General features: G+C 32.9%; 1 protein-coding gene and 1 pseudogene across 2 annotated transcripts; one reads left to right on the plus strand and one right to left on the minus strand.

Moving 5' to 3' along the window:
• Window positions 1-29,283: 29,283 nt before the first annotated feature.
• Window positions 29,284-29,640, minus strand: LOC114396965 (non-specific lipid-transfer protein C, cotyledon-specific isoform-like). Its single transcript, XM_028359120.1, has one exon. The coding sequence runs from the start codon at window positions 29,638-29,640 to the stop codon at window positions 29,284-29,286; it is 357 nt and encodes a 118-aa protein (XP_028214921.1).
• A 949-nt stretch (window positions 29,641-30,589) lies between these two features.
• On the plus strand, window positions 30,590-43,009 carry LOC114396439 (annotated as a pseudogene). Its single transcript, XR_003663299.1, has 13 exons — window positions 30,590-31,417; window positions 32,576-32,758; window positions 33,140-33,336; window positions 33,501-33,644; window positions 36,820-37,666; window positions 37,920-37,961; window positions 38,079-38,187; window positions 39,288-39,445; window positions 40,370-40,502; window positions 41,078-41,244; window positions 41,414-41,503; window positions 41,610-42,592; window positions 42,822-43,009. The product of XR_003663299.1 is annotated as an uncharacterized protein At5g01610-like (transcript).
• Window positions 43,010-72,089: the final 29,080 nt, after the last annotated feature.

Genomic DNA, 72,089 nt, shown 5'->3' on the forward strand with positions numbered 1-72,089 from the left:
TGAATCTTGTTGTAAATGGCACTTTAGATTAGCTCTAGGTGAATACACCATAATCATTATTATTGATCTTGGATTTTGTTTCTTGATTTTTATTCCTAATTCTTAAGGATTTTGTTTCTGCTTTGTGAAATGAGGCAAGTATGTAGTTTTTTTATATATATATATATATAGAATTCTGCTGGATACTATGACCATTATTATTTATATAAAGAGGAGATTAATAGAATGTGGTTTGGTGCTTTCTTATGGTCTATGAGCAGTAGAGCCATGGTGAGCATGGATGTTGATGTGCTGTGCAAGATAGCTCATAATTTATTATCAACACCATATGGGTTGTATTGCAATGACAGTTTCAGAATTGTTTAGGTTTTATGACTAGTTTCATAAATCTATATGAATTTGAATTATAATTTTCTTTTATCCTTTGTCTTTCTATTTGATTTCACTTATTTGAATTCTATAATTTTCTTTTATACAATTTTGCTTATATTTTTAAGGAAGAAAATTTTCTGAATTCTCAAGCCAATGATGTGAAAATCATTAAGAAGCTTCCCAGAGAACTTGTTAATGCAATCATTGTGAAAACATTGTGTTGCTTTTCCATTAAACTGAACACGTCCCCACTTCAGTTTGGATCGTGTATGCTTGTCTTGTTATTTGTTAACTGAATTGCTTTTTCAAAGAATTTGATTATTCAAAGTCATAACTCATTTATTCAAAGAATGAAGCTAAAAAGACATTTATCTTATTTCTGCCATCCTTGCCTTTGCACGAATTGAGAATGAGAGTGTGACATGTATGCTGAAATGTATTTATTATCCATGTGATAGATGTCTAGGGTATAAAGGTAATTACAGAGTAGTGAGTAGATAAAATAAAGATTGATAGATGAGTGATAGATAGACAGTTTTAGGAATAATGATGGGTAGGAAATTGCAAAGTAGAACTCTTCACCTTACAACGGTAGCACTGTTTGACACCAGAAAATGAAAACTTACTTATCTTGAAATCAGTCCATAAGTCCTCAGAAAATGGTTCACAACCTTCAACAAGAAGACTGCAATTTGAAGCACCCAAATCTTAATTATGTGAGTTAATAATCTCTTTAGATCAATTCAACACCTTCTCGATCTAAATATATAGCAAATTTAATGAAAGTATGAAACAATACAATTGTAGGATTAAACCAAAACACAGTGAAAAATCAATACTTGGGTCTAAATCAATTGATAGAAACAGGCTCCTTGCTCGTTTAGTGCATCCGAATGATTCCTGAAAGTCATAAATGACAACTACTGAGTAAAGATTTAGCAGATAAGTAAAAAGTAGACTTCATTTCCCAGCTAGAGTGACCTGACCAGAGACACGAGTAAGAATGGATAACCATCAGTAAATGTGGTCTAATGTTGTCCCTTGATATAATCAGAATCTACTGGTCGAACTTCAGAAGCTGCATTTGGAAACATTAAAGATGCTTGTTAATCTCAAGAGTGAACAAATTGAATTCTTTTTGTATTTCTCGAAACAATCTGGATTTTAAGCCAATGCTTAAGATAATTCAAGCCTAGTGCAGGTCTCACCGTCTCAGTCTGCTTCTTGCTCCTTCAGCTTTCCAAGGCCTATTAAGCTGCTTTTTTTTTGTAATAGTGCACATTAGTAAAATCAAATCACATTCGGTAAAAATAAAAATTCCAGAAATACTTGTTATAGTATTTGACATGTCTTTGAGTTACAGGCTGCTTAGTAAAAAATCAAACCACACATTCGTTGAAAATAAAAATTCTAGAAATAGTTGTTATCTTGTAATAATGATAATGACGCTCTGCTCCAAATCATGGGTGAACTTGAGTACTGATATGGAGAGTAATAATGCTTGTGTGCAATCTCAATCTTCACTAAAATTGCCTTGTAAGTTACAACGTGATTAAATGACTTTTAAAAGAAAAAGAAAATAGGATTTATGAGGGAATAAGAATTTAGGGAGTTAATGCATAATAAATATTTGGTTTCATATTTCAATTTATGTTTTGCATTTTGGTAGAGACATGCTTTGGGCATACCTTGTTTGCGCTTAGAGCAATGGTTATGATAACTAAAACTCCAATTACTTTTCATCAAAAGCACTGTTAATTAAGAAAGTGGTCGAAGTAGACACACACGAAAATGACGATGGACATCCTAATAGTTGTCCAGAAGTAACAAAAACAATGAAATGATGGGATATTTATACTACTATAAGTACATTAGTCATCTTGTTCAAAACATGTCCTTGTTGAGCTCTTAAGGATTGGGTGCGGTTTCTTGAACCTTGGAAAGCTTGAGCTCCAGAATAAGTTCCTTGATGTTGTTGTGCGAAGATCCAGCAACCTGTATTGCTCAGTTGGCCGCAACGCTTAGCGCCTCGGCTCTCTTTGGTAAAACTATTAAGGGTTTTCTGAATTATCAATTATAGAAAATTAACAGGATCTTGAAACCTATAATTCTCACAAATAATAAATAAACAAATAATGCGCATCCTTCTCCATAAGAAGACTTCTCTCCGATGTACTTTGATTTCCTTGGAAGATGAGAGAAATAAGCTTTCACTCCCTTGACTATTCTTTCTGTTTCTTTACGTTTTGTGATGGCTATAGATGAGAGAGATCACTATTTTGTCAGGAAGGGGACATTGTTTCAAGTTAGTGGGTATTAACCCCCTTTTATAACCACTACTCCTATCAAGTAGCAGTTACCTCTAGGAATTTTTCCTATTTAGCCCAATTATAATTTAGTCCTTAATTATTAATTATTTATTTATTAGCCCCTACATAAGTCACATGTCTCTCACATGAGACATTAATTCTAACATTCTCCCACTTGGCCCATGTGACATTAATGAACATTATGGACTAAATAAATAAATAGATTAAACTAACATAATGTGCATTAAAATGACTAAATCATTCTATACATTGGGTAAATATATCATAATTTCATAATTAAGAATACAAACTAATTTGAGTTATGGTGGTTGTACATCACTTAATCAACATAGTCCCTTCCATGTACTACAAATTAGTCTTCTCCTTAATATGACCATTAGTTAGGAGTACATAATTGGTCCAACATAATATCTTCATTCAAGACAAAACCTGTTAACATTACTCTAATTCAAATATACATGCAACATAGAGAACAAGTAATCAGAAACATATCATAAAAGAGATCAGAGTGTCACTAAAATGCATAAGGTAAATTACACTTAATGATCATCAATAACAATAATGTCCATACTTTCAACATGTTTTATAAATGTCTTGGGCGGTAATCCTTTATTCAAAAGGTCAGTTATCATAAGGTTTGTGCTAATATGTTCTATTGACACTCTTTGTTTATGAACTTCTTCATTCACTACAAAGTACTTCAATTCCATGCACCCTTAGAGTACTCGTCATTCTTAAAAATATACTACTATGGAGTTATCAAATACATTTTTAGCGGCCTAACAATACTGTCGACATTTCCAAGCCTTGAAATAAAGTTCCACAGCCAATTAACTTGAATTGTACACTACTAAAAAAAAGCTTTCTACATCGCCCAATTAACATCGGTTATAGCTAAAACCGATGTTAACGAAAGCGCGGTGGCATTTTTGTAATTAAATGGAGTTACTTAACATCGGTTTTAGCAAAATCGATGTTAACTACTTCATGTTAACATCGGTTATTTAAAAAACCGATGTTAACATGATGTTAAGATGAATATGGTAACATCGGTTTGGGCAAAACCGATGTTAACTTCATATAGTTAACATTGGTTTTGAGGGAGCCGATGTTAAGTAGTTGATTTTAACATTGGTTTGTTAAAAAACCGATGTAATGTATTTGATGTTAACATCGGTTTTGTAAAAACCGATGTTAAGTACATTTAGTTAACATCGGTTATCCATAAAAAACCAATGTTGTTGTGTTTATAAGTTAAAAAAAAATAGAGATTTCAGAAGTCCCGCGCGTTCGAAAACCTTGCCCTACCTCTTCTCTTTGTCATCCTCCTGCCTGAAATCGTTGTTCTCTTTCTCCTCCCGCCCGAAATCTGCCGGAAACCGCTCCGTCGACACCCACATTGTCATTGGTCGAACCCACAAAACCCCCTACACTGCCGGAAAACCCACATTGTCCTCGCTGGAACCCACAGAACCCCCTACGCTGCCGGAAAACCCATATTGTCGTCGCTCGAACCCCACAGAACCCACATTGTCCTAGGTCGAAGAAAACCCTAGATATAGAGTTGCTACTAGGGTGCTGAAACAGTCGTCGGTGCTCAAAGGTCAAAGCTTTCTCCGCGAGGTACGTAGGTCAAATTCGTGTATGCTAAGTTTCATTGTGAGTGGTTTGACCCGAATTGGGAGTGGCATCGGATAACATTTTGTTTGCGATTGTACAGGCTCCGCTGACGTGCGTGTGTTGTTGGGTTCTCTTCATCAAGGTAACACTAACTTCTATACTTCATTTGACCTAATTTATTTTTTCTGGGTAGTAATAAGTAATGTTGCATGATTTTTAGTAAGGTGTTATTCTGTTTGCACTATAACAGAGAATCAACCATGATTTATGTAGATGGATCCACAGGGTTGTTGAAATTGCCTGCAATTGCTTTAACATTTTACTGTCCAACAGAGGGGGCTTCACAATTGTTGTTTTAACATATTTTTTGTTTCTTGAGCAAGTAATGCTTAAGTATAGATAATGTTTTTACCCAAGTGGATTTAAGGAACTGGGTTGCTTGCTCTCTTTTCTATTTTATTCGCTTAATTGTTGAATGCTTCCAGGCTGTTTATAAACTATTCACTTGCCTCGTATTGACAGTTTCTAAAAGTTTTCTTATCCTGTTATTGCAAATTATGCTTGTAACTGTTTTAAATAGTTAACTGTTGATATTAAAATAGGTTATTGCATTTAGTTATGTTACGATGTGGGATTAAAATAGGTAACTGTTGATATTATAATCAGTTACCTATTCAAAGTAACTGGGTTCGTCAGTTCTCATATTCTTGTATTCCATTTAGTTATTATGCTTGTAACTGTTTTACAATAACATGTCCTGAAGTGAACTGCTTATCTGAAAATGATGAAGGGTTTCAACCTTTATAATGTTAGGATTTTCTACCCAGGTGTCACGAATCTGCAACCCCCTCAAAGCATTTCTCCTCGTCCTCAAATTAATAACTCTATGAAAATAGGATGTGTTGTTGTCCCCCTCTTTGATCCATCTGCATCTTGATTTCTGCTTATGTTGTTTTTATTCAATAATCTATTGCCATTTGCCTGTTATATCTGGCTATAGAAAATAAATCTTGGGTTATTAGATGAGGGTTATTCTGGGAGGGTGAGACATGATAAATTATACTAGGCTCTTGCAATAATTTACTTCTATGTTGCTACTACCATTTAGATTGTTTAAATGGATGTGTGGCTTGATATTGTATTAACTGACCTTTATGTTATATAGATCTTGAGGCTTGCTAGGGATCTTGGAGATTTTCTACTTGTTGGAATACACACAGATCAGACAGTCAGGTTGGCAACCTTTATATCTCTGCCTCCCTACTGTATTTACTTTTTTATTTTTTTTGTACTTTTTTTTTGGAAGGCATAATGTATAATATATTATTGAGATAAACAAAAACAGTACAAGTGGTACTGAATGAAAAGATAATACAAAGCACCTCTGGTGCTGCCTCCATTTACCCAGCAAAGCTTCATTAAATTTAGATATTTCTTTAATCCCCAAACCACCTTCCTCCTTAGGTAAGCAAATAGCTTCCCATTTTACCCAGGGAATTTTCTTTAAGGTGCAGTAACCAGTGGTAGGCTAGGATCATCCCTGTCACTTTGAACCAAGTCCTAGAGGAAAGCAAAATATTGCATACATCAATCTGAGAATTTTTCAAGGCATAATAACCTTTTGTGCAGATTCAGTTACCAGTTGGAATTTATCAGGTCTAATTTACCATTTTATTCGCAAACATTTAATGACCGTAGATAATGACAGACCCAAAAATTTCTAAAAGTTTAAATACATAGACTATAGTAATAGTAAAGGCTTAGTACATCAGATCAAAATTTAAAGGAGATTAGGATGAACTATGAATGTTCAAATCCAGGATCTAGCTTGATCATGATCCTTAAGCATGCAAGCCCTTTGAAAGAAAAATTGTCATCCAGTTTATTGTTCATTTCCAGTTTCCAAAATAATTTGGCATCCAAGATAGTAGTGTTATGTTAGGAGTGATATTGGGCTTCAGTGTGCATTAATTCATAGTATCACACTAGTAATTGATCTAGAATATTAGTATAAATAGGAAAATAACATTAGTGATTTATTATTGCAATATAACAATTATATAGAGTCCTATTGGTAAAATAAAGTATATTGTCTCTTTTCAATTTTCCACCCAGTACCTATAATTTCAACATGTTACCAAAGCAATGCCATTCATCATGACCATGCTATGTCCACGGTGTTTCAACATTCAAGTTTCCAAAATATGGAAGTCCTCTGTATTTTTACTTTAAAATACTCAGTCTCCTTATTGGTTCTAAAGAATAAATTGAAGTACTAAGACAGTGTATTAATCATCTCAAAATGACAACCATTTGTTGTCCTAGCATCATATTTACTTTCTATTATCTTTTCCTTTCAATCACAATGATTTCGGTAGAATCCTTACAAGCTTGTTAGCTTGATGACTTGTCAGAAACAATTTCTTGACTAGCATCAAATCAGAGAATTAAACCTGGACATCTTTTAGAAATGCTTGCTGAATTAAGACAGGCAGAAATCCAGTGTCTCCATTTGGGACAAAAACCCATTCTTTGCAGCATATAATCCAAAAAAGCCCATGAGACTGAGTCATAGGCCTTTTCAAAATCCACCTTGAAAACCATAGCTGGCCTTTTGCTTCTACAAGCTTCCTCAATCACCTCATTAAGAACTAGTATGCCATGCAGGATGTGTCTGTTTTTTAGAAAGTTGTCTGCCTCTCATCAATAAGACCAGATATCACTTGTCTCAATCTATTTGCTAATAACTTAGCTATCACCTTGTACATACATCCAATCAAGGAGATTGGTCTGTAGTCATCAAATGACTGGGGGTGTTTGGTTTTGGGAATTAGAGCTATGAAAGAAGCATTACTGCCTCTAGGGAAGCTGCCATGCACATGGAATTCATCTACAAATCTTCTGATGTCAGTTTTCATCATTTCCCAAAATTCTTTAATGAATTTGAAGTTGAAGCCATCCGGTCCAGGACATTTGTCCCCATCACAACTCCACACTGCTTCTTTGATCTCCAAATCCGAAAAAGGAACGGCCAAAAACTCCCTCTGCTCCTGGTTTATTCAAAAGAATTGCACTCCATCAAGAGTGGGTCTACAAAACTGCTGCTCAGTAAATCTGTTGAGGGAAAAATTCACAGCCTCCTTCTTAACATCATTGGGGTTCCGAATCCATTCACCCTGAATGAGAATTCCTTGAAGACCATTATAATGTCTTCTGAAATTGATGACTTTATGGAAATAAGCTGAGTTGTTGTCCCCTTCTTTTAGCCATTTAGCTCTAGATTTCTGCCTTAATAAAGATTCATAAGTTGTTGAGGCCTCCCACAATTCTTGCTGTAATTCTCTCTTAGCCTTTATCTCATCATCATATAGGCTTCTATTAGATGCTAAATCCTCCACTTCATTGAGCTTCTTCTGAATTTTGTGGATCCCCTTATCATTTATGAATTGTGCAGTGTGCAAATGAAACAACTACTAGTACTATTGTAGACAAGTTTTCCTTCTCCATTACTCACGGAAAAAGCTAAACCCATTATCATTATGGTTCTTCTCTATTTGAATACTGTACAACCCTCATATTGTTGATAAAAGGCTTTAAATACACTGTGGCTAATTTCTGTATGGTTTTTTTAGGGTTATCATTTACTACTGCTAATTGGCGTTGCTGTGGAAGCGCTTTGATTATATCTTTAAAGCCTCGAACTCAGGTACTTATATGTTTGATTCGAAAACTAATTTGAAATTGTTGTTGTATGCATTATTGGTATATTTGTAACTTATGTTATGCCTGTCTACATGACCTTTCTTTCATTGGACTGATATGTTCATGCCTTCTGTATATATATGTTGTGACTGTCATTGCCGTTCTCTCTGTCTTCTATTATGTTTTTTTTATCAGCAAAATTATAATTTGTATTATTAACTGTGAGTACCAAAGGTACTAAATATACAAGTTAGAAACCAGCAGACTAGCAGAACCATAGGTCCTACGAATCAGGTGCCAATCTAAATAGAATACAATAACCCTGCATTGCTACCCTAATAAAAAAATGTTGTTGATAAATTACTAGACCAATAGTTGTAGGGCTGGGCAAAGCCTTTCTCCAGCTGTCTTCTCCGCAAATTCCCTTTAGTTGGGATTTTATCTTTGATCAATCGGCAAGCAAATGTTTTTTTTTATCAGCAAAGATAAATATATTATATTGAAATAATGTACCAGAGGTACTAATTACAAAGGTATGGACTATTATATGCAGTACATAAGTAGTCTAATAGGTCTACTTGTGTAGTGTACAAGTATTTCTGAAACTATGTGCACTCCCTCTACAAAAACAAAAAGCCTTGTCTAATATTACTTGACCACTGATTATAGTGGACTGTGAAGTCCTTCTCAAATTGTCTAAGCCAAGTCCAAATTATAAAGATAGCATCTTCAAAATGCCGATTAGTATCAAATTCTGCATTTGCAAACAAAATTTTGTTTCTAAGCTTCCATATAGACCATGTTACTGCCAGCCACCAATACCTCCATCGCTTAGCCCTTAATCCTTTGATCTGGATAGAAATGTGCTGCATGAAGTGCTGTTTCGGGCTGAAGGGGAAAGCGCCTTTGATATTCATCCATGACATTGATTCCCACCAAATTGGTTGGATTTTGATGCAATTGTTGATCTGTATGTTCCTTTTTCGCAGATTCTCCTTTGTGGGCAGTCTGCCCCTGCATAATCTCCAAGCGAATACCGCAATTTTGCTAGGTATCTTTGTCTTCCATAGTTCAATACTCCAATCCTCCTTCTGGCCACCATCAATTTCCTCCCATATCAGATTGTAGGCGCTGCGAGTTATGTAAATCCCTGATGAATCTCCTATCCATTCCCAAATGTCAATTTGTTGTTGTTGTATGCTTTGTCCTTATACCTCCCTAAGGAAACTGATGGCAGTATCAATTTCATGTTATTTTGAATAACCAGTCCCTGTTGAGATTGATTGAAAGCTTGTTTTACATCCCTCCACCAAACACATTGTTTTTCTGAATTTCCTATTTCTTCAAGGTTCCTCAGCTCACCATTTTGTTGCATTAATAGCCCCTATAGGTATGCCAAGATACACAAAAAGAAGAGTTAAGCAGCTGCAGTTCAAGTACTTTGCTGCATCATGCTTCCATTGATCAGAAATCCTGATAGCTCCGAATCTACTCTTAGCAAAATTGATTTTCAGACCCGATAGTTCAGCTTCAGATTCAAGCTTGTTAAGCTCAGCTTCTAACTTCTGGACCCTTTCAACACTGCATCGCTTTGTGTGCATCTTCAACACACACACACACACACATACACAGCCACACACCCACACACACACACACAGAAACACACACACATAAAAGTCAGAAACACACACACACACACACACAGAAACACACACACACACACACTGACAGAAACTTATGACTGATCCTTTTTTCATTAATCCAATTTTGTATATTATTGTATAAAAGATCATGGGTTCTCCACCTGCCTCCACTACTCCTCCTCCTCCTCCTCCTCCTTCTCCTCCTCGTCCTCCTCCTACTTCGGACGCATCGGCTTCGACGTTTGCAGTGAAGCGGACACACAAAGCCTCACGTCTACGATTGTTGTCCACTAGACCACCTGGTGTTGAGAGACCAGTGGTGCATGTTAATCCAGCTACAGGGAAGGCCGACGGTCCCCACAAGAAGAAATTAAGAACATATTTGGGGATTGTGGCACGTGATAAGCTGGACATCACCTACGAGAACTGGAAGGAGGTCCCTGCTGCTCAGAAGGACCTGATTTGGGAGGATATTCAGGTATTTCTCTTTTCTTATTTGATTGTGTGTAATTAATAGCCAAAAAATTTCATTATTGTAACAAATAAACTTTGTTTCATGTTGTCAGGCGGAATTTGATATCCCAGAGGCTTCTGACAGTAGGACGAAAAGGAAGTTACTACAGACTGTGGGGGAGAGATGGAGGCAGTTTAAATCAGACCTCACGAGGAAATGGGCCCTTGCAGCCGATCAGGACGGTGTCGAGGACACTGTCTATAACAAATACGACATCAACAAGGAAAAGTGGGCCCAGTTTTGCCAGACTCACAGAGACCCTTCTTGGGAGGTATGTTCCTTTGCCATTTAAGTTGTTTTTCATATTAAACATGATGTTGTTATACTTCATTCTACCCATTTCAAACATTATTGTTTAATTTTTCCAAGATGTGCGCATCAAGGCACAGGCCATCCAGAAGCAGAATACTGCCCCCCACGTTTTGTCTTGTGGGGGTTATGATTATTTGGAGCAGAAGCTCCTGGCTGAGAAGACCAAGAAGAAGCTGCACAGTCAGGAAGCGTTGATGGCATCATCGACCCTGCATCCCCGGTCAGACGCCACGTGAAGTGGAAGATGGTCCGCACGAAGAAGACAGGGGAGATGACGACTGAGGCCGCAAAGGAAATCGCTGAGAAGATTGTAAGTCATTTTCAACTAACCATTACAATTATACTTGAATATTTTGAGAATGCCATGTACCATTGTGTGTTTTCTATGCAAGATTCGTTTGAGGAGCAAGCCACACAGGGATCGTTCGTCCCCCATGGACGTCAGGATGTTCTGGCCGCTGCTATTGGACGTCCAGAGCACCCTGGATGTGTCCGTGCTGCTGGAGTCGGTGTCACCATCAAGCAATACTTTGGATCGGCTCCACGGACGTCCTGCAGTGCTTCCTCCCTGCCTCCTGACGAATTACAGTAGCTGACTCAGCAGATCAGGGACCAATTAGAGGAGTCCATCACAAGTCATGGCATCCTTCAGCCAGCTTCAGTCACAGATGCAATCTCAGGCACCTCCTGAGCCTCTGGTTGGTCTTGGTCCCTCCGGTCCTCGGGTGAGCACAAAGGGGAGTTGTGTTGATTCCTCAAGAAACGATCCTGAGACGGGTGACTCTGACAGGTGCGGCTTGTACATAGAAGCAGATCCTGCCTGCCTGGTTGCCGTAGGGAGAGTTTATGAGGGATCCACTCTTGTTCATAACACTCCTTTGTTGTCTGGCCAAGTAAAGGCGAGTGTGGACGAGGTTAAAGATGCAGATGCTCCAGTTCCTGTACCCACTGCTGAGGTTTCCTTAGTGGGGCAGGCACTTCACACCTTCCTTGCTTGGCCGACACATCTGATCAAGTCTTTATCACACCAGGTACTTATTGTCCTTACTATATGTTTCTTCTTTTTAAATTAATTCATTAAGTGTGCCTCAAATTTGGCTATTTAACTTTGTTTCATGAACAGGTAGTTATGTCTCCGCCAAAACCACCTCCGAAGCCCGATCCGGAGGTCGATGATCCGCTTTATCTGATGACATTGACCATCGCAGAGCTTTTCTTGAGGCCTTATCAGGTTAGATGGGATGCCACCGTGTTTGGGGTCGTTAATCCAGATTTCCCCCTGTACATAAAGCACGAAGACCTCTCCGAAATCGCACACGGTAGTCAATGTCCCAGCATATCAGTGTTACAGTTGTGGATTTTGTAAGTCTTTATATAAAAGGCTTTTATTTACCTAAGTTATGGCTTTCAATTCATAAATATTTAACTTTGACTTAACATAAACAGGCATCTCACTGAAACATGTATGCGAGCGGGGAATTCTGATATATATGGATTCCTCAAGCCTCAATCCATTCAGAGGTCTGGGAAATCGCAGTTTGAATCTGAAAGTTACATAAAGAGTTGGATGCAGAGTTCACAACGCGATGTGTATCTTGGAGCCTACCTAAATGGGTAAGTCACAAAATAACAAAATTTATTTAATGTTTACTAATGTACTAACCCATTTTAGGTTCCACTGCAACGGACATTGGCAGATGGTGGTCATCCTGCCCAAGGAACACTTAGTTGTCTGGTTTTGTTCATTGCATAACAGGCCAGACAACTACCTTAAGGGGATTATTAATAGGTTAGTGTTCTTTTCAATACATTTGCATTGTAATACCTCAATGTCCAACACCAGTTTTTAATTGTTACTCATATGGAACAGTGCTATCAAGGGTCTTGATGATGCTCCACAGCCTAAATCAAAGGCTCCTGCTAGGTGGATTGTCGTCAAGGTACGTCATTTACATAAAACTTCCACTTATATATATTTCTTTATGTGTCTGTACACTAGTTGTTTAATTAATATCCAAATTTCATTATGTATTTAGTGTAATAGACAAAAAGGAACTACTGAGTGCGGCTACTATGTCATGCACTGGATGTCCACCATCATTTTAGGAAGTTTTAGAAATAATTGGGAAGCGGTAAGTTTATTTCAAAGAAAATCGATTTACTTATAATTTGTATTACATTATTAACTTAATATGATTTATTTAATCATGCAGTATTTTAACGACCCTAGACCATTGGAGCCTGAGAGATTAAAAGCATTGCGGATTCAGTGGGCACAGTTTTATCTCCGAGTTAGAGATCAGGCCTAGGATTTAGGGACATTTTTTAACATTTTTTACATTTTCTATGTAACATGAACATTGAATTCATTTGTTGATTGTTCTTTATAATATATAAATCAATTATTTGATGTTTATTATCATTAAAACTGCTTGAAAGCATAATAAAATGTTTATTTGCTGTGAATTGGGCCTCCTGAAATTGCATTTGACAGGTACAATTTTGGGTTTACTGTAAAAACAGAAAGTATATATATAAAAAATATTTGACAACAACATCGGTTATTAACAAAAACCGATGTTAATATCATAACCAACATCGGTTATAATAGAAAACCGATGTTAACGTTTGTATATTAACATCGGTTTTTTGTGTATAACCGATGTCAGCGTTTGTATTTTAACATCGGTTATCTGTAGATAACCAGATAACCGATGTCAACTAGTGTACATTAACATCGGTTAATCATAAATAACTGATGTGAATATTTGAATATTAACATCGGTTATTTATAATTAACCGATGTTATACACAAAGAACTACACCAAATAAGTGTATGCATCATCAACGTTGACATCGGTTTTCTAGAAAAACCGATGTTAAGGGCATACATTAACATCGGTTTTTCTAGAAAACCGATGTTAAACTAACATATTAACATCGGTTTTACTGGAAAACCGATGTCAACGTTCATCATGCGTACACTTTTTTTGTTGTTGTTCATTGTGTTTAACATCGGTTATTTAGAGAACCGATGTTGTCATATGTATGTTAACATCGGTTCTCCAAAACCGATGTTAACATTCATACATTCAACATCGTCACTTTCAACATCGGTTTTAGAACCGATGTAGAATGTTCTAAATAATCGATGTTGAAAGTGTATTTTCTAATAGTGGTAGCCTCAAAACATGCTATAAATTTAGCTTTCAGGATAGATGCAACAACAGCTAAAGCATACAAAATTGTTTCTATTTGTTTTTGTTCCATATCATTTCTAAGACATTGCGTGAGACTTAACTTGTCTCATTTCTAAATTGGAACAAGTGATCCAAAACACCTTTCCATCATGAATCTGTCTAGTACTTTACTGATATATGTTTTTTGAGATAAGCCTAACAATCCTTGTGATTTAATACGAAATATTTATATCCTTATCGCATAGCTTACCTCACCCATATCTTTCACTTCAAAGTTGCTAGACATAAATTTCTTAGTCTCAGGAAGAAGACCAAGATCATTAGTTGCAAGCAAGATATCATTAACATACAAAATTGGAAAAATAACCTTACTCCCGCTAACCTTCAGATATATACAACGATCAATAGTATTTTCCTTAAATCTAAAGGAAGCAATGATATCATTAAACCTCAAATACCATTGGCGGGAAACTTGCTTTAAGACTATATATTGATTTCTTTAATTTGCACACCATGTGTTCCTTTCCTTCAACTGAAAACCCCATTGGTTGGTCCATATAAACATTCTCTTTTAAATCTCCATTAAGAAAGCAGTTTTCACATTCATCTGAAAGAATCTTTTCGTGAGACCGGTGAAAATGTCTCTTTATAATCAATGTCATCTTTATGAGTAAATCCCTTAGCAACAAGTCTAGCCTTGTAACGTTCAAGGTTGCCATAAGACTCACGTTTAGTCTTGAAGATCCACTTACAACCAACTTTCTTACAATCCTTTGGTAATTCTACAATGTCCCAAACACCATTATGTTTCATGGAATTTATATCTTCTTTCATGACATTTAACCACTTCTCAGAATTATTACAGCTTACAGCTTGTGAAAATGAAACTCGATCATTATCATTAATGCTTAAGTCTGTTTCTGTTTCATGTAGGTATACCACATAGTCATTCGAAATAGCTGGTCTCCTTTCTCTTTGAGACCTCCTTAATGCTACTTTTTTTTGTTGTTCCACAATATGTTCATTATGTATCATGAGCTCATTATTGTGTTGCTTCTCTTCATTAATTTTGTAACAACAACTAAAGGAGCAATCACCTTACTGTTAGATGCATAAGCTAAAAGGACTTGCACTCCAACTTCTTTAATTTTCACATCTCGTGGAACTGTACTCACACTGATTTCATCATTTTCAATGAACCTTGCATTTCCAGTTTTGACAATTCTCATACTATGATTAGAACAATAAAACATATATCTCTTTGACTTTTCTGGATAGTCAATGAAATATCCACTAATTGTTCTTGCATCTAATTTTCTTTCTTGCAGATTATATAAATCCTTATTTCTGCTTGGTAACCCCAAACATGCAGGTGCCTTATACTAGGTGTCCTATTCGTCCAGAGTTCAAAAGGTGTCTTTGGAACTACCTTACTAGGAACCCTATTCAACAAATACATGATAGTTTTCAAGGTACACATCCACAAAGATACAGGTAAAGTTGAATTGATTAACATGCTCCTAACCATATTCATTAAAGTTTTATTACACCTTTCTGATACACCATTTTGTTATGGTGTACCAGGCATTGTGTATTGCACACAGGTGCCAAATTTCTGAAGAAGTTTAGCAAATGGACTTGGGTGTTGCCTAGTTTCATCGTATCTTTTGTAATACTCACCACCTCTACCAGATCTAATAATTGTCACCTTTCTGTTTAATTGTCTTTCTACTTCATTCAAGTAAATTTCTAAGGCATCCACTGCCTGAGATTTCTCATGCAGTAAGTAGACATAATCGTAACGTGAATAGTCATCAATAAAGGTGATAAAGTATCTTTCCTTTCCGAAAGAATTGACATCAAAAGGTCCACAAATATCAGTATGCACAATTTCAAGAAGCCGAGTGCTTCTTGTAGCTCCTTTCTTTGTATGTTTTGTTTATTTTCCCTTGATACAATCCACACAAATATTTAGATCCGTAAAATCTAGATCAGAAAGAATTTCATTCTTTATTAATCTTTCCATCCTTTCTCTAGAAATGTGACCTAAACGTTTACGCCATAAGAAATAAAATTTTTCATTCACTAAACTATGTTTAGTGTCAACATTATGATGCCGAGTTAAAATAGTTTCAGCATACAAACCATCTAAATTCAATTTATATAAACCATCACATAGAAATCCAGTACCAATGAGATGATTATGATTAAATAAACTGAAGCATCCATTACCAAAATTAAAAGAGTATCCAGTAACATCAGTTTAGATAATGAAACTAAACTCCTAAATAAGCTAGGTACATAAAGAGTTTCTAGTAAATCTAAATGATGTCTAATATCGAGTTTTAAACAATAAGTCTCGACTGCTTCCACTAGAGCTTTCACTTTATTCCCTATGAAGACAAACTTCTCATTTGGGTTTATGGTTTGGATTATAAGGAATCCCTACATAGTGTTAGAAACATGATTCGTACATCCAGAATCAATCCATCATGTATTATGGGAAAGTTGAGTTAAGTTTGATTCAAACATACATAAGCACTAAGCTCACCCTTCTTTTCGAACCAAGACTTATACTTTGGGCAATCCTTCTGAAAATGTCTCGATTTCCTACAAAATTGACAATTATTGCCCTTTGAAAAAGCATAACAAGACTTTCCTAAATTGGTTTAAAGATACAATTTTTTGTGACGATAGTGCTTCTGAAACCTTAAGGAAGTTACCTTATGTGCCTAAACAAAATGTTAGAACTTGGTAGGGATATGATATCAACAAGTATTTGTTCTACATTAAAGGACAAGATGACAAAAGTATAGTGCAAAACAGTAAGGTTAGTCTTAAGGTTGAATCCCAACACTTTTGACGTAGCTCCATGTGGAGCTTGTAGGCCTTGGATTTTCTTCATCAATGGAGTCTTTTGCTTCTTGAAGATCAATGGCAGCATAATGGAGATGGAAGAAAGATGATTGTAGATGCCACTTTAAGAAGAAGATGAGTCAAGAAGAAGCTCACCACCATAGGAAGCCATGGATAAAAGCATGAAGGTAGGAGAAGATGAATGGAAGGAGAGGGAGAAAAGGAGCACGAAATTTTGTGCCTCAAATAAGGTCTAAAATTTGAAGTGTAATTCTCAAATGATCAAAGTTCCAGAAATGCACACACATGGCCTCTATTTATAGCCTATGTGTCACACAAAATTGGAGGGAAATTTGAATTTTTATTCAAATTTCACTTGAATTTGTGGAGCCAAAATTTCACTAATTATGATTAATGAATTTTAGCTATGGTTCAGCCCACTAATCCAAGATCAAGACCAAGATTCTCCACTAAGTATGCTTAGGTGTCATGAGGTATGTAAAGCATGAAGGACATACACAAAGTGTGACTATATGATGTGACAATGGGGTGTAGCAAGCAAATGCTCACCTCCCCCTCTAAAATTTAATTGGATTGGGCTTCTCCCAATGCAATTAAATTTATTTCTCAACACACACATCAAATATTCACTTAATGCATGTGAAATTACAAAATTACCCTTAATACAAAAACCAATCTAGGTGCCCTAAAATACAAGGGCTGAAAAATCCTACATTTCTAGGGTACCCTACCTACATTATGGAGCCCTAAATACAAGGCCCAAAAATAATGAAATCCTAATCTAATATGTACAAAGATATGTGGACTCATACTTAGCCCATGGACCCAAAATCTACACTAAGGCTCATGAGAATCTTATGGCCTTCTCTTGCATCTCTAGCCGGATCTTCTTGGAGTTTTCTATCCAATGCCCTTGGGGGGTAGGATTGCATCAACTTTGCTACTATAAATTATGACAACCCCTGTATATGGTCCCTGGCTTACCCATGGAGTCATTAAAGAAATCTAGGATCTTAATTATGTTAAATTCACTGTGTGTTTTTAAGTTTAATTGGGTTGGTAATAATATCAATATGTAGACCAATGATTTCAGATTTACTTTGGTAGATCTTATGAAGCTAGCTTATAAGAATAAGCTTTTCATCATGGCAAAACATGCTAAATAGGTGTTTTGTGTCCAAGATCCTTGTGATGAAAAGTGGTCAATGGTTCTACATGGAAAAACCATTGGTTTTAATCTTGAAGATTATGATTCAACCCTTAATACTTGTCACACTCCTTTCTCCACAAACATGCCTACCATCAATGGAGAAGATGAAGTTGATGATGTACATGCAAATCATAATAATCATAATGAAGGAGAATTAATTAACATCATATAATGTAATCATTTTGTATTTATATTTGTTTCCATATTTATAATTAGATGACTTAGTATACTTTTGAGTTAACTTTAATTAATATTGTTTTTTAATAGACATATGGCTACACCATTAAGCTTCCCTCCTCCCGAGCAGCACCTTCAATGTTTATGTCCAAGAGGACTAGAAAAGCCGCATGGTTCACATCATTGTCTGCCAAACCTGTGGGTTTGGAGAGACCACTAGTTCATGTGGATCCTAACATTAAGACAATTGCTAGTCCATACAGAAAGAAATTAAGAACTTATTTGGGGGTCATCGGTCGAGACAAAGTTGATGTTACATATATTAATTGGATACATGTTCCTACATCTCAGAAGGATTTGATTTGAGAAGACATTCAGGAATTTCAATTAAATCTTGTATGTTATGGTAATTGTTAAAATGAGACGTTGTTGTTAAACACTAATTCTTACATGTCATTTTGTAATAAAACACAAATTTGATATTCCAAAAGAGTATGATAAAAAGGACGAAGAAGAAAATCATTCAGACTATAGGTATGTGATGGAGGCAATTTAAGTTAGATTTGACCTCCAAATGGACTCTTGCAAAAGGTAAGGATGATGACAATAAAATAGTGTGAGAGAAGTACGGTATTAGCAAAGAGAAGTGGAACCAATTTTGTCAAAGTCGTACAGACCCTTCATGGGAGGTTAGTTCTGGTTGTGTTTTTTGAAATTGACATTTATAATTTATTTAAGAATTTTGTTGACATAGTGACTAATTCTCACATGATGTTAGAAAGAAGGCACAAACCATAAAAAAACACAACACTGCCTCTTATGTATTGTCTCGTGGGGGTTACAACTTTCTTGATGAGAAGCTAATGGAGAAAAAGTAAAAGAAACAATTGGAGCAAGCAACCCAATTTGGAAGTAGTAAAACAATTGTTGATCCTCCATCTCCCATTAGACGACACGTGAAGTGAAAGCTGACTCACACAAAAAAAATCATATCAGATGACATCTGAGGTAGCACACCAAATTGTCGATAGGATTGTAAGTTAATTTTTAATTTCAAATGTAACTATATATATAATAACAACAATAGTTTGTAAAAAATAATCTCTTTTTTTGGTTGTAAGATTCCATGGAAGAGCAGTCTGCATAGGGTGGCTTTGTTGTCCATGGACGTCAGGATGTACTGATTACTGTCATTTGGTGACCAGAGCACCTTGGCTTTATTTGTGCTGCTGAAGTTCGTGTCATCATCAGACAATACTATAGAACACTATTTAGCTAGATTGGAAAGTGTACCAATTCGCTCAAGTAGTAATTAAAATAGTAAGTTTGAGTATCGTGTCCAAAGGGAGTTTGTTATACTTAGATGCCGCATATTCAGTTTGTAAACAATTTCAATTGCAGTGAAATAAAGTGAAAGAACTCATTCATGTTTCAAATTCTTGAATTAATTTTTCTAAACTTAAAAACGCATGACAAGACAAACGCAGAATTTTATAATAGAACAAATACCAAGATGAATATATCGGGGAGTATTTTCTACTGAACTTTCTCTTGACGTAACTAAATAAGTTTTTCTCTATTTAATATTACTCTAATGTTCTTGCATCGTTAAATTATTCTAACTATAATTCCTCACATGAAAGAGCCTTGCCCTCCTAGTTTTGTTCTTCATTCCTCAACAAACTCATTCTGAGCGAGCTTCATTATGCAAAAGGTACAATATTTATTAGATTACTACACTCTATTCCTAGAAATGCATACTTCTAGCTGCTCTACCAAGTTCTAAAGACTAAAAGCATTTTCCAATACTCAAAACTTAACAAAACATATAAATGGGTGATCAAGCTAAAAATATGGAAAATAAACACAGATAGAAGCAAAGAATACTAGAAATAATATTAAATAAATAGTTAAAGTTTTTACATCAAGAGTACTCAGTGGAAAAACTCCCCAACAATGAAGTTTTTAGCCCTCTATTAGCAAGGAGGGCTTAATACAAGGGTGAAAATGATGTAGGAATGGAATGATAAAGTAAAAATGTGAAGAAAATGTCTTCTTTTTAGCCTTGCTGCCTTGTTCCTTCCTTTCCACGTTGCTTGACGCTTCATTTCCCCTCTTCTCTCAGTTTTTAAAGACTTTTGGGCTTCTCAGCTTATGAAGGCACGCTCAGTGAGCATGTCTCACTGTGCGAGAGTTAGTGGTTGGGCGCAAAGCAAGCTTGGACGCACTAAGCGTGAAAAGAGACACCATCCTCGCTGGGCGGGCTAGCTGCACGCTAAGCGTGCTGCTCTCAGACTCAACATTCTCTAGGGTTTCATACTCACTTAGCGAGCAGGCTCCCTCGCTAAGTGGATGAGCCTTGCTTAGCCAATCAGGCTCGCTGAGCGAGCCCTTCAGTAGCATTTCAAAATCTTTTCTTCGTTAGCCTAAAAATCCAAATAAGTTCAACATTAGTCATCCAAAAGGAGTTTCCACTGTATAAATTCACATAAGAATAAATTATTTACAAATCTCACAAAAGAAACCATAAATTAAAGGTACATTGTTACTTTTTATCCTATTTTTAATGCATTTAATACTCATGAATAGAAATTAGCAAACACCATCACAAAGCTCCCACACATTTACATCGGTAAGCCAAGAAGAGTTGGATCGACTGAAGCAAAATCTTAAAGAGGAGTTGACACAAAATATTAGAGATAAGTTGGGACAGTCGATCACCGAAAAAGTGACGAAACAACTAATTTTCTCGTTCAGCCAGATGCAATCCCAACAACCACATCCAATTGAGCCAGATGTAGCTTCTTCTGGTGCTCGTGTAAGTACAAAGGGAAGTTGTGTGGATCCCTCAAGGCAGGACCCTAACTCTGATATCTTATATATAAGTGGGTTGTATGTTGATGACATTCCTCCAATCTAGTTGCCCTTGGGAGAGTTTGTCAGGGTCATCAACCGTACACCACGTGTCGTTGGCCAATGATACGGAGAAGGTGGGTGTTGAAGAAATTTGAGATGTTGATGCTTGTGTGCCTATACTCACTAATGAGGTTTAGTTAGTAGGACAGACCCTGAACACCTTCATTGCTTGGTCAAAACATCTTGTAAAGCCTTTTTCAAAAAATGATTTTCCTTTATGTGGTGTTTATTATTATTAAAAAAAGGATTTGACCAAAATAAAGTCTTGACTATCATTAACTTATGTTTATTAACTGTGTTCCTTAAACAAGTATCACAAAATTTGAGCAAGTCTATTGATAGGCTGGAACCTGATGATGATCCCATATACTAAATAACTTTGATGATCCCACAGTTTTTCCTCAAGCATATGCAAGTGTCGTGGGATGCAAGGGTAAGCTTACCAAAAATAAGCACAATAAAACGAGATAAAACTTAACTGTTAAAACATAAAGAAACCCCATTATATACATATTGAATTTAATATTAAGAAATCATACTTAAGGCATAAATCTTAGACATTCATATAACAAAGCATCTTATAATAATAATCAACTCATCAACCATCACATCAAGATTAAATCATCATGCATTATTATCATCATCAATCACTCGGTCATTATCACCATGATTCATTCATCAAGCAACATCATCATTAGTCCATCAGTCATCTACACCAAAGACAAACTCAATTTCATGGAGATTTACACTACATGAGCGATTAACCTAAGAACTTCATATCTCTTAACATAATCGCACTTTATGATATGACCATTTGAGGAGACCTAGATTAATCATGTGGAGGAAGTGTAGTTTTACTGAAAATGAATGAGTATGGATAGTAGCTTACTTTGTAAGGCTTGCAAAGACCTTAACCTATCTAAGAGTTTGTGCACTTATCCATTCTATATGCCATTTCATTGTTAACCATCACTGACAATCTTCAGTACTAGGTTGAGGGCCTTCATAGCACCCAAAACTTACGTGCCTACTAACAACAACTAAACTTGGATTCCTTGATGTTTAAGATACAACATAGTCATACCCACCATCTCACTCATGATCGATCTCAAGGACATCCAAGTTTCACCACCATCAACAATAATTCATCCCATATACACTAAAAAATTACTAAACCTTGTAGGAAGTAGTTCTCAAAACTTTGACACACCATTCAAAGAAAAAATATAGGGGTGGTACTTGGAAAGATACCTCACTAAGCAAGACCCCCTGGTTGCTTTAGTGAGATGAAGTTATGGTGTTAAACTCACTCTCCCAAATATATCATTTTCATTTCAACAAAAACCTTCCCAAAGGTCATAGCTAACCCTTCCAACACATATGGATAGTTACAAGGAAATATTATTATTCATTATAATCATCTTATCAACATCACCGCATTCACATCATCAAACAATGTCTATATCATCATTAAGAAATCAACCAACACAACTCAAGACATTCATCAATTAACATAATTATTTCACCATCAACATAATATTCTTAACAATAAGGAATCAAATAATATAATTATGCATCACTATACCATAATAAAAACTTATACTTCATGTTTAAGATTCTCAAAACATCTCATAAATTTTGGGTTACTATCTCTTTCGTTTTTTATTATCCACCTATGACCTCCATAACTTATAATCACAATAAATTAATATATATTAACTCAATTAAGTTGAATTTCATCTCATTTGAAATTTAAGATTATCTCCAACTTTTATGTCTACCTAAAAACCTATTTTTGAAGCATACTTTGATTAAAATTATAATCTATATGAAACTTTTACTTATTACTGACAACTTGACATTTGTTCACTAATTTAAGCATATATAGATTTGTCGACATTATTTTTTAGTGAAACAAAAGCTAGTAGTTAGCTAACATCTAGGACTACAACTTTCATGATGATCATGTTTCCAAATTCGTTAATCTAGATCACCTATAGGGCCACAAAACTCCTAGCTAGCCCTATAACTGATTCAAAACGTTTTCATCATTCACAACCCCTCCAATCACTTACAAATGATTCAAAACTCATTCCAATACTCAATACAAGTCGAAAGCAACATAAATCAACAATTAATTGAACAAATACAAAGTTAAATTAGAATTTGTGAATGTATATGTATACATGATTTTGATGATGTCAAAAGAAAAATAAAACAAAGTTGCTTCAAAAGATAAGCATGGCTTCAAGATTAATACAAGATTGCTTCAACAAACAAAGCCTTGCTTCAAGATTAACTCAAGATCAAGCCTTTCCTTTAAACAAAGTGCTTTCAAGACATTCAAGGCTCTAGTAATCGATTACCAGGCAGTGTAATTGATTACCAGAAGACAGGGTTAAGAAATAGCTGTTGAAAAGGATTTTGAATTTGAATTTTCAACATGTAATCAATTACCATATGTCTGTAATCGATTACCAGCAACGAAATTCCTGAAATTCAAATTCAAAAGTCATGACCCTTCAAATTATAACTGTGTAATCGATTACACAAATATTGTAATCGATTACCAGTAGAGAATTTTCAGAAAATCTGCCAACAGTCACATCTTTTCATTGGATTTGTGAATGGCCATCAAAGGCCCATATATAGGTGACTTGGGCACGAATTTTATAAGAGAGAGTTTTGCTTGCTCAGAATGTCTTATCCTCTTAAAAGAAAATGAGAGAGAGTCCAAGAGAACTACATTGCCAAATGCTCTCTCAAAAGAAACTCTTGGGCAAACACTTGCTAATCCATTAAGAGTTTCTCCATGGACTTCAATTGTAATATCCTTCTTTTTAAGAGAGAATTCTTCTTTCTTTCTTCTCATTCAAAGAGATTGTTTAAGGGACCAAGGGTCTCTTAATTTGTAAGAAATGCTGAACACAAGGGAAGGGTTGTCCCTGTGTGGTTCAGACTTTGTAAATGGATTTTTACAAAGGGAGTGAAAAATCTCAAGTGGGTTGCTTGAGTACTGGACGTAGGCACGAAATTTGTTGAACCAGTATAAAACTGTGTTTTCATTCTCTCTTCCCTTATCTTATTTATTTTGTTGCAATCAATTGTGTCTTGAATGTTTAAAGAACATTATTAAATTGATTGTTGCTTCTTCTGCATTCTGAGCCTATCTCTTTTAGAAGGGGGTTAAAAGTTTGTTAGTGAAAAATTGATTCTCCCCTTCGTATGTTATTGAGGCCACAAGGTCTAACAGAATTCCAAAATCAAGATCAATCAAGGTTTAGCTTCCTTTACCTATCCAACTCAATGAACTAACTTTGAGAACAAGGAAGGAAGAGAGGAAGGGATTTTAGCTCCAAGATGTAAGCTTTCTCCCTTTGACATAGCAACTACACACCATCCATACCACCCAAACCCCAAAAACCAACATAAACTACATCAAAACCATGAAAATTAATACTTTTATGAAGATAAGAGGGGAAAGAGGAGTGTTCCTTACCACTAAACTAGCCCTCAAACTCAAATAAAGCACTACTAAAAGGTTCCTTGAGCAAAAAAAATCAAGATCTCAAACTCTCCAATGGAGGGTTGTCTGCTTAGTGTTAGATCGAGTGGCCTCAGAATAATTAAGAAGGGGGGGTTGAATTAATTATTCCTAAAACTTTACCAATTAAAAATTACTCTTTTAAGGATTTTACTTTTGTTGTTAAGAGAATATGGAGTAGAAGAGAAACTTAACAGAAAGTAAAAGCAAAAATTAAATGCACAGCGGAAAGTAAAAGAGTAGGGAAGAAGGAAACAAACACACAAGAGTTTTTGTACTGGTTCGGCAACAACCCGTGCCTACCTCCAGTCCCCAAGCGACCTGCGGTCCTTGAGATTTCTTTCAACCTTGTAAAAATCCTTTTACAAGCAAAGATCCACAAGGGATGTACCCTCCCTTGTTCTCTTTGAAACCCTAGTGGATGTACCCTCCACTAGAACTGATCCACAAGAGATGTACCCTCTCTTGTTCTCAGTCAAACCCAAGTAGATGTACCCTCTACTTGTACCACAAAGGATGTACCCTCCAATGTGTTAAGACAAAGATCTCAGGCTGTTAAACCTTTGATACTTTGTGAATGGGGATACAAAAGAATTCTCAGGCGGTTAAACCTTTGAACGCTTTTGTATTAGGGAATGGGAAGAATCAACAGAATTCTCAGACTGTTTCGTTTTGAATTCTTTGACAAGGGAGAAGGGAGACACAAAAGAATTCAGGCGGTTAGTCCCTTGTTCTTTTGGAAAAGAGAGAAGAGAGACACAAAAAGAATTCAAGCGGTTAGTCCTTGGCGAATTCTTTTTGGCAAAGGGAGAAGAGAATGAAAAGATGAATAGCACAAGTTTTCAAGGTTTAGAAAACCAGAAAACTTCAGAAAGCTTTTGGTACAAAAGAAGAAGAAGTTCAAAGAGATTCAAGGCTTGTAAAGGATTGTATGAAATAAGTGTTCAAGATTGTTGTTAGAAAGATTGATTCAAAATGAAAAACAAAGCCTTGCTTTTATAGACTCTTCATGTCTGGTCAAGAAGGCCATTCAGAAGAGTTATAACTTTTTAGAAAAACTTAAAACCCATTTGAAAAAGTCAAAACCTTTTTGAAGAGTTACATCTTTTGATTTTTCAGAAACAGTCACTGGTAATCGATTACCAAATAAGTGTAATCGATTACACAAAACTTTTGAGTGAAACAATGTGACTCTTCATTTTTAAATTTGAATTTCAACGTTCAAGGACACTGGTAATCGATTACCAAAACATTGTAATCGATTACAGCCTTTTGAAAATATTTGGAACGTTGTAAATTCAGTTTGAAAACTTTTTCAAACTCATTTTTCTACTGGTAATCGATTACAACAATATGATAATCGATTACCAGAGAGTAAAAACTCTTTGGTAAAGGTTTTGTCAAAAACTCATGTGCTATTCAAAGTTTTGAAAAAACATTTTAATACTTATCTTGATTGAGTCTTTTCTTCATTCTTGAATCTTGAGTCTTGAATCTTGATCTTGATTCTTGAGATCTTGAATATTGAATCTTGATTCTTGATTGTAGACTTTCTTCTTGAGTCTTGAATTCTTCTTGATTCTTGAACTCTTGACTTGTTCTTGATTCACTTGAGTTGTTATTTGATCTTTTGAGCTTTTTGTTCATCACCTTTGTCATCATCTTTTGTTGTCATCATTGTTATCATCAAAACACCTTTGAATCATTGTTGATTCATCATGAAGCTTTGCTTCCACACTTAGAGAGGAGGAAGAAAAAAGTGAAATGAGAGTGTTTTGATTGTGGTTCTTGAATCCCTTCATGTTGAGTATATGATTATCCCTATTCCTTCTAATCACATCCCTTCACTTCTTAAACTCATCCACCCTATCCCTATCACTCAAGGCCCACTCACCTCTGCCCAACCACTCTAAAATTTACTATTCACACCTAAAACAAGATTTTCACATACACAATCATAAACATCACAAACCATCACTTCATAATTAATTATTAATTGAAGACACTTAAATTAAATTTAAGTACTCTTGCAATCTAATTAAACCACTTAATCAAACATTACGATAAGCATATTGTTACACATAGAGTTGGTTTGATGTTTTATCTTAGAATAGAGATTGATGTGCCACTAGGCACATGGCTTCATTAAGTTGTACAAAAAAAGAATACTCCCTACATCTCTTAATAAATACAATAATTAATACTTTTTTAATAAAAATATTTTTAAAAGAATGAAATTATTTATTTATATATATAAAAACTAAAAAAATTAATAATTAATATTAATTGCTACATTAATATCTATGTAATAAAATTAATAATATTTAATACTACATTAATATTATTTATGTGATTAGTTTAATTTTTTATTAAATATAATTAAATCTTTTACATTTGATTAGACAGACAACTATCATAAAATTTAGGTTTCAATCAATGGTTTTAAGATGTTTAACATTCCTTTACACATAGATAGATAAATATAGAGATAGATTGGTAAATAGATTTTTTTTTTTTGTTACAAGATAGGTAGGTAGATGGATTGATTGCTAATTTTTTTTTTCGGATTTCAAAAGAGATTCCTAATTACTTTAATTTGTATATTTTTTTTAGATTTTTTTGTGATTACTTTGAATTAGAATATAAATATAATATGTACAAAAAAAAAATACTCCCTTCCTCCCTTAATAAATACAATAGTTAATACTATTTTAATAAAAATATTTATTAAAGGATAAATATATTTATTTATATATTTATAAAAACTACAAAATTAATAATACTAATTCCTACGTTAATATCTATGTTATAAAATTAATAATATTAAATACTACATTAATATTATTTATGTAATTAATTTAATTTTTTTATCAAATATAATAAGTCCTTTAAATTTGATTAGACCGACAACTATCATAAAGTTTAGGTTTCGATCAATTGCCGTAAGATATTCAACTCTCCTTTAAATATAGATAGATAAATACATAAATTATAAAAGAAAATAGATAGATAAATTAATTGTAATGTTTAAAATAAATTAAAATAAAGTATTTCACTTTGTTAGCTATCTAATTTTCATATAGGGCAACAAGTCATTGCATCTTTAAGGTAAAAAGTTAGTTTTTTTTATCCAAGATTATAAAAGATAATGGACAATTCAAAGTTAAAATGAGATTTAATTATGCATTAATGTGGTTAATAACTAAATTTTTAACCAAGATTAATTCTTCATTAAAAATTACATTAATTATGCATGAACGTGGTTTTTACCAGCTAAAAAAAAAATTGTGATTTTTACCATTTCATTCTGTGTTGACTTAACATAGTAGCATAAAATTTCTAAACGATTAGCCGTTCCCTTTAATATGTTTTTTTTACCATATTAAGCAATGAGTTGATGCTAATGCTGGTGGCAGGTGGAGACTTCATGAATCTCACAAATGTATGTAACTCGATTCAATAATTTTTAACTATAATCAATTCTAACCATTGTAACCATTTTTTATTTCTGAGTGATACTTTAAAAATATATTTCTATTTATTTTATAATTTTAAAAAGGTTAAAAGATAAAAACTGTACAATAATTAAAATTTAATAAAATATAATATTCCGTTTCAAATCAAATTTTCTTAATGAATTAAAAGATGAGATTTATTTTAAAATAAATAAATAGCAATATATTATTTACAAAGTTGGTTAATTTATTAACATTAAAATTACAGCTAAATTTATTCATATTAATTTCTAAATTGCCTTTAAAAATACTCCATTAGTTAATTTTTGTGTATACGTGCGCACAATATTAATTGCTACACTACATTACCTTTTAAAAAATCATTAATTCTTACTTTATTATCTAGGTAATAAAATTAATAATATGAAATTCTACATGAAATAGTGATTAATTTAATTCTTTATTAAATATTATAAAATCCATTAAATTTTATTATATCCCGTGGCTATTGTAATGTTTAGGTTTGACTAAATTATAATTTTGTTCTCTTGTTTTTTTTTTTTCATGATTTCGGTATTCCTAATTTAAAAATTTTATAGTTTTGGTTAATTTTTAATTTTGCATATTTTTTTTTCGATTGAATCATAAACAAAATAGGTTTTTGCTTCAGATACAATAAAAAATAATTTAGTTAAAGTTAATTAAAATATAAGAATGAAATACATAAATGCATGCAAAAATTAAAAATTTGACCAAATTAAATTTTGAATTTTTTAAAATAAAGAATCAAAATTACAAAATAAAAAACAAGAAAACCATAATTATAATTTAACCTTTAAGTTTCAATAAATATTTATAACTAATATGTTCAAGTCTCCTTTATATAAATGGATAAATTGATTGATTGCTAATTGCCTTAATTTTAATATGATGTAACTTATTAGAATATATATTAAACATTAATGTTACCAATTAATCTTAATCAAAATGTATATTGGTTAGAATTTCTCAAAATGAAATATTTTAAAAAAGAATAATTGGTTTTTTAAAAAGGAGAATGATTGAATAAAATCGTGAATTGTGAATATTAATTATTAATTATTTCAATTTGAATTGTATTAGAAAAATTATATTTGAAATCGAAAACATTGAAACAGAATTGATTCATAATACATATTTTTATTTTCCGATTTGAACAGATTTCCCTCACAAAACTAATGCTTCAAACCCCTAGAATTTCCGAGAAGATCATAGCATAGTTAAAAAAAATTGAACGAAACTTTGTTACAGAATACTCAAATTCAATGTGACATCATAAACCGTTTCGAACAATACTCTCTCTATTTTATTGAAAATATTTATTTCTATTACATCTACTTATCAATTTATCCGCAAATTTATGCTTGCACAGTTAATCACCATATACACATTTACTAAAATCAAAGGAAGGTTTAATATTGCAGGCTGCTGGAAGTAGTACCAAACTCTGCTTTTGAAAATATAAATTTGGTCCAGCATCCTCCAAACAACTACAGAAATTCTTAATAGCTTGAGCATTGTTGGCTCTATGAATCGCCACTCTTGCTCCATCACAACAATGAGGAGTTGGAGTAGAAGGGCCTGGATTAACCAAATAAGGCACACATTGGTAAATTAATGGCTCATACCCATTGCACGTTGGAGGAAGTTGACAAGCAGTGAATGTTGTTACTGCCAAACCATAAGCCATAACAAGCATGACAAGAGCCAAAACTTTCTTCTCTCCCATCTTACCTTGAATATCTATGCTACTTTGTTTTCAGTATTATGAAGTTCTAAATTGTGATCAACCATCGCTACCATAGAATTACTTATATAGACCTAACATTAAGCTTAGAATAATTCTAAATCAATTTATAATATTTTTATGTTAACAAAATACTAATTTAGTCAAATGTTTAAAATATATGAATTTCAAACATCAATTTAGTCAAATATTTAAAATATATTAATTTCAAACTTCAATTTAGTCAAATATTTAAAATATATTCATTCCAAACATTAATTTAGTCAAATGTTTAAAATATATTAATTTCAAACATTAATTTAGTCAAATATTTTTTATTTTGAGAATCAGGATATCCCTAATAAATGACTAGTGTCCTATAATACTAAGTTCCATTTAAGGAATTGATATCTTACAACAAATATTTTTTCATATATATGAGTCAAAAATTGAATTCAAAATCACAAGTTTAAATAATAAGATTATCTATCAATCTTGTCATATCATATAATATTTAATGTTATTATTTAGTATCTATCTTTTACTCAAATATTTTGGTTTTAAAATATATAATTTTAAAACAAATGACTTTTATTTACTAATATTTTATATATAAATATTATGATAAAAAAATCATACATTTAAAAATATATATTAATTAGAAAATTTAATAAATATATCATTTAATAAATAATAAATACAATAATTAATACTATTTTGAATACAAATATTTTTTAAAGGATAAAAGTATTTATGAATATATTTATAACACTACAAAAATTAATAATATTAATTGCTACATTAATATCTATTTAATAAAATTAATAATTTTAAATGCTACATTAATATCATTTGTCATTAATTTAATTCTCAGTACTAAAAAACATTTTTTTACAATACACAACGATTATGCGGAACTTAGAAGTTATTGTTTCTAATTTTTATTTCTCCCCCTCCTCTCTTGTTTCTCACTCTCCCTTTCCTCTCTCGTTTCCCACTTTCCCACTTTCCCTCTCACTCTCTGACTCCCCCTCTACCTTAATCGAGATCCCCTTAGACACGTCTGCCACCACTAGGAAGCCTTCCACATCGTGGCCGAGGAGGTTGACATTATTTTCATAGAGGGTGATGTGGTCGCCGCAAGCAAGGACGCAACCTAGGGTTTCAGTGGCGGAGAAGCATAGGGACACTGCTTTCGTCCTCCGCTCCCTGCTCTACGTCACTATGGCGACCCTCATTTCCAGGGTTTCGGGGCCACTCTCCAATGGGTTTCTAAGGTTGGCCTTGATGGACGTGATTGTGAATCCCGTGGTGAGATTCAATTACTTCAACAACCTCGTTGACATGGAGCGATGCATGAATGGGACGAGGAAGATAGTGGAGATCTTGGGGAGCAGGGCTTTGAGGGATTTCAAGTTTAGCAACTGGTTCGGGGAGCGAGACTTTAGGTTCATTGGCCTTGCTTTGCCACTTCACCAGACCGACTTCCCTAGTATGTCGTATTTCTATTGCTGGACAGTGAGCTCCATATGGCACTACCATGGAGGCTGCCACTATGATGAGCATTTTTACTTCAGGGTCGAGGATGGAGAGGACGACAGTAGCGATGCCAGGGTCAGAACAATTTGATTACCACAATCCCTTTTCTTTATCGAGTGCTTTCTTGACTTGTCAGAGAGGTCACCAAGAATAACACAAGGAACATGCAGCCACCATTTGTTATCTTTCCATGGAAAAAAATTTCGGAATGAGGCCCTACGTAATCTACTCGAATTCCCTGGTATGTTCTCTGCATACCAAAATTCAGTGTCCTAAAAAGTATCTAATATTTCATAAAAACAATATTATGTTAACGGTTTTAGTCACAAGAAGAATTGATGAAAACTGAGATGTTATAAGCAAGAAGAAATTGAGATTTGTCTTACTATAAGCATTGTGTCAAGCTTCTGTAGTGTAGGGGGGTTGACATAGATGTCTGATCTTGGCCTATTTTTCATCATCCGAAAAGAGCATTCGATCATGTTACTTACATTTAGAGGTGCCAAACAAGTTGTATCTAAGTTATAATTATGATCATTCAGCAAAACTCACTTCTACAATTGTGCTATCTTCTAAATATTGTGCAGTTGGAACAAATTCTTGTATGCCACTTCAACTGATCATTCTTTTTTTAACTGAATTATGCATGATGTTTGATTCTATTGTATGGTTAGAATGAATACTGTACAAATATTAGTTTATGAACTTGTTGTCACAAATGACAACCACAATCTTGCTTGATGCGATCGCCAATTACATATTGGTTTGTGTTAAATAAGGTGTCTTGCAATTTTGTTTTTTGTGTTCCCTGGAAAAAAGCCTTCCTGCCATAATTCATATTGTTGAGTGATTTTTAGTTTCAATTTACAAGGTCTATGATGTTTTCTTATCAGTGCAATATGGTTTCATTCATGGATGACTTGGAGAATTGATGTTTAGAGCAAGTGAAGCATGCAATTCAACAAAGTGTTGCATGAATCCATTTTTCTTTTACTAAAAGAATACCTTGAAGCATAGCAAGGATTGATTGATGATGGGCAAGTGGGGGGTTTTGTAGTTAACTATACCTTCTAATTGTTTACATGTTAAATGTATGTGTTTTACTTTCATAATAATCAGATTCAAATGTCTGACTTCATGTGTTGAAGTTTATAAAAAATATTTTTATAGTAAAATTTTATTCTTGTTCCTTTTTGATAAAAAAAATATTTTTATACTATTTTTAATTTCATGTGTTGAAGTTGATAATTTTTTTTTTTTATATAAAAGATACCTTTTAGGACAACTGGTAGCTAATTTGGAATGTTTTAGGTACAAAGAGATTTCCTGTTTGATTAATTGTTTTCTGCATTTAGTTCTCCTTGACAAATCTTTCTAATTGGAAATTGCAAATTTTTAGGTATTTTTGTGCTTATGATTGTCATTCCATCTGTTGCAACCGAAAGGGCTAGTGCCAAGTTTGTTTCCACCCTTTTTCAATACAGAAAATGGTGAAGGAATCAACAACAAGCCCTGCATATTTCTCTTGAGACTTCTAATGAGTCAGTATACCCTAACTGGAATTGATGCATCAGCTCATATGGTATATCTTTTCTACTCTTTTTCATCCTTTTCTCAAAATTTTATTGCCTTGAAAAGCTTTTAGAAATTTCCTTGTCTGATACATTACACTTTTTTTTTTATTGATCCCTCCCTATAAAGTAAGTCTAAAAAAGAATTCATGCATTGTTGATCCCGTGAGCTCTTGTTATCATTTATCAACTTAAACCTTTGAGGTGTCAATCTTAAGACCAAGTCTAGATCCAACATGAAAATTAGTTTGTCAATAACCTCGGTTTAGGTAATAGGAGTTACCAAGTTTCTCTTGCTTTTCAATTTTGAAAATTCTACGCTGCCATTGTTAGATTGAAGTTACTAGATGACCTAGACTAAGACTTTCTGGTTACTTAACTTGTATTTGCAGACAGAGGAAACCAAGGATGTTGTAATAGTTTTATGGTGTTCTACTAAGCTTTGAGTCACTAAGCCTAGCTTAAATTTTAGTTCAATTTGGTTGGACGACTTCTTGGCCCTAGGGGTAATTCACTAAAGTGAGTGGAGGCTACCACAGGTTGTCGTGTATTTATCAGAGGAAAAGGTTCAATAAAAGAACTAGATAAGGTATCATCTCTTCTTTAGTGGATTGTCTTGCAAGTTGCAAATCCTAAGAACCTAATTTAATGTCATAGTTACTTCTTCTTTCAATTTGTTGAGTGTGCCTTTTTTTTCTGACTAGATATATTAACTATAACCATTAACTTCACTCTACCATTTATAATCCAAAGGAAGAGTTGTTATGAGGAAGGCCAGCTTACGAACACTTAAATGAATCACTACACATTTTGGTTGAGGCTGAGTTACCTGTCAATGTTGTTGATATAAGGTCGAGGCAAGCACAGGAAATCATAGAAGAACTACTCAAACCCATGGTATCTCCTTATAGTTTTAAAGCTCTGAATATTACTTACTATTTTGCATTTGCTAACTTTTTTTACACTGATGAAGTACAATGATTTGTGTGCCAATTTAACAAGAAGCATCTAGTTTGATAATGCAAACTTCATGTCAATGCATTTTGTAGGCATGTCACATAACTTATTCATAATCGTTTACTTAAAGTTAGAGTTTCACTTTAATAATCTACATAATACTGAAAAGTCCGTATAAGATATTGGAGTGAAACTCTAATTTTTTAACTTTTAATTAGAGAATGGTGTTCGATAATCAATGCTCTCACAATACAAAATTATCCACACCCATAAAGGATCGTGAGAACACAACAAATATTACATTATAGTAAAAATAATAACAAACACAAGAATATAATATGGTTCAACACCTCTTGTCTATGCCCACAGAACCATCTAAAAAGTATTTCACTATCACAAAAATGATTACAAGATTGTAACCCATCCTAAATAGTGTATCACTCTACAAACTCGAGTACATCACTAAATGATTACAAGAAATGATAACACTCTCACACAAAGAGACTTTTCTCTCAACAAAGTGACTTTGTTTCACAATCTTTCTTCTCACATACACACTATTTTCATGTGTATCTTCTCCACTAATTCTCTTCTCTATTTATAGTGAAGATTGTCACCAACTATAATAAATAAGTTCTCTTGGAAGTTAAAACAAAAACAACTTCCAATATATCCATTCAAATAAGCTTCATATATTCAAACGCAACCTTCCACTTTGCATTTAAACCACCTAAACTTTAGTCATAAAAATTCAATTCTCACTATGCATTAAATGCACCTTATCTTTTGGCTTGGAACTCTACAATTCTACCCCTCAAGCCAAAAGAGAAATATCATTTAATCAATTTGAAAGTGAACAAATTCCCCTTCCAACCGGGGTATCTCCCAACACTTCTACAATGTTAGAAAACTTCACTTTCTTCTTCACTTTGCTATCATGTTTCCTCTTTAAGGCTTGTCCATCCAAATAGCAAAGGTTACCTTTATTTTTTTGTCCTTGCAACACCAAGAGTCTCCCCTTGTACACCTTGCATCCCTACTTTAAACCAATATACTTGTACCCTTGTGATGTCATCTCCTCCATACAAATCATATTGACAATAGCAGAAGGTACATACCTTACATTTGAGAAAGTTCGAATAGCACCATCATGGAGCTTCATCCTCACGCTCTCTATGCTTTTAACCTTCATTTTTCCACCATTTCCTAAACTAAAATGGTGGAATTCTCCATCATTTTTCAAAGTATCAAACATCTTTCGATCTCTACAAATGTGTTTTGAGGCAGCAGAATCCATCACCCATTTTGTTTTAGCAATCTCATCATTTGTTGCCAAAAACACATCATATTCATTTTCGACACTTTTTACTACATTAGCTTGGGAGTTGTTAACATCTTTGTTCATATCTCTTAATTTCTTCAAGTTGTCCTTCATTTGTTTGCACCTCACTTGCACATGACCATTCTCACCATAATAGTAACATTGTATGTTACTTATATCTCGTTGCGGATGTAATTACAATTTTGATATTCCTCTTGGCCTATCCTGTCTCCTTCAATGATTCCTCCCTTGCTCAGACTCTACCACATCTATTGCATTATGCTCCTGGCCATAGCTTTGATACCACTGTTGGATAATCAATACTCTCACAACCAAAATTACCCACACTCACAAAGGATCATGAGAACACAACAAAGATCACATTGTAGGAAAAGTAATAACAAACACGAGAATTTAACATGGTTTGACACCTCTTGCCTATGTCCACTGAACCCTCTAAAAAGTATTTCGCTATCACAAAATGATTATAAGATTATAACTCACCCTAAATAGTGTATCACTCTACCAATCCGAATATCCCACTCAATGGTTATAAGAAATGATAATACTCTCACACAAAGACACTTTTCTCTCAACAAAGTGACTTTGTTTCACAATCTCTCTTCTCACATGCTCTCTCTTCATGTGCATCTTCTCCACTAATTTTCTTCTGTATTTATAGTGAAGATTGTCACCAATTATAATAAATAAGTGAAAGGTAAAACAAAAATAACTTCCAATTCATCCATTCAAATAAGCTTTATCTAGTTAAATCCAATCTTCCACTTTGCATTTAAACCACATAAACCTTAGTGATAAAAATTCAATTCTCACTATGCATTAAACACACCTTATCTTTTGGCTTGGAACTTTACAAATGGTATGAAAAGCATGTAAAGAATTGTGTCTAAATTTTTTAGCAAGTCTCATTAATAGGCTCAATGTCTCTTTTTCTCTTACCATTTTGGTACGTGTGGACTTGGACTTGCAGAAGAGAAGTGAGAAGAAGCTGAATCATGAGTTAGACAACTAGAACAACAAGTAATACGTACATGGCAATGTTTCAGCTTATTGTTTGTCAACTTATTGCCCTACTGCAGAAGTGAACCACTTATAATTTAACTCCAGTTACAACTTACATATGGTTTAAAATAAAAACATTGTTGTCCACCTATAATTTTCTAAATACTCTTTTATGTTCATTAATCATTTTAGTTATTTATTTTATGATTCTTTTCATAGATTAAACTTAATCTGCACAAATTATTGAATGCATTCCAATATATTTTAAATTTTGAAGGAAATCCATCTAATTAAAATTTGATCTGAATGTTTTTTTCAAGAAAATTATCTACTGCAGCAGAAAAATTAGATAACATTAACAAGAAATTAAGACCATAGTAAAGCCAAGTTTTGTACCGGACAAGTTTTGATGACCAGAATGCACACTACTAGAAAAGTGTCTTTTCATGTTGTCGTATCTACATCGGTTATAAAAAAAAACCAATGTAGTAAATGATACGGTGGCATTTTTGAAAATAAAGCAAACTTTTTTAACCCAGTTACGACGGTTTTTATAAAACCGCCTTCGATGTGAACGTTACAAAGGCGATTTTATAAAAACGGTCTTTGTTAGTCAATCTAACTACTACGGTTTTTAAAAACCGCCTTTGATTGAAGTTATAAAATTTTTAATTATTTTATTTATTTCGGTTTTCCCTTTAAATTAATAAATATATTATACAAAATGCAGCCAACAGCAACCCTAACGCAAAACTTGTTGTTGCTCCCAAGGCCTCTGCCGTCTCCGTCGTGCCAGAGAGAGAGGTGGTGATGTCTTCAATTAGATTCCTATGGATCCTGATGGTGTCTTTGACGGAATCATGCACGTTAAGCCAACCGCAGAAGTTATCAATGTACGATGTTCTGATGGAGTACGGGTTCCCGGTGGGTCTTCTTCCCAAGGGAGCCATAGGGTATTCACTTAACAAAGTCAGCGGTGAGTTCGCAGTGTATTTCCAAGGAGTGTGCAGCTTCGACATAGAGTCCTACATGTTCAAGTACAAATCCACCATCACGGGTGTCGTCTCCAAGGGCAAGCTCTATAATCTCAAAGGTGTCACCGTCAAAATCTTGCTCCTTTGGCTCAACATCGTCGAGGTCTTTCGTCAGGGGAATGATATTTACTTCTCTGTCGGAATCTCTTCCGCTGATTTTGGCATTGAGAATTTCCTCGAGAGCCCCTAGTGTGGTTGTGGTTTCAATTGCAAAACACTACCCTTAAACCGTGACGTTTCCGTTTCCTCAATTTAATTACACTTTTTTTATGATTCAATTGCCGAACGGATTATTGGGTTCAGTTGCAAACTATAGATCTATCTAGTGTATCTATCATCTTCTTCTTCTTTTTTTATGCTTTTTAAGTTAATAATTAGTCCTACTTTTTATTATCGGGGCATTGTTTATGTGTATAAAGATTGTGTTTTGATCTTCACCCTTTTTGTTGCCAGATGACTACAACAATTGCTATTAAAGATGTGAGAAGGGAGGTGAAAATACTTCGAGCTTTGAATGGACACAACAATCTGATCCAGTTCTATGATGCATTTGAAGATCAAGACAATGTCTACATTATAATGGAGTAAGTTTGGGATGCCTGTTTCCTCTTCAAAGTATATTGTAACAGTAGTGTTTTGTGGCCATCCTAGTAAAGTTTAATAATACTTCTTTTTTTATTTCAAATAAAATATGTTGTAATAACCTCAAATAATACAACCTTTTTAGTGACATCAGCACTATGTATTAGGTTATAAAAAAAAATTGTTGACAGAATGCCTTGATTTTTTTTGCTTTTTGATGATTTTGTAATTGGCTAGATCCTATTGACATTTCAGGTTATGTGAAGGGGGAGAGCTCTTAGATATGATATTATCAAGGTATTCATAAAATACCAGCTTTTCCTTTTCTAATTACGATAATAAAAAAATAAAAAAAATTGACCTTTGGAATTGCACCTTGCCACTAACTAACTATATGGTTGATTTCTTCTTTAGAGGAGGGAAATACTTAGAAGATGATGCAAAGGCTGTCATGGTACAGATACTTAATGTTGCTGCATTTTGTCATCTTCAGGGTGTGGTACACCGAGATCTTAAGCCAGAGGTGAGCACATTTGTATCCATTTCTTTCATATGGTTAAAGCCTATCTGCTACATTTTCAAAGATTCATCTTAATACCCTAGTATGGAAATGCTAAGTGGGGCATGGATGGGTTACTCATTTAACTGTCTTAATTTTACACCCGTCCCAAAGAAATCCCTCTCTTCATTATTCTTGTGTCATAATGGCTTGGTGCTATTTAGAGTTGGATTAAGCCTAGAAGTATTATGTCACTTTTGTTTTTATTTTTCGGCTGGCAAAGATTGTAGAATGTTTGATAAAGTTTACTAACTTTTTTAAGGAGTCTAGCTAGATTGGATTTTGGAATATCTAGATAGCCTTTAATTTAGCATTTTTATTTCCTTTTGATGGTTTTGTTAGATTTTTCTTTTCCCTTTTGGTTTCATACATCATTCAGTTGCAATATATAGGTCAATATAAGCCATGAATATATGACATAACTTTTTGCTGTTTCATTCAGTTCACTAGTCACTTGGGCACAACTCAAGCATTAAACTAGCTTATTCAACATAGGTTTTAGTATTTAAAAAAAAAGTAAATTACAGAAAAATAAATTCCATGAAGAAATTGTGTTCCCATATAAACCCTTTTGTTTGTATAGTATGAATGAATAACTAATATATTCAAGATTTCAAGGATAATTCTAACCCCCTTGCCATTTTCTTCAGAATCAGAAGCAATATCATGAACTTGGGGTTGGGGTTAATCTAACTCATAGTTACCATAGCATACAAAAAGGACTGGTTCCATATATGCCAAGTCAGTCAAAAGAAAATTATCCTAAATTACTAGTTTTAGGAATGCAAATTAGAGTTTCTCCAAAACATACTAAATGTTAGTATTGTGCTAATATGAACTATGAGGCAAATTTTATCACAAGGGTTTGGGACTTAGGGTCATGATTGAGCTGCCCTGTAGTAGAGTAGAGCTACTGTATGCCTTCATGAATAAAGTATGAAACCTGAATTATATTTAGCATCCATGTTGATCTATATTGTTGTGAGTACTTTTATAAATAGCAAAAACAAACTTTTCTTCAAGTTTGATTCTGTTAGTCAAGGTGCTAATAAATTTTCTTAAAGTTTGCTGATATAGTTACCAGATACCACAGGGATAAACAAATCATACTTGTGGCGGTGCTGATATTTGGTTTGGTTTGGTGATCAAACAATAGTGATATCTTTTGCTCTCCAGGATCCTACTGCCCGACTACAACACGCAAAGTTTCTTGTGACAGTAGGTATTGATTTATCCCATACCTTATTTTTCTCATGTTTAAATTATCTAAACTTCCTTTTTTTGCAATATAATGTCCTCTAAAGAAAACTCCATTATTACGTGCTACTACTTTCATGTCCATTATAACCAACCTTGCACTAACTATTGAGCATTCACACATTAGTTTTTTCCCAATTTCAGATATTATTGCAAGAAGGGTTCTACTCACCAAAATAGTATTTTTTTTTTTTTGTATATATCATAAGTATAATTTATTCCATCACTATTTGTGTTTGAAAATCCAGTGCCAACGTGAAAAACCACATCCACTGAAAGTAATATGAAGTAGCAGTGTTTCAAAGTTAGTTCCAAACAAAGTTGATATGATAAATTGGGCTAGATCCTGAAAATTATATCTCATTAATTGGATTAAAATTTTGTGTTATTTTCTTGCTTTATTTTGTTCGAGAATGGAGGGCACTAAATCAGAACCTTAGTCTATATTTTTCATTTTTGCTAGAAGGTAAACTAATCTAGTAAGGCATACCTTGATCAGGCTTACAGAGGATATGCTAGCCCTCTTAATATTTTCTTTATCCTCCGGATCATTGTATTATTGTTTTTTTTTTTTTTTGCCAATGAAATCATATGAGTTTATGCATTTAAAAAAAATGCAACGCATTAAGTTTAGTCTTATTTAAATGTGAAGTAAATGTAAACAAATTGTTATGATCTTTTCATTTGAAAAATTTTCCTTGTTGGACTTGGAATGCAATCCTGTTCATTCAATGCCTATACTCCTTTTCTTCTATTTAATTCTTGCTTTCTTCTTGATCCTTGTTTGCTTAATTTATTAATACTATGTTAATCCTTTTTTTTTTCTCTGCGCAGTCTTATATTACCTTTTCTAATTTCAATTTTGATTTTGATTTGAATAATTCCATAGAAGGGTTGAATGATGATTTGAAGAGGACTTGATAGAGGTGGTGGATCTAATGGGGCACAACAAAACTTTCAAGAATTGGTCGGCACTACTAGGGTCCACGAGCCCATCGTAGCCACCAAGGGTAAATTATACGGTAAATATTTATACTAGCACAAAATTTAAATTAAATTATTTTTTATAGTTTAGTTTAAAATAGTTATTTATTTTTTTAAATTGTATACTATGACTTTTCTAATTTATTTTAGTTTAACAATTAATCAAATGAATTAACATAATGTGGAATTTAATAATTACTTGAGTTTTGATTCACTCTTAAAATTTATATTTACTTAATCATAAATAATAAAAAAATTGCAAAAAACTGAATATTTCCTCTTACTCATACTTTTATGCAGGCAGATTGAAGTAGACAGCAAATTTTTGGAAGCACAACACATGATTCAAAATATAAAATAATAATGTAATAATTTTTTTAAAATAGACAGCAAATTTTCCATCTCAACTCATCGTGAGATCATAATTTAAGATTTAAAGTGTTCTCCATAATTTGCATCATACATAGTTTTCTGTCATTGGGAATTGAATCAAGTTGTGGTATATCTCAACTTGTTGCACCTAAATTGTTTATCAATAGAAGTCCAATCAGATATATGTAGACTGTAGAGCAATGGTGAAGTTAGTGACCCTGTTATGTTGCATTTTGTACAGCTAATCATTAAATGTGTTAGACTTTATACATTACTGGCACCAATGGTTCTGTATCAGGGCAGAGTAACCCTGGATACCCTATCACCACAGGTTATGAAGGAGTATCTTGACCATTAGATGATATGACATTCAGTCGAGACAAGGCAGCTTTAGCTGTGGCTCAAAAGGTGCACTTTCCTCTTCTGGGAATTTTATGATTCATGAACTTTGCTGAATGTCTAATGCCATATGTATTATCATAAATTAATTACTTCAGCGGTTTCATACTAATTGTCTGTCCTATGTTTGATACCACTTTCAATTGAAGGGATTGACAATTAATAAATTTTTAAGTAGGTTTTCAGGGGTTTGTATGATAATGCATCAAACAACATTCATGTAACTGCTCATCTTGCTATCCTGAAGAACACTTGGGTTATCACATAGGTATTTGATAGCCATCATTGTAGTAGTTGATACCGTAGCCAGATTACTTACCCTATATTATACACTTACCCTATATTATATACTTCTAACATGCTTTTGTTCGTAGGAATTCAAGCTGGGTCAAGTCCGTAGCCAGATTCAGGTTTGGAACTTATCCAAATTCAATTAGTTATAGTTTTTATCTTTCTTTATATTAATCCATAAAAAGTGTTTTAATTATCTGCTTTTGCTTCTTTGGTCCGTCACACGTGCTTGCTTCTTTGGTCTTTTTGGTGAGTGAAAAAAACCAGAGTGAGAGATCTTTTGTAGATGCAACCATAGAATAAATAAACTAAACTTTTAACAAGATTCAACTTAAAGAAAAAAAAACAACTTTAATTTCTAAGACGATTCTATAGATAATTACCTTAGAAAGTACTATATATTCTAAGACGGTCGTAGCACAACCGTTTTAGAATGTAGTGCATTCTAAGTCGGTCTTGTGCTACGACCATCTTAGAATGTAGTACAATCTTAGTTGGTCTTTGAGTCTGGACCATCTAAGAATGTATAGTACATTCTAAGATGGTCGTGCTTAACCGTCGTCGTAGACCCATTAGTTTTCTAGGACAAGTGCTACAACGACATTACGTAATCGACATAGTATGTTTAAAATAACCGATATAAATTGTGTTTTTTTAGTAGTGTCAAGAGATGCAGTGGGGTCTTCCACTTACCCGTTCTTTGATTTCAACAGTAATATGCATGACAAATATTTTCACTTTGTACAATTAAAAAAATCGAAATACAATATTTCCATTTTCCTTAATTTTTTGAAAAAAAACATGGATTTTTGTGCAATAGTGGAAGCTAGCTCTTTTATGAAAACAAAAGATTAAGCCAATTTCTTTTGTACTCTTGTAAATACACGAGGAACTGCGGGAGTATGGAGAATTTTGGCGCTGAATGAGGCTGGTGGATGGAGTATGGAGAATTTTGGCGTTGAATGAGGCTGGTGGATGGAAGGATAGGACCACACTGGAAGATATGAACTTGGTGGTGCGAGCCAGTTTCAAAGGATGAAAATTCTTATTCTTGTCTGACTTGAAGGTTGGCTTTCTTCAAACTTTGTTATTATATTTCATTTGATGATTTGAATTAAAGTATCTTGCAAACTTACTTTCTTACTTTATAAAACATCTTTAAGTTAGAAGAACTAACTCCTTATAATAAAATATTACGAAAACTTCATGGTGGTGAGAATTCATGTTTAAATCATCTTTTAGTGAAACACTTTACTTTTCCGCATAGTTATGTGATTTTCCGTTTTGTCTCTTAGGAAGAGGTTGTTTTAAAGAGGTGTTGCTAGCTCGGTATTGGGGGTTTATGCCTTCGGCATGGTAAAGTCATCTTAATTTCTTGTTCAAATGTAACATTAACTGTATCATTTGCTTTTGTTTAAAGATATAATGGATCTACTAAATTTACTTTCAAGAAGGGTAAAATCAATAATTTTAGACAACTCAATTTTTAGAGGAGAAAAATAAATAATTTTAGATATCAGTAGAAATACATAAGAATATTATAAAAATATATAAGAATAATGTCTTTGGTATAAGATTTATTTTAACATATCCATATTTAGTAGTAGACAATAAAGATATTGTCTAGACAAAATTAATTCATTTTGGTTTTGTTATTTAAGATGCCTATGTGGATTCATTGTATATAATATATGATAAATTCGAATACTTAATTAGAATGTAATGTATGTATGTTAAGAAAAAGAATAATTAAATGAGTACTTAATTGTATTCTGTTTTATATTCATTTTAATGAAAAAATAATTAAATACATCATTATATTAAAAAATAATTTATCTTATGCAATAAATCATTTGAAGACGATTTTTAATTAAGAATTATCTAAGAATGATACACTTTTAAGATGATTCTTGACTAAGAACTGTCTTAAAATGATACGTTTTTCTAAAATAATTTTTTTATGAAACAGTTGTCAAAATTCAAGATTATCAATGACGTTAACTTTAAAGACGATTTAAAATCATTTTTAAATGTACCTTAAAACCTCGTTGTATGTCATTTTTCCAACAATATCTTTATTAAATATAATTAAGTCCTTTACATTTGATTAAATCGATTACTATTGTAACATTTAGGTTTCGATCAATAACTATAAGATGTTTGATTATTCAATTCCTTACATATAGATATATATAAATATATAGATAGATAAATAGATTTTGTTATATTACAAAATATGTAGATAGATAGATGGGTTTACAAATAAGACACACATTGGTAAAGTAATGGCTCATAACCATTGCACGTTGGAGGAAGTTGACAAGCACTGAATGTTGTTGCTGCCAAACCATAAGCCATAACAAGCATGACAAGAGCCAACACTTTCTTTTCTCCCATCTTACCTTGAATATCTATACTACTTTATTTTTGGTATTATGAAATTCTGATTTCTGATCAACCACCGCTAGCATATATAGCATTACTTATATAGACATAACATTAAGCTTAGAATGATTTTAAATCGATATTATAGTATTTTTTTATATTTCCTTTGTATGAATCGGGGTATCGCTCATAAATGATTAGCTCCCAAGATAATAAGATTTATTTAAGAGAATAATATCTTCCAACAATTTTTTTTTTATACGCAAGATCAAAGATGGAATTCAAAATCAGACACTTAAGAAACAAGGTTCTATTTATCAACTATGTTACATCACACAATATTTAATGTTATTATTTAGTATCTAACTTTTACTCTCATATTTTAGTTTTAAATATATATTATAAATATATAATTTAAATTAAATGAATTTTATTTAATAATATTTTATATAAAAATATTATGATAAAAGGTCATACATTTAATAAATATATATTAATTCTTAAATTTCATAAATATATTATTTAATAAACAATAAATACAATAATTAATACTATTTTGAATACAATTTTTTTTAAAGGATAAAAATATTTATCGATATATTTATAAAAGATAAAAAAGTTATTAATATTAACGGCTACATTAATATCTATGTAATAAAAGTAATAATATTAAATACTACATTAATATCATTTATGTGATTAATTTAATTATTTATTAAATGTAATTAAATCCTTTAAATTTTATTAGATTGAAATTATCATAAAGTTTAGGTTGCGATCAATGTCTATGGGATGTTTAATTCTCCTTTGCATATAGATAGATAAACAAATACATACATAGACAGGTAAATAGATTTTATATATATATATATTATAAGATAGGTAGATAGATAGATGAATTGATATTTTTTTAGAGATTGCTTATTTTTAAAATATTTTAAAAGAGATTGTTTCTTTTTTTACAACTTTTAAAAGAGATAGCTAATTGCTTTAATTTGAATTTGTTGTAACTTTGAATTATAGTTTTTTTTTGTGTACCAAAGAAGAATATTCCCTCTTTCCCTTAATAAATAAAATAATTAATACTATTTGAATAACAATATTTTGAAAAGAATAAAAATATTTATTTATGTATTTATAAAAACTACAAAATAATAATACTATATAGTACCTATGCCATGCAAGGATAAATTTGGAGGGAGAAATTTATATTTTGATTTGAGAAAAATGCAAAGAAATTATCATAACGAAGAGTTATGTGCTGCGGGAGTGCTTGCTCTATCTGTTAGTAGTTACACTTTTGTGAACTTGTTACTAGTATCAAGTTATCTTCTATTATAAAACTACTTGTTTTGCCTAAAAAAATTGTGTTATTTGAACGAATATATTAGAGAGAATGTTAAAAAATGTGTTTTTAGCACACAAAATACATATAATAAAAAAATATGTTATAACAACTCAAAATAAAGCAAGGTTGGAAGCCTTAGCTTGCTCAACTTTAAACTTGCAAATTTAACTACAATGAATCATACTAAAAGGAAGGGTTGAATAATGTGTTAGTTAAAATATAAAACATTTTTAAAATGAAAGATGTTATAATAAATAAATTTATAAGAACCTCCATCTAGAGATGCGTAAAACTTATTTTTCAATGAAAACCTTGTGTGCAAAATGTGTTAATAATGAACCTTGAAATACTTTGATAAGTTAAAGGAGAACAGTTCGTTTTATACTAGTTCATTCAACCTGAGCTACGTTAAATTGTTCTTTACCAATTAGTAAAGAGTTTCAATAATCAAACTTGATCACAACAATTATTTTTCCTGTCACTTTTGGCTTACAAGTATTCTCAAGGTCACTACTAACACAATCCTTAGACTCCCCATGAATCTAAGAACATTCAAGTATTGTTTTGTCACTAATTCACTTACTTCTGACTTTCATAAACAAAAGTTTAATAGAGAATCAAAGATTCTTTGCTACATTCAAAGTGTGAGTTTACAGTGAAGTTATAATCTCTAACAAATACTTTGTGAATCACAAATGACAGACTCTCTTAAGTTTAGTGTATCAAATGCTTTTCTTATTTCCTAATTTAGGACTCTTGCTTTTTTGTATGTGTTTGTTGTCATTCTTCAATCCTTGATGTCGTATTTTTAGGTAGAGAGAAGCTTGGAGAGTATCTTCGGGATTGAATAATATGATCATTGAGCAGATTGATCTTGTTTTCAGAAATAAGCACATATTGCGTGTTTCTATCTCATAGAATCAAAACTTTCCATATCTATAATTCATAACTCAATATGATTTTTAAACATATAAAAGGAAATAATAGATAGATTTGCATATATGTTCCTTTAAAACTAAATCATATAAATTGGAATAAACCAATAAATTCAAATAGGTGTTCATAATATAATTGATGTTTGGATTGACTGGACAAATACTTCCTACTTCGAGTAGATGAGTTATTAGTTAATGGATAAGTCTCACCTAGTGTTGCTTCTAGTCATCAAATTTGATGATTTACATGTAGTAAAATGGTCAATACAAAGTTATATCTTTGATTTCATAAAAATCTTAAGAAATATTTTAGCCGTCCAGTGATGAATCGTCACGTGTATAGCACAAGTCATTCAAAAACTATTATGTATCATAAGCAGTATGGTTAAATAAAAGTGGCAATCAAAAAATTAATATAAATGTGCTCTAAATTTATTTAACCCAAAGAATGAATACTCAAAACAAAATATTGCATTCAGCATGAATCGTGAAGTGTACGTAGGATCTCACACTAAAACAATAAAAATATTGGTTATTAACAGATAATTAACAAATCACCTGTAGAGAGTCGATGTAAAAAAAAATTAAAAATATAGAATAGATACACAAATATAAACACAAAGATAATAAGATAAATATGGGAGGATAATTGTAGTTAGATGATTTAAATAATAAAATAATCTTTATTACCTTAATTAAAATTATAAATATACTACTAAAAATTACCTCAATTAATTATGTAATTCATAATATATATTATTCGTAATTGATCGTAATTGCCTTAAAAGAATCGTGCTATACACGGGTGTTGAGTTTAATTCATAATATATATTATAAATTGGTTCTACAATTAAATGTTTTAAGTTTCATTGGACTTTTAATAGAATAATGCATAATTGCATTTGCAAATGTAAAGTAATTAACTAGCAATAGCAAAAAAAAAAAAAAAACAATGAGATTAATTAATTGAATAAATGAACAATAACATTAGACGCAAATTTTTAAAATAAATATTACCTGAAAATCAGATAAGGGGTGAGAATTTCACATTGCGTTCAATGGAAGGTTACATTTCCAAATGAAAAGTTTAAAATTAAAGACAATATTAAAAGAAGCATAAAAAAATAAGAAAAAACGAACAGAAATTTGGCAAAAGTCTGGGTGCACTGTATATATATTCTATTAGAGAATTACTGTGCACTATTATATATGCAGTTGGTCATAAAAAAAATGGATTCTTTCATTCTTTCCAGAATAAACATAAAACAGGAATGCAATTACAGAAGTGGAGCTTGGATTTGTACCAATCCGGTACTTTCAATTACCCAATCCCGTTTTCCAATTTGTAAGTTATTATAAAAATAATCCCATTTCTATTCACAAATCATTTTCAATTTTAATCCTAATTAGTATAATGACTATAATTTAATCAGAAAGAATTATTTTACCAAAATTTTAAATCATGTAATTATAATTATTATAATTAAATGTAATTATGATTGAAAAATCATTTTTAAATTTTAATGGATTGATTTGTTAATGACAATAATTATTCTAAATGATTTAATTGATTACCTTCGTAAAAAGGTACATGCATACAATATCAAAAGATGTTGGATTTTTTCAGTCTTTAAACCCTCGGTCGTTAAAATTGTTTATTTAAGTTGGTTCTGAGTTATCTAAACTCTAAAGCACTATTTTCTCCATTTCCCATCAATCAATTTCAGTTCACATAATTAAACAATAATATGTTATTATAAATATAACAAATAATTTTGAAATTATTGGGTGATAGAATTATTTGGGAGTTTGACTGATTTTTTATTTTGAATTTTATTTTGTTTTGTAATGGGAAATGATATTTAATTATGCAGGACCTAACTACATCAGTGTTTGCCATGTGTGTGGTGACAGACACGATCAACAATCATATTTTATATAATATATTGATTAATATATGCATTTATGTAATATAATTAATAATATTAAACACTTCATTAATATTATTTATGTGATTAATTTAACTATTTATTAAATATAATTAAGTCCTTTAAATTTAATTAGACCAATAACTATCAGGTTTTAATCAATGGCCATAAGATGTTCAACTCGGTTTACATAGATTAGATTTTAAACCGTGCATCCGTGTAATACATGGGTTCATATAAATTTTATATTTTTTATTAGTATGTAATGTTTATTTATATAGAAATAAGATTATTTATAAAAATAAATTAATGAATAAATTATAAAAATTACAATAGTTATTTGTAATGTGAGATGATATACTATTTTTTTAATAAAAATATGTCCTAAACATTTCTAAAGTTATTTTTTTTCTAAAAAAAAATCAATTCTAAAGTTCATTTTTCAAAACCTATATATGTATCAGTTTCCTTTTTTTAATCATGATTAGTTTGTTAGAAATTTATTTTGTGTGTAAATATAACAAATTTAAATTATTATAAAACATGTTAGGTCTGATTTAGCTATATTCATTAAATGTACGTTTTTTTTTTCATTCAATCTGGGCATGAATTTGACTATCAAAAATATTTATCTATTAAATTTGTTCAAAAATTTTATATTAAAAGTTGATTTTGTAATAACTGTATATATGAGGTTATTTTTTAATCATGATTTGTTGCCAATCTTAGAAGACTATTTAAAATTTATTATCTCTCTTAATCATTACTAATATCAAAATAATGGTGATTGAAAATTTCGTAACACCTAATTTAAAATGATTTAAAATTAAGTGTCGCAAGATTTAAAATGACTAAGCAAAACCTGATAGATATATATATATATATATATATATATATATATATATATATATATATATATATATATATATATATATATATATATATATATATATATGAAAATAAGCTTTTAACATTGATTATTTAGAACTTTCAACATCAGTTATTAATCGATATTGAAAATATCGATATTGAAAGTATTATCGTTAACATCAATTTTTGAAAATCGATGTAAACGTAAAATTACAACATCAGTTATTTAAATAACTAATGTTATATAATATGAATTATAAAAAAAAAGTGAAGCCTGTTGACATCAACATTGGCAGTTAACATCGGTTTTAGAAAACTGATGTTGTTAGTGTACGTTAACATCGGCTTTTTAGAAAACCAATGTTGTTAGTTTAAGTTAACACCGGTTTAAAAAAAACGGATGTTAACTGCTATTAACAATATCGATTTTTTGGGAAATCGATGTTGTTATTGTAAGTTAACATCGATTTTTTTAAAAAACTGATGTTATTTTTAGGATATTTTTTAATATGTTGTATGTTTTTTCAATAACCCCAAAATTAACTTAGAAAGTTCAAAAGCAAACCACACAACATATAATTTTGATTCTGTTTTGAAACAGTTTTTACCAAAAATTTGATGACAAATTTATTAATTACTATCAATTAAAAGAATATTTAACGTTAAGGATACATGAATTGTAGAAAATGTAAACTAAGTAAACTACAATTACAAAATTGCTTAAACAGTCTAAGTATCATTTTTAAATTTCAAACAATACTTTGCTCACTAGATGCGAAGCGCCTTCAATCTCTCTAGTTCCAATGGTCTTGCATCATTGAAATACTGCATGATATAATAAAACATAAGTTAATAATATAATACCAATCATAAGAAACTGAAATTTGTTTGAATTAAACAATTACCATTTTTCAATTATTCTTGAAATCTCCTAAGATTATAGTTGACATCCAGTGCATGACGTAATACCCACACTCAGTGTTTCCTTTTTGTCTATTACACTAAAAACATTATGAAATTTAGATATTCAACGTTAAGTACAAATTATTCTACACAATACTAAAATATAAGTAGAAACATTGTTTAAATCACTTACTTTAACAACAATCCACCTAACACCAGCCTTGGATTTACTTTGTGGAGTATCGTCAAGTCCTTTCAAAGCACTGTTGAATACAAAGATGGATGTTTATTATACAATTAAAATATTAATGTTCCTGACTAATGCTAATGCAAATGTATTGAAAAATAACATTGACTTGTTAATTATTCCTTTGAGGTAGTTGTCTGACCTATTATGCAATGAACAAAACCAGATGACAACATTTTCCTTAGGCAAAATGACGACCATTTGCCAATGTGCCATGCAATGGAAACAAATATAGGTTATTATACTATTATACATTATTTAAATTCATTTGTTCAGTTTAACTTACCCATTCAGGTAGGCTCCTAGGTACACATCCCGTTTTTGAATTCTGCATCGAGTTCTTAATGTAACTTTCATGATTATGTAAAAAGGGGTCAGATTTAAAGCCAGAATGTTTAAGTTTCATGGCTGTTTTAACTGCTTCTAAATATATAGGAGTAGTAGAAAAAGCAAGGGATTAGTTTTTATTGTTTCTAATAATCAAGTTAATTTCACTTTAAATTTTCTTGTAGCTAAAACAAACAAGCCCTTATAATAAGTTATAGATATACCAACACCTTCAATAGTTAAATGTATCCTAGCTATATGGTAGCATGGAGCCATGGAACATGATGTTATTATTCTAAGCCTACAAATAATGAAAAGTTTTTATAAGAAACGTTAAACTGTATCTACTTGCCTTATGCATATCTTTCTCTGAGACAAAACATTGATATACAAATTTACTTAATTATGTGCATATAATTACCCTTAAATAAAAACCTAATTTTTGGCTTAATTAGAGCCCTTGGATATTTAATAGTAGTTGCTAACCAATGTGCTAGGCATACTGACCTCAGGTAGAATTAATGTTAAGGATTTGACATGGTTCTTTCATTCTTAATTAAGGTCCAAACTGCTATAATTATTTTTCTTCATGGCCAACTTCAACAATAAAAACCATACATATCCTCTGATCAAAACCTAGCCTGTAACTCACAGGTCCTTATAATTCCTTTCCTGCTATAGGAAACTACTCACTCCTACCAAAGAAAATGACGTGAAGAGCTTTATCTAAGACTGGGACTTAAGCATATGCACAAACCAGGGTCAAAACCATGTTACAGTGTACCAAATTCAACAAGAAGAAACATCAAGTCAAATGCACGTGAATTGGAATAAAATAGAGCCCACACACAACCTTGCTAGAATACAAAAACTCATAAATACAATGAAGAATTCATGGCACAAAAATCCAAGCATAAGAAGTCAGAAAACAGTTATAGGGGACCACTCCTATAGTAAATGTATCTCTTACAGAATCAATTAATAGTTGAAAAATAGAATGCTTCCACACCAATGTTTTTTGTGGTCTTGAAGAACTTAAATTCATGGATATGTCATGTCATTGAGATTCAAGAATGGCATAAAGCATGCAAGAAGAGAAACTACTTACATGAAGGGTTGGCAGCATGCTTTGTTTCTTTAACCCATTACAAATTTAATATTATAATATTAGATCATACAGAAGTTTTCATGAGCAGAACCTGCAGCCTCTATAAACATGGAGTTAAATTTTTCTTCCTACCCCTACTTTTCATGCAGCATTGTAGTTTTGCAAATTGATCTTGCTACTAGTGCCTCAACAATGACTAATATAATACCATAGATTTTAATCTCCACAAGACAAAAAATACAGAAAAGGTGACACATGGCTTGTTATGACATAATTAGTGTATTCCAATTAAATTCTACAAACATATTCAAAAGATACATATGATCAAGTCAAGAATAGTAGATGTATAGAACATAAATAGTCTGATACTTGGTTGTTTAGTTATCTCTCATAAAGAGGCTTGACAATTAATATACACAACTAAACTACCATCATAATTCGTAAGTGAATTGATGAATCTTCATAGCATAAGCACAAAACAATCAAGGAAAGAGAAAAACTTTGCTTCCTATATATAGTTAATTATATACATACAAACAAGCAAGGTTTTGTGTTTAAGGGGGGATTAACATATAACCTTTATGTGTTTGGGTATGTCAACACTGTGCAAACCCATTGGAACTCTGTTAAGTTGGTCGGCAAGTGTACTGATTCACACAAGTAGTATAAAATGGTAAGACCGAGTATCATATCCACAGGGAATTTGTTTCACATATACCATATATATTCAATATGTAAACACTTATAAGGCTTGAAATAAAGCAAATACTGAGTTCTGCACTATTAAACTATTTGAACAAAAACAAAATATTTAAATCTATAGAATGTGACAACTATCAAGTTAAAAGCATTGGGAAGTGTCCTACTGAATTTCTCTTGCTATATAAAATGAGTTTTTCTCTATTTAATGTTATCCTAGTGTTCTTACAATGAGAAATTACTCAAACCATGATTCCTCACATGAACGAGCCTAACTCTCTTTAGCCTTTATTCTTGATTCCTCAACAAACTTGTTCTAAAAGAGTTGCACTAAGCCTACAGTGTAAAATAGACAAGAGTATTGTACTCCATTCCTAGACTTACAGATTTCTAGCTTGTTTTAACAAGTTCTAAGGTTTTAAAGCATTTTCCAATACTAAAAAGTCTAACTACACATACAAATGGGTGATCAAGCCACAAACATGTAAAATAAACATAGATAAAAGCAAAGAACACAAAGAAATAACATTAAATCGATAGTAAGAGTATTACATCAAGAGGTTCAGTAGTAACTCTCCAACAAAGAGGCGCTAGCCTTCCATTACAAGCAAAACTTCAAAATGCAAGAAGAAAACTATTTTTGGTGAAATAAAAATGGAAGAAAATGATGGAGAATGTCTTCTCCAGCCTCTCAACCCTAAATCTCTTTGCTTTTCAAGAAGCCAAACTCTCTTTACTGCTCAAAACCAGTTGTGTCTTTTCATTTCTGCCAACCTCAGTGTTTTAATGGCTCTTGGACTTCTCAGCTTTCGAAGGCTCGCTCAACGAGTATGTCTCGTTGAGCGAGAGTTAGTGAAAATCTGCTCAGTGAGCATGGGCACGCTAAGCGCGAGAAGAGACAATGTCCTCGCTGGGCAGGCTGGCTGTGCGCTAGGCATGCAGATCTCTAACTTATCCTCTTCTAGGATTTCTCATCCGCTAAGTGAGATGGATGCCTTGCTAAGCGGATGCATCTCGCTTAGCCAATCTGCCTTGCTAAGCGAGTCATCAGTAGCTTTTACCTTCTCTTCTTTGGCCTGAAATTGAGTTGGATTCAACATTAGGTCACAAAAATGGAGTTTCTACTCTATAAAATCACACAATAACAAAAATATGTATAATTTCTATAAAAAGAACCATAAATTAGAGGCACATTGCTATTTCCTTGCAAATTTTCAATACCAAACTAACTTATGAATAACAACTAACAAACTCCCCCAAATTTATAGTTTTGCTTGTCCTCAAGCAAAGGAATAACAGTTTACTTGTCCTCAAGTGAAAGGAGTCAATAGTGGTTAACCAAAATTGTGTTTGTTTCAATTGTCTCAATCACATGAACAGAGAAACTAGCAATGCTTTAACCAACAACCTTTCATAGTGATATGCAGTATTTCAAAGATATGAACATGTCTATTATGTAGCACAAATGAAATAAGCTAGCAAGCATGATAGGTATCAAGGAAGGTTAACCAAGCTTAATCCTCATGACCACTGTTTCTCTTATATGCACAAGTGTTTAAGGTAATTCTTCAAATAAACAACCAACGCAAGTCTTAACTTTTGCAATTCATCTCATTCCATACAATCATAAACACACAAAATGAATCTGAAGGACTTTCTTGACTTGTAATGAGGTTGGGCTACAAACAATTCATGGTTTTTCTAGGATGCAAGACTTAGGTTCTAGACGACTATTCATCCTTAGATTACCTTCTTCTTTAATTCCCATCTTTTATTGATATGCCACAAGCATAATAAACTTTCAGCTCAAGCAACAACACATAACTTTACTTATTCTTGAAATTTTCATCTATTTTTTTAGCAGTTTATAGTTAATGCTACTAAATATTATATGGTTCTCTGTGGTTGTTGCTTTCCTTCCTGCAATCAAAATCACCCAAACACAATCCCCCAAAATAATATTCTTTAAACGTGTAAGACAAAATTGATTGCAATCAAATAAATAAGATAAGGGAATAGAGAAATGCAAACTCGATTTATACTGGTTCAGCCACTTCCCGTGCCTATGTCCAGTCCTTAAGCAACCCACTTGAGATTTTCCACTATCTTTGTAAAAATCCTTTTTACAACTTCTGAACATCCAAGGAATCCCTTTCCCTTATGTTCAGGAAACTCACAATTCAAGAGAAAATCAGTCTCTTGATTACAATTGACTTTCTGAGAAGAATAGAAGGTTTCTCTCCTTTAGAATGGATAATACAATTTGAAGTTGCTGGATGAACTCTCAATAGATTTGCATGTGTTTGCCCAAGAGTTGTTGAGAGAGTATTTGACAATGAAGTTCTCTTGGAATATCTCTCTCTTGCTTTTTGAAGTCAGACACACATATACATAGGCCCTTTGTGTCTTTTCAAAATGGTTTGAAGAGATGTGTCTTTTCAAAAAGCTTTTTCTAAAATTTTTCACTGGTAATCGATTACACAGTTATATTTTGAAGGGTCATGACTTCTGAATTTGAATTTCAAGAGTTTTGTTGCTGGTAATCGATTACAAACATCTGGTAATCGATTACAGGTTCAAAATTCAAATTCAAAACCCTTTTTAACAATTATTTTTCAAAATTGTCTTCTGGTAATCGATTACACTGCCTGGTAACCGATTACCAGAGCCTTAGATGTCTTGGAAACACTTTGTTTTGAGGCAAGGCTTGATCTTAAGTTAATCTTGAAGCAAGGCTTTGTTTGTTGAAGTAACCTTGTATTAATCTTGAAGCAATGCTTATCCTTTGAAGCAACCTTGTTTGATTCTTCTTTGGCATCATCAAAATCATGTATTCATACATTCACTTTCTCCTCCTTTTTTATGATGACAATCATTATCAAGTGAATTCTTTTTGACATCATCAAAACCTGAATGATTCACAGATGCTAGTCATCTCACCAGATTATAGCAAATGATTACCTTCGTTATTTACCTGTCAAACAAACTAACATTTTCACTCACACCCCTAATTTTCATGTTCTTTCTCTTTTAGCTACCGCTTACTTATTCAAGGCATATGATCTAATATCGCAAGTCACTCAATTCATGCAATCAATTTAATTCAAACCAATCAACAAACACCAGAAATTAAAACCAAAAGATGTTTCAAAAACCACTGCGCATAACCCAAAATCAGTAAAACTGTTCAAAAAGCTGTGAAAATGTGCTAAGTAAATAAATAAAACTAAACTGAAACTAAAAACTGTCTAAAAAGCAGAAAAATAAAATGAATCCTGTCATCAATCATCCTGAGCCGGTGTTGGGTCATCATGGGGTGATGTGGGGGCATCCTGAGCTGGCATCGGAGTATCCTATGCTGGAGTGGGCCAAGGATCCCAGGTGCTCTGCGCCGCAATGATATCCGCCACATAGTTTGTGTCAACACCGGTCTCTGCTGCGCCGTCTCCCTTATTGGTGACCTCCATGGGCGTGGCTGCAGGTGTGTCATCTGGCGTCTCCTCCGCCTCTGCCTCTGGCTGTGGCTCCCGGGCTATAGGAGCCTCACCTCCCCTCGAGGAAGAAGGCTAGACTCTTGGCCAGGCCACTTGGGCCATAAAGGCCTCCATGCTCGTAATGGGCCTCTGTTGAGCCAGGTTGTGAATACTCTACATCACCAAGCATAAGCCATGGTGGAGGCTCTGCAGCATCGGTACTATCATATATGTGCTCGAAGTGAAGGGGTCAGAGGGTGTTGGAGCAAGAGCTGGAGGTAGAACTGGTGTAGGTGTAGGTGTTGGTGCTAGTGTGGGAGTTGGAGTGGAAGTAGAAGCGTCTGAGGGGCCCCGAGCCCTAGCCTTGTGGGACCCAAGAAATGTGATGGTTGGATCATCTGGGTTCCAACAGTTCTTCCTGATATAGGCCAAATTAATGGCCAGGCTCAGGGACTCGAAGGTGAGGGAATCAGGGACGACTCCTCTAGCTATGTACAAAGCAGTGATGAGTGTAGGAAATCTGAGCTGAGAGGAGTTGGACTGGGCCATCTATGAGATCTATCCAGAAATGATGGAGCCCACGTCCATGTCCATCTTCATCACCAGCCTTATACTAACCTCGCCCTGCCCATGTTAAGATCGGATGTGTGAGAAGTGGGGACAAGGTTAGAATAAGATAGGATGCTCCAGGTCTGAGCCAATGTAGTGAGGTCCTTCCTCAGGAGCTTCCAAGGCACTCCCTCAACATTCAGCACAAACCCTCGCCCTGGAATGCATAATCTGGAGGCGAACTCCTGAGGGTCTGGGTGATTTTGACAGAATCTGGAATATGCTGAATATCTCTCCCCTGGCTCCAGAACCACGGGGGTCTCTAGAAACTCGTTCAATGTCGCAACATCAAACTTAATCAGCTTGCCCCGCACCCGGCACTGCCTCAGGGATTTATCCTCAGGGTCAAACAAATTAGCATACAATTCCTTGACCAGGGCCACGTCAATGTGGTTCAGACTTTGTAAATGGATTTTTACAAAGAGAGAGGAAAATCTCAAGTGGGTTGCTTGAGTACTGGATGTAGGCACGAACTTTGACGAACCAGTATAAAAACTGTGTTTGCATTCACTCTTCCCTTATCTCATTCATTTTGTTGCAATCAATTTTGTCTTGCATGTTTAAAGAACATTATTAAATTGATTGCTACTTCTTCTACATTCTGAGCCTATCTCTTCTTTTAGAAAGGGGTTAAAAGTTTGTTAGTAATTCACCTATTCTTAAGATTTCTGAGGCCACATGTCTAACAAGTGGTATTAGAGCAGGATTCTTGTATAAAGTTTAAAAAATTCAAGAATAGATATGGCCTCATCCAACTTTCCATTTCTTGAGGAATATCAATAGGCACTTATGTTCAATGGTGAGGGTTATCATTATTGGAAAACCCGAATGGAGATCTTTAAAAAAGCCATAGATTTAAAGATATGGGAAGCCATTAAATTTGATTCCTTTATTCCTACAATGGTAGAGAGAAATGCAACTACATAAAAAAACTACAGAAGAAAGAAGATGATGATGAAAGAAGAAAGAAGAAGATTCCTCCTTAGCCCCAAAATGCTGAAAGCGATTAATCTGGGCACATGAGATTCAATTGTCCAGTCTTCAAAAGAAAAATGAAAAATCTAACAAGAGGAATTTCAAAGAGAAGAAAGAAAAGAAAGGATACATCACTTGGGAAGATAATGTCATAAATTCTTCAAGTGATTCAGAGAATAAAATCATAAGTCTGGGTATTATGATGAAAGACTATGAAAACGGAGAAGAGCAAAGTCGATACATTGATAGCAACTTCTCCAAACACATGGCATGCATCAAAGTTTATTCATATTTCTCCCCAAGATAAGTGGATATGTGATTTATGAAGACAACAAACAAAGGCCACATTTCTCCCCAAGAAAAGTGAATCTCAAGAAAAGTGAATATGTGATTTATGGAGACAACAAAGGCCACTTGATCAACAAGTCCAACAAGTGATATCAAATGATACCAACATGTCACTTGTCTTTGATTGATTACTTTTGATGCTTGTTTTCTACTTGAGTTTAGACTATTCTTGATGATTGTGATTGAATTTGATTAATTGTGTTTTTTGATTGATGTGTTTGTCTTTGCTTGATTGATATTCAATGTTTTTTAGTTTGATTGATTGATTATATTTTATATTTGATTAATTGTGTTTGATGATTGTTCTTGATTGAGTTTTGATTGTCTTTGATGGTTGTTCCTGATTGAGTTTTTGATTGTCTTTAAAGAATCTATTAAAATTTTCAAATTAGTTTCATATTTTAAGAAAACTACTTCAAATTTAGAAAAGGAAATTTTGAAATTGAAATTTGAAAATTGAATTTGAAAATTGAAATTTGAAATGTTAAATTTGAAATTTGAAAATTGAAATTTGAAATTGAAATTTGGAAGTTGGAAGTGGAAGTTACTGGAAGTTGAAGTTGGAAATGGAAGTTATTGGAAGTTGAAAGTTGAAAATGGAAGTTGAAAGTTGGAAATGAAAGTTATTGGAAGTTGAAAGTTGAAAATGGAAGTTGGAAGTTGGAAAGGGAAGTTACTGGAAGTTAAAGTTGAAAGTTGGAAGTTGGAATTTGAAATTTAAAATTTAAAATTTAAAATTTGAAATTTGAAATTTGAAATTTGAAATTTGAAATTTGAAATTTGAAATTTGAAATTTGAAATTTGAAATTTGAAAATTGAAATTTGAAAATTGAAAATTGAAAATTGAATATTTTTTTAATAGAATTATTATGCATAGTTAGTTGATTGTTAATTTAATTAATTTGATTTGAAATGTTTGATGATTGATTGTATTTGATTGTGTTTGATTGATGTGTTATTGTACTGCTTGATTAATATTGAATGATTGTTTTAATGCCTTTTGGTATCACTTGATTCTCATACATTGCAAAAAGTGGTAACATTTTTCTCGTCTTTATTCATAATTTGTTTTGGTGTTGACAAAGGGGGAGAAATAGATAAAAGATATATGAAATCTTTATGAGATAACTTTTTATATATGAAATCTTCAATTGTCTCATATAAGCAATCATTGAAAAACAAAGGGAGAGTAAAACTATATACAAATGGATATTTATTTGTTGTTGTTGCTCCTAACCTACAGGTGGTTGTCATCATCAAAAAGGGGGAGAATGTAAATCATGAAGATTTTGATGATGTCAAAAAGATCAAGCCTTGGATAATGAGCGTCATCATAAAAAACGGGGAGAATGTGGATCATGCATTGTTTTTATGATGTCGAAAAGAAATCACTTGATTGTCATCATCAAAAAGGGGGAGAATGTGAATGTATGTATACATGATTTTGATGATGCCAAAGATAAGCGCTTCTCAAGTTTGATCCAAGTCAAGTATTCAGAAATTCAGAAAATAACTCCCAAGAGTCACAACTCTTCAGAAAATAACTCCTAAGAGTCACATCTATTCAAGAGATTTTTGAATGGTCATCAAAGGCCTATGAATAGGTGACTTGGGACACAAAATGTAAGAGAGAGATATTCCAGGAGAACTTCATTGCCAAATTCTCTCTCAAAGGAAACTCTTGGGCAAACACTTGCAAATCCATTAAGAGTTTCTCCATGGACTTCAATTGTAATATCCTTCTCTTCAAGAGAGAATTCTTCTTTCTTTCTTCTCATTCAAAGAGATTGATTAAGGGACTGAGGGTCTCTTAAGTTGTAAGGATTCCTGAACACAAGGGATGGGTTGTTCCTGTGTGGTTTAGACTTTGTAAACGGATTTTTACAAAGGGAGTGGAAAATCTCAAGTGGGTTGCTTGAGTACTGGACTTAGGCACGGACTTTGCTGAACCAGTATAAAAACTGTGTTTGTATTGCAATCAATTTTGTCTTGCATGTTTAAAGAACATTATTAAATTGATTGTTGCTTCTTCTGCATTTTGAGTCTATCTCTTCTTTTAGAAAAGGGTTAAAAGTTTGTTAGTGGGAAATTAATTCACCCCTTCTTAAGATTTCTGAGGCCACATGTCTAACAAATAACATGCATACGCTTAGTGCGCAAGGTGTGCAAGGCGCGCTTAGCACGACAATAGAAAAACACAAACACTGGCTAAGCGAGACACCCTCGCTTAGCTGAAACAACATTTTGGCTAAGCGAGCATGGCTCGCTAAGCCTTATTCTTTAACAGAGAGCTAATTGCGCTTAGCGAGCATGGCTTGCTTAGCGTGACACACTACACAGGCTTAGTGCCAATGGGAACTTAGCGGGACTGACTACTACAACATTAATGGCTTAGCGAGCAGGCTCGCTAAGCCTTATTCTTAGACTAAGAGGTAATTGCGCTTAGCGAGCATGGCTCGCTTAACGCATGCACAAAAATCTACAGACTAAATTACCTTGGGCTTAGCGAGACTGACTCACTTAGCCCAGGCTTATTCACAATAGAGGCATGCTAGGCTTAGCGAGCGTGACTCGCTTAGCCACAATCGGAATACAAAATGCCTCTAAGTCATAGTCCTAACTAAGTGTACTCGCTAAGCGTGGCATGCCAGCTTAGCGAGTTCATGCAAACTCAAAAATTAAAATACAAAAATTTAAAGGCTCGCTAAGCCGTAGTGCAGTGGCTTAGCAAGTTCATGCGAAGAAATGATGAACTCACTTAGCGGGATAGGGCTCGCTTAGCATCTTCATCAAAAAACCTAGAAACCCTAACAAGTGGTTGTCAACATGAATGGACGACCTAAAATCAGTGGGATTTCAGCATCCTCTTTAATTTCCATAATCACAAAATCTACAGGGAAAGTGAAGTGATGCACTTTGACCAATACATCTTCCACTACACCATATGGCCTTGTGATTGAGCGATCCACTAGCTGCAGTGTCATTCTAGTTGGTAGGATTTCCAACTCTCCTATCCCTCTGCACATGGATAGGGGCATTAAATTTATGCTATCCCCTAAGTCAATAAGCGCAACTGACACAACACCAATTGAGCAAGGGATGGTAACACTCCCTGGATCCTTATATTTTGGTGGAAGGATCCTCTGGATGACAACACTACAATTGCCTTCAACCATAATGTTGTCATTGTGGATATATTTGCCCTTCTTGATCAGCAGATCTTTGAGAAACTTTGAGTAGAACGATATCCGTTGCAAGGTTTCTCCAAAAGGAATAGTGATCTCCAATTTCTTGAAGATATCAAGGAAACGAGCAAAGTGTTGTTCCTTGTCCTTCTTAAATGGCACCAAAGGATATGGTGCTTCCTTTCCTAAATTAGGGACAACCTCCTTCTTCTTCTCTCTTGCCAGCTCACTCTTAGTTTTTTCTCCTCCTCACTATCTCTCTTTTTTTATTTTTTTTATTTCCTTCTTCCTCAACTTCTTTTATTTTTCTCTCCTCCATCTGATCTCCTTCATTTTCTTTTTCTCCCTCGGCTCCTAACTCTTTTTCTTCATTAGTCCTACTCTCATTCTCCACCATTAACTCCCTTTTGCTTCTGGTCATAACAGCCTTGCATTCTTCCTTGGAATTTTTCTCAGTGTTAGCTCCAAAACCTCCAAAAGAACTCTCAGCTATTTGCTTGGGCAGTTGCCCCACTTGGATCTCCAGGTTCTTAATGGCTGATTTAGTGCTCTTATGACTAGACATTGAAACCTGCATAAGCTGAGCCAAAGTTTCTTCCAGCTTGGTGGTCCTCTCATACAAGTTAGGTCCTTGAGTAGGAGGTCTATTGGAAGGTCCTCCTTGATCTTTGTTAAATTGGTTGCCTGGATGTGATCTCTATCCTTGCCCTTGATTTTGATTGAAGTTTCTTCCTTGCTAGTAACCTGAAAAGCCGCCTGAATGAAATCCCTATCTATTTTGATTCCCCATTTAGTTTACCTCTTTGGCTGAATCATCTTGGGGTATACAGCAGCCGGATTCATGAGCTCCTCCACAAATACTACAGCCTCCAACCTGCATAATAGCTGCATGAGAAGGTCGGGCCACTTTTATCTGTGTTGGCAATTTGTTGAGTGTTTCTGTAAGTGATTCCAGCTGCTTGGTTAACAGCTTGTTCTGTGCCGACAATGCGTCTTGTGAAGAGAGTTCCAACAGGCTTCGTTTTGGTGGGTATATGAGTTCTATCACGCAAAATAGCATGATCACTAGCAGCCATGTTCTCAATGAGCGCCATTGCTTCCTCTGGAGTTTTCAACTTAATCTTTCCTCTAGCAGAAGCATCTAACAATTGCTTGGACTGTGGTCTCAAACCATCAACGAAGATATTCTACTGAATAGGTTCAGTGAATCCATGAATAGGTGTCTTCCGGAGCAAGCCACATAATCTTTTTAGTGCTTCACTTAAAGACTCATCCGGAAACTGATGGAATGATGAAATCAGCTGTCTTTGATTCAGTGAAATACTTCTTCAGAAATTTTTGTACTACTTCCTCCCATGTCTTCAAGCTGTTCTACTTGAAAGAACACAACCATCTCTTAGCTTCACCAGCTAAAGAGAATGAAAACAAGCTCAACCTTACTACATCTTCTGGCACCCTGCGATCTTCACTATATTGCAGATTTCTATGTACGTTGTAAGGTGTGCATAAGGGTCTTCATTGGGCAGACCATGGAATAGATTTCCTTGAATTAGCTGAATCAAGGAATGTGGATAAGAGATGTTGTGTGCTTGGACTTCCAGCCGCGCAATGCTTGTGAAAAATTACGGCACGGTGGAGCTGGAGTAGTCCTTAAGAGTAACCCTCTGTGGTTGCTCGTCTGCCATGATGTGTGCTTCTGATGCACCAACTTCAGATTCCCTCAAGTATGTTGGAAATGATGAAGATGATTCGGATGAAAGAGTTCTCTCGGCACTTGGATTAACTGTTTTGTCCTGTAAAGCTTTTCTCCTCCTTTCTGCGTTGTTTCTCCTGAAAGTAGCTTCAATCTCTAAATCTAGTGGAGCTAAATCCCTTGTTGAAGAATTACCTCGCATACAAGAAGCAACTAAATAGAGCAGCAGTTAACCAAGTCAAGAGAAAAATTGAATTCTAACTATTCACAAGAAATAATCAAAGAATAAAGAATAAATGTTTCCAAACTGAATTATACTATCTACGTGGAAAGAAATTCCCCGACAACGGTGCCAAAAACTTGTTAAGTTGGTCGGCAAGTGTACTGATTCACACAAGTAGTATAAAATGGTAAGACCGAGTATCATATCCATAGGGAATTTGTTTCACCTAGACCATATATACTCAGTATGTAAACACTTATGAGGCTTGAAATAAAGCAAATATTGAGTTCTGCACTATTAAACTATTTGAACAAAAACAAAATATTTAAAGCTATAGAATGTGACAACTATCAAGTTAAAAGCGTTGGGGAGTGTCCTATTGAATTTCTCTTGCTATATAAAATGTATTTTTCTCTATTTAACGTTATCCTAGTGTTCTTACACTGAGAAATTACTCAAACCATGATTTTCTCATATGAATGAGCCTAACTTTCTTTAGCCTTTGTTCTTGATTCCTTAACAAACTTGTTCTAAAAGAGTTGTACTAAGCCTACAGTGTAAAATAGACTAGATCACTGCACTCCATTCCTAGACATACAGATTTCTAGCTTGCTTTATCAAGTTCTAAGGTTTTAAAGCATTTTCCAATACTAAAAAGCGTAACTACACACACAAATGGGTGATCAAGCCACAAGCATGTAAAATAGGCATAGATAGAAGCAAAGAACACAGAGAAATAACATTAAATTGACAGTAAGAGTATTACATCAAGAGGTTCAGTAGTAACTCTCCAACAAAGAGGCGCTAGCCTTCCATTACAAGCAAAGCTTCAAAATGCAAGAAGAAAACTATTTTTGGTGAAAGAAAAATGGAAGAAAATGATGGAGAATGTCTTTTCCAACCTCTCAACCCTAAATCTCTTTGTTTTTCATGAAGCCAAGCTCTCTTTGCTGCTCAAAACCAGTTGTGTCTTTTCATTTCCACCAACCTCAATGTTTTAAAGGCTCTTGGACTTCTTAGCTTCCGAAGGCTCTAGCTCAGTGAGACATGCTCGCTAAGCGAGTCATCCGCTAAGCGAGCTGGATGCCTCGCTAAGCGGATGCATCTCGCTTAGCCAATCTGCCTCGCTAAGCGAGTCATCGGCAACTTTTACCTTCTCTTCTTTGGCCTAAAATAGAGTTGGATTCAACATTAGGTCACAAAAATGGAATTTCTACTCTATAAAATCACACAATAACGAAAATATGTAAAATTTCTACAAAAAGAACCATAAATTGGAGGCACATTGCTATTTCCTTGCAAATTTTCAATACCAAACTAATTTATGAATAACAACTAACAAACTCTTCTAGTCCTAGACCTGTCAACCATGCACAATACCTTACAAACATGAATGTTTACATTCAGTTGTTGTTGGGCCTTGGCGGAAACACACAACGATAAAAGATAATGCAGAACACCTACCTAGCTACCTATGAAGCATGCAAAGGACACTGTGAATTACCTTGTTGTGAGACCCTGTGAGCTATCTAAACGGACTGCAAACTGAGCACCCCAAACGGACCTTGCAGTGACCACGAGTTTCACAAACCAAACCCTTGTAGTAGAAATATTGAAAAATAATTGTAGTGAGCACGAGTTCCCCAAACTCACTTATGGTACTCAATACAACATGGTAAAGAAAAGAAATTAAGAGTCACGAAACGTACATAGATGTTAAGTAGTATGACGGTCTCGATTAGGTTACAGAGACAAACAGTTGCGAAGAAGAACCTTTGATGGAGAAGAATAGAGCGCGAGCAAGATAAGACTCGTGTTCTGATATTTTAAAATGTAAGTTCAACATCGGTTATCAATACAAAATCGATGTTAACTAAATGATGTTAATATTAACATCGGTTTTCTAGAAGAAACCGATGTTATCCTATCTTATGTTAACATCAGTTTTTTCAAAAACCAATATTAATTAACTGACGTTAACATCGGTTATTAAAAAACCGATGTTACCAATTTAATGTTGAAAATCGATGTTAATGTCAGTTAATTAACATCGATTTTCTCAAAAATCGATATTAACCACTACACATTAATTACAATTATGCCACTATGTTAACCTTAACATTAGTTTTTGTCAAAATCGATGTTAAAGTGACGATGTTAAATCTACTTTTTCTAGTAGTGGTTACTTCAAAGTAATATATATATATATATATATATATATGTAATTTTCATTAATAATAAAATATTATTTTATTACTAACATTTTCTATTGCAACAAAAAATTATCAAAATTATATAATAATTAATTAATGTTAATAATTTATTTTTTTTATCTCATACACAACGTCAGTTATGTGAAAAATATGAGCATCAATAAAATGAATAATACATATTATTGAAATCTATATTTTTTTATCTCTATGTAAATTTTCTTTTACTTTTCTCAATTAAATTATGAAATCAGAGGTATTAAAATAATGTTATGATGTGATTAATATTAAATAAACTAATGAAAATTAGAAGAAAAAAATTGCCCAAAGAGAAATAAAAAGAGATAGCGCTAAGAGTAAAGCACTGAAATGAAAAGAGAAATCAGAAACTACAAAATAAAAATAAGAGAGACTAAAATAATTAAATAATTAATGAAAAATATAAAAATGTGTATATAATATAAATAAATCCGTGCAACACTGGTATAAGATTTAGCATTTTTATAGGTAAATCTAGAACTGAATTTCAAGAGCCAATGCAAAACGATGATTTAGAGAACTAATTATGTTAAAGGGAAACTGACCAAGAATAATTTTGCTTAATATAGCATAGGCCTTTACCAGCATTATAATGAGAGAAACTAGTAAAATCAAACTAAATAAAATACTTGGTCTCATAACATTTAACTAAAATTTATATAGAGAGGATCAATGCAAAACGATGGTTTAGAGAACTAATTATGTTAAAGGGAAACTGACCAAGAATAATTTTGCTTAATATAGCATAGGCCTTTACCAGCATTATAATGAGTGAAACTAGTAAAATCAAACTAAATAAAATACTTGGTCTCATAACATTTAACTAAAATTTATATAGAGAGGATCAATGCAAAACGATGGTTTAGAGAACTAATTATGTTAAAGGGAAACTGACCAAGAATAATTTTGCTTAATATAGCATAGGCCTTTACCAGCATTATAATGAGTGAAACTAGTAAAATCAAACTAAATAAAATACTTGGTCTCATAACATTTAACTAAAATTTATATAGAGAGGATCAATCCACTAACTTAATGACCAATTTGAAACGGTAATATAGATTAATATAAATTGATAGTTATAAATAATAATTAATTTAAAAACATATCCATTCTTTGTTTTATTATCATTAAATAATAATTTTATTATAATTAAATTCATTAAATGTACATTACTGTTGATTAACTAAATGATATAGTAATATTCACGTCTCATGATTTAAAATTTAATTATATTTTTATAAATCACTAATTATATATATATATATATATATATATATATATATATATATATTTGTAGGAGTCCGGCGTTGATTGTTGTATTCCAACAACAAAATATCTTTCTCAACCATTTTTATACAACTTTTTTTTTTTGATAAAATACAACTTGTTTTTCTTAACTTGTATTCAAATTATAAATATATTTTTTAAATTAATACCTGGTTGTTTTAATTAAAAAAATTAGTATATCATATGTTACAAATAATTATTGTAGTTTTTATAATTTATTTATTAATTGATTTTTTTTAAAATAATAATTTTACTTATATAAATAAATGTAAAATACAAATATAAAATTTAAAAGAGCGCGTACATCACACGGGTTTAAAATTTAGTATATATTGTAACATTCCTAATATAATACAGAAACCTTTAAAAGTTAGTATATATTGTAACATTCCTAATATAATACAGAAACCTTTGATGAGATATTTTTTGCATTTAATATTGGTATAAGAATATCTTTGAACATTGTTAATGATGATATTAGGAAATGATAAGAATAGGGTAACATGACTTAAATGGGAAGCCAAGGCCCATGGTGTATCAAGGCCAACACAAGCCCACAAACACACATGTCTAAGAGGAGAAAGGACAGTTAGAGGGAGAAACAAAAAATGAATAACAGAGAGAAAGGAGAAGAGAAAGAGGGAAAAGGAGTAGAGATTTGGAGACCTAGTGCCTAGAGCTTATTTCCACGCGGTGAGTGTTTCCCCTTTTACTTTTCCCTTGAGTATTTCATTGATAGTTTTACTTGATCCTTTATTTTTTCCATTTTGACACACTATTCATGGGGTTTAGGGTGGATGATGATTTTGAGTTATTTTGCTTAGATATGGAGTTTTTATGTTGGGGTTTAGTTAGGAAACATTAAGGATGATTGTTTGTGTGTTTATTGTGACTTTGGAAGGTTGGGTAGCCATTAATGGTGTTGGAAGCTTGGATTCATTAGATGCTAGAAACATAGTTTGGCTAAGCGACAATTTGTGTTTAAACCGAATTTTAGGTAGAAAAGAAGTCTAGAGAAATTTGGCTAAGCTTCAATTTGTGGCCAAAAAGAAGTTTGGAAAATTTTGGCTAAGCAATAGTTTGTTGCGAAGTCAAATTTGTGATAGAATGGAAGTCTAAAGAAATTTGGCTAAATGACAATTTGTGGTTAAGCCAAAATTTATAACATAATGTTATTTACCTTGAGTATTTTTTTTAGAGTTTTCAAACCAAATCCAAATGTGTATATAATTTTTTTATGAACTATATAGAATGATTAAAGTTACTTTTATGAGTGTTATTCTTTTGCTTTTGATATTACCTTTCAAAGTTGAATATGGATAATTATGAATCTATAAATGTTGAAATAAATGTAGTTGGATTTTTTGTAAGTAATAATTGTTGTGCATGCTTAGTTTTTTCACTAAATTTGTGTTAGAGATAGGGGGAGCAACAACATGGAACAACCTAAGGATAAAAGTTTGAAGAGCTCAAGGAAAAATTTGAAGAAGCTTTAGAAGATGTTTTGGCTTTTTCATGCACAACTCCTTTGAGTGGCATTTGTATTGGTTGTTAACTTGATTGTTGCATCTTAGTATATTTGATATCTATTTTGCATTATGCATCATCATAATGTGTGTGAGTGTGAAGAAAATTTTCTAAGTTAGAAAAAATTCTTCAGAAGCAAAAACTCTTTGTTTTAATCGATTACAGAGCTATCATACTCAATTACAACAAATTGTTTGAAGCTTATAGAGTTAAGTCTTGTATCGGTTTAATCGGTTACGATAGTACTTTAATTGATTACACTGTTGTTTGAGACAATGATTGATTTTTTCAGGAGTCTCTGCTTTACTCGATTACCAGATGGATTAATTGATTACTTCTCTCTTGTTTAAGTTGTTCAGAGACAAACAAGAACACGCTAATCAATTACCTAGGTCATCTATTTGATTACATTGTTCTTGAGTGATTTTCCAGATGTTGGATGAACACTTTAATCAATTACTTGGATAATCTAATCGATTACTTCATTGAAATAATCGATTACCTTAAAGATTTAATCGATTACAAACGATTATAATTGTTTTCTCTATAAATAACCAGCTTGTGTTCACATCAAAAACATGATGAGATCATTTGAGAATACTACATGCATCTCGAAAATTACTTCTTAGTCTCAGAATGAGCAAGATTTTGTACTTTTATTGGTGAACAAGAGATAGAAAGAAAAAACTTTATAGTAACTCACAACTTCTTAAATCTTTTTATTTAGAAGATCTTTTCTTGGTAGTGAGTTGTTCTTTCGAGTAGAAGATTAGTGTTTGAATCCAACAAGCTTTTTGTGGAAAGATTGGTTAGGTGGTGGATTAGATAACTGGATTAGCAACTTTAGAAATAGAGAGTGAACCAGTATAAAAGATTGTGTCTTTTATCTCTTGATTCATATCTTTCACTCCTTCAAGGTTTAATCAACTCATTCAAGTTTTATTCAAGGTTTAAAAATATTCAAGTTTTATGATTTTTAAAGAAAGGAAATTAATGAAAGATCATGTGTAAGGAATGACTGATTAAATATTGATTATATTCGGTACATATTGGTTTTGTGATACAATCCACATAGAATAAGTTTTTGTTGCAAACTTTGTTTTTAAAAGAATAGTTTTGTTTTGAAAAAACAATTCACCCCCTCTTGGTTTATTTGAGTTCCATCATCTTTTTTCAATTTGCACAACAATTATCTAATTAATTTCCCTTATTTATTGCTTAGTTGTTCTCAATAAGTTAGAAATTACCATCTTTTAGATTTTTTTAGTTCATTGAAGTTAATTTTAGTAAATTCATTAGTTTTAGTTATGTTTTGTAGAGTTTTGGTGAACCAACAAGGAAGAAAACATTTTTGGGTTAATGAAGAAGCGCACTTAGCACACCAATCGAGCTTTAGCGTGCATGAGGTAGCTTGGAAGGCGACGTGACAAATATTTGGAGGCTGCTGGGTGAAGATTTGAAGTTTGGTGCGTGCTTAGCTAATTGTTTCCTTTGCCACTAGTTTGGGCTGAGCCCGTAACCACTTAAACCAATACTGTTTTGTGTGCACGTTTAGCTTGGATACCAGGCTAAGCATATAAGTCTTTCTGAGAAAGCGTTTTGGAGCAAAAAGTTAAAAAAAGGAGAATTTATTAGGGTTAGGGGTTCAAAGGTTTTTGAACAAGACATTATTGGGTGTTCCTCTGCTTCATTGTTCTCCATTTTCTCTTCTTTTCCTTATATTCCATTCTTGTTTAGGTCTCTCATAGATATGAGAGGCTAACATTACCATTGTTGGAGGCTTGGATACCAACACTTTTGTATGTAACTATCTTTACTATTCATTTAATGTTATCTCACTATTAGTGCTTCCTTTCTATGCTTATTGCTTGTTTATGGTTTGATCACCCATGTGCATATATTTTGAAGTGTAATGATCATTGGAAAATGTCTTTTCACTAAGAACTGTAAGGGACTTCTAGTTAGCTCATATCTTGCGATGAAATGAGGTTGCCTAGCCTTTTATGAACCTTTGTTCTTAATCAAATCATTGGGTTTAACTTGCTAAAGGATTAGGAGTAAAATCAAGTGATTTAGACTCTTTCACATGAGGTATTATGGCTAAAGTAGATTAGTTGGTTAAGTTAATAGATGGAATAACATTGACTGGTGAAAAATTGATACTTTTACATCAAGATTTCCTTTGTTAGGTCAAGCACCTAACATTCTCACCATATCTGCACTTATCTTATCTTGCACCCAAAGTGTTTGTTTTTGTTCCCTTATGTTGGAATCGACCCCAAATATATTGACTGAGTTGTTGTAGTCATTGGTACATGTGTGCACATAAATGTACTCTTGTTGCCCCTAGTACACGGTGGGTGCATGGTTGGTGCACAAAAATATATTGTTATTATCGCTAATACATGGTGGGAACACAAAAGTGCAATATTAACGTTGGTATACGACATGTTCATAGTTGGTGCACAAAAATATGAGTAGGCACGTAAGTTAAGGGTGCTAGGTGGGTTCTCAACTAAGTGTTGGAGGTTTTCATGGTGGTTAATGGGAATGGGCTTATAGAATAAGTCAATTCCCACACTTGTCTATATACACACACCTAGAAATATATTGTTATTGCTGTTAGTACATGGTGAGCGCATGAAAGTGCACTATTATTGTTGGTATATAACATGTTCATAGTTGGTGCAGAGACATATGAGTAGGCATGTAAGTTAAGGGTGCTAGGTGGGATCTCAATCAAGTGTTGGAGGTTTTCATAGTGGTTAACAGGAATGGACTCTATAGAATATGCCAATACCTACAATTTTCTATATTCGATAAAACCATGCTTCCTCCGTAAGGTCAACCTAAGAGACTCCCTGAAGGGTCAGAGTGTGAGTACCATGTTATGGGATGGGGTTCATGGGGACCACTTATATTGTGTTGAAACTCCATTGAGTACAGTTAGTGTTGAGGTTTGAGTAAGAGGTTATGATAAATTTTGATGATTGGATTATGATGAGAAATTTTGATGGTTGATGTTTGATTTCACATGGTGATGTTTGGTAGTTGACCTATGACATTATGGTCTATTGGTATTTATTGATGTACATGTATAAGATAAATTTTTATGAAATGGGTTGGGTTATAAATGGTCGGTTATTATATACCTTTATTTTGGAGTATAAATAAAGTTTAGCTTTATTTCCTTTTTCCTTGATTGGAATTTTCTTATGTTGTGTGTATGGCTGGTCTAACTTAGGGTACGCTATTATGCAATTGACTCATAGGAAGGAAATATCCTTAATAAAGAGGTGATGTGGACCTTAATTGGGCAGTTAAAAAACAAAAGAGGTTGTATATATTTTTAATTCAATGAACTAATGAAGTGAGATTTTAGTGAGCTGTCAAACATAAAAGGATTGTATTAATGCACCATAGGACACTGACAACCTTAGAGTTAGCCAATGTGATTAACTCTAAATGCCTAAGTGAAGTTTAATGTATATGGTCCAATGGGATAGGTATAATGATTGATGGGATAATAGTTGAGATAGAGTGCTTGAGAAAAGAAAAGAAGTCACGAGAGTTAAGAAAATGATGTCTAGAATGGAGAATCAACCAAAAGTCTTTAGAGCACTCACTTAGGCATTATGTCTCATCCCTTTTAGTTTTCATGCTTTACTTAAGTTACCAGGTAGATACCTTGTGTGGTAGAAACTTGGAGCTAGTTGCTTGAAGGGAGATTAGAGTAGTTTTGTAACTCCCAATGTATGGGAACTTGGTTCATCTTGTATGTACCTTGGTTCTGTTTTGTAAGGCACATAAGTTCCAAGAACTTTGTGTTTAAACTTGTTTATGTTATATATGTTTAAGTTTTAGTTTCCGCTTAGTTAACTCTAATACTCTTATGTTTTAAGTTTACAAAATTTAATAATATAAGAAGACAAAAGGTAACATACTTTAGGGTGTTACATATATCAAACTATTCTTTTCATCAATAACAAAATACTTATTCTTAATAAATAATGTTGTTCATGAAATATAATTTAAAGTAATCAACTAAAAAATTGACTTTTGTGTGTATAAAATAGTAAAATATTAAAAAAATTCTATTAAGTTTTAAGTTTGTAATTTTTTTAATATGCCTATTTATGTCTATTTAAAATATTTGATAAAATAAAATTCAAATTCTTTTGAAATATGCACATGATAGTATCTTTGTAAAATAACCAACATATTTTCATAAGTTCTGTTTG

The sequence above is a fragment of the Glycine soja genome, chromosome 18, assembly GCF_004193775.1.
Source record: "Glycine soja cultivar W05 chromosome 18, ASM419377v2, whole genome shotgun sequence".
Taxonomy (NCBI): domain Eukaryota; kingdom Viridiplantae; phylum Streptophyta; class Magnoliopsida; order Fabales; family Fabaceae; genus Glycine; species Glycine soja.

What these genes read in the sequence shown, in the direction of transcription:
- LOC114396965 (XM_028359120.1), bottom strand. Translation starts at nt 29,640, where the DNA reads ATGGGAGAGAAGAAAGTTTTGGCTCTTGTCATGCTTGTTATGGCTTAT.